At 37.2% G+C, this 72089-nt stretch overlaps 4 protein-coding genes across 7 annotated transcripts; 3 read left to right on the top strand and 1 right to left on the bottom strand.

Annotated features, from left to right (window-relative positions):
• The first annotated feature begins 20719 nt into the window (after window positions 1–20719).
• On the top strand, window positions 20720–31070 carry LOC110793291 (ent-kaurenoic acid oxidase 1). Its single transcript, XM_021998151.2, has 8 exons — window positions 20720–21050; window positions 28968–29445; window positions 29524–29790; window positions 29913–30002; window positions 30117–30195; window positions 30329–30435; window positions 30538–30659; window positions 30743–31070. The coding sequence occupies exons 1-8, from the start codon at window positions 20815–20817 to the stop codon at window positions 30831–30833; spliced, it is 1470 nt and encodes a 489-aa protein (XP_021853843.1). The 5' UTR covers window positions 20720–20814; the 3' UTR covers window positions 30834–31070.
• A 2358-nt stretch (window positions 31071–33428) lies between these two features.
• Window positions 33429–37600, top strand: LOC110793292 (ent-kaurenoic acid oxidase 1-like). Its single transcript, XM_021998152.2, has 8 exons — window positions 33429–33953; window positions 35251–35728; window positions 35814–36080; window positions 36177–36266; window positions 36360–36438; window positions 36514–36620; window positions 37090–37211; window positions 37300–37600. The coding sequence occupies exons 1-8, from the start codon at window positions 33721–33723 to the stop codon at window positions 37388–37390; spliced, it is 1467 nt and encodes a 488-aa protein (XP_021853844.1). The 5' UTR covers window positions 33429–33720; the 3' UTR covers window positions 37391–37600.
• LOC110793294 (tRNA-specific adenosine deaminase TAD3) lies at window positions 35226–44910 on the bottom strand. Of its 3 annotated transcripts, XR_002534663.2 has the most exons (11): window positions 44591–44891; window positions 42991–43102; window positions 42519–42570; window positions 42251–42321; window positions 41511–41632; window positions 40003–40085; window positions 39767–39866; window positions 38955–39413; window positions 38677–38783; window positions 37972–38307; window positions 35226–35459 (listed from the first exon to the last, which is right to left on the bottom strand). XR_002534663.2 is itself a non-coding variant. In XM_021998154.2 (10 exons), the coding sequence occupies exons 2-10, from the start codon at window positions 43061–43063 to the stop codon at window positions 38106–38108; spliced, it is 1269 nt and encodes a 422-aa protein (XP_021853846.1). In that variant the 5' UTR covers window positions 43064–43102; window positions 44591–44910; the 3' UTR covers window positions 37762–38105. The 3 variants fall into 3 exon arrangements, 2 of the variants coding, with proteins under 2 accessions (XP_021853846.1, XP_056693297.1); XM_021998154.2 differs by lacking the exon at window positions 35226–35459 and having other exon boundaries at window positions 37762–38307; window positions 44591–44910; XM_056837319.1 differs by lacking the exons at window positions 35226–35459; window positions 42519–42570; window positions 44591–44891 and having other exon boundaries at window positions 37762–38307.
• A 12406-nt stretch (window positions 44911–57316) lies between these two features.
• Window positions 57317–62489, top strand: LOC110793295 (uric acid degradation bifunctional protein TTL). 2 transcript variants are annotated; one of them, XM_021998156.2, is made up of 6 exons: window positions 57317–57568; window positions 57710–57801; window positions 58216–58273; window positions 58596–58697; window positions 60072–60228; window positions 61786–62489. In XM_021998156.2, the coding sequence occupies exons 1-6, from the start codon at window positions 57419–57421 to the stop codon at window positions 62244–62246; spliced, it is 1020 nt and encodes a 339-aa protein (XP_021853848.1). In that variant the 5' UTR covers window positions 57317–57418; the 3' UTR covers window positions 62247–62489. The 2 variants fall into 2 exon arrangements, with proteins under 2 accessions (XP_021853848.1, XP_021853847.1); XM_021998155.2 differs by having other exon boundaries at window positions 57318–57568; window positions 61783–62489.
• The last annotated feature ends 9600 nt before the right edge of the window (window positions 62490–72089 follow it).

The following is a 72089-nucleotide window of genomic DNA, read 5'->3' as shown; positions in this document are numbered from 1 at the left end:
GGGAAAAGTTTTATCCTCCTTTTATAACAAAACGAAAAGCACAGGAATTCATAAACCTTGGGATGGGGAGTATGACCATCGCTGAATATTATAGCAAATTTATAGCGGTGTCGAAGTTTGCACCTGAGGTTGTAGCCACAGAGGAGATAAATGCTCAGATGTTTGAGCAAGGGTTGACCAATGAGATCCAGTTGGGATTAGGTGGAGAAACCTTTACACCTTTAGAGAATGTGTATGAGAGAACTGCCCATATTCATGGTTTACAGTCTAGAAGGGACAAGAAAAATGTTGTTGGGGAGAAAAGAAAAGAGTTTGATGCTGGGAAAACCCGGGGAAATTTCAAGAAGAATAGAAACCTGAATAGGAATGAGAGTGGAAATGGAAATTTTCAAGGAAGAAGCAATCAGGGGCACCACAACAACTCGAACCAATCTAAGAGAGTGCATCATTGCAAGATGTGCAGTAGCAATCACCCTGGTAAGAACTGCAAAGGAGAACTAGTGACCTGCAACTATTGTCAGAAAAGGGGGCATAGGGAGTATGAGTGCTTCACTAAGCACAGAAAGGAACAAAATAGTAATGGAGGTGGAAACCAAGTGAGGTTTAACCAGTTTGGAGGTCAAAATTCAAAGCCTGAAGGGGCACAAAACAATCAAGAGAACTATAATAAGCCTGCAAATGATAACAACAACCCGGATAAGGCTCTAGGAAAGTTGTACATGATGAATCAGAATGAGGATGAACGATCTGCCGATATAGATTCTGGTACTTTTCTATTAACTCCGCGCAAGTTAAGCATTATTTAATTCTTGGTGACTTGTTCTTTTGTTTCGTCACATGTTGTGAAAAGTCTAAAGTTAGTAGTTTTAGTGAAATGGGAATTTTGAGGATAGAATTCGTCGAAAGAAAATTTTGGTTAGCTATTCCCTGAGGTGAGTTACGAGGGCGTAACTCGTTTTCTTTAAGGGGGGTAGAATGCGATAGAAATTCGCGCTTTTTACCTATTTTATGTCATTTTAATGCATTTTTATGCTCATTTTAACAAATTTTACAAGTTGATGCAAAGCAAATAGATTCTCTGCATAAGAAAAGGTGTTCATGAGTAACAAAAATAGCTTTGAGTTGGCAAAAGAGTGCACATCGGTGGCACAAGTACTTCTCTAGTAAGAATAAGTTAAAAGCTTTTGGGGAAAATGCGGGAAATTCCGTGTCAAGTTTCGGGACGAAACTTCTTTTAAGAGGGGTAGATTGTAATCCCCCGTAAATTTATAAATTTTATTAATATATTTTAACGTATATTATCTATAATTAAATAGAATTTATGAATTTTAGTAATAAATATATAATTAACGTATATTTATTTTATTTTAAGTACGTTCTAAATATTAAACGATTTTTGAACGTTATTATATTTATATATTTAATGCATATTTAATTCTATTTAAATATATTCTAAATATTTTAACGGTTTGGGAAATCAAAAATAATTTTAGAATTTATGTTGAAGAGAATTTGAATTACAAAAACACGTTTGAAATTTGAAAGCAATCTTAATCGATTTTAGATTCAAGTACTAAACTAAATCCTAATCTTGGCCCAAATTGGTGAAGCCCAAATAAATAAACCCATACTTCCCTCTCATTGCTTTTCACGTAAAACAAAAAAAAAAAACAAAAAAACTCTCATACCCATAACTCACTCCTCTCATGAAACTCCTCTCGTGAAACTCTCACCCTCAGAACCCCAAAACCTCTCACTGAGTTCTTGTTGCGCCGTAGCCGTCGAGCCATCGAGCTCGAGCCGCCGCCGTCGGCATCCCTGTTCCTCCACCGTTCGTCTGGTAAGCCAACCTTCTCTTCTCCTTCGTTCCCTTTCCGTTTATCACTCCTCCTCTCTCCTTAATCGGGTCTTCTATTTTCGCACAGCCACCACCGAGGACCATCAGCCACCTTCGTCGTTCCCCTGCACGCTGCGCCGCACCACCCGCATAGCCGCTGCTGCCCTGCCCAGTCGGCCTCCCTCCTTCTCCTCCACGCACGCAAGCAGCCTTGCCTCTCTTCTGTGTTTCTTGCTCGAACACGCAACCACCATTGCCGACCACCGCGTCGCCCAGCCCTGCCGCCGCCAGGCCCGTTGCCGTGTGTTGTTTGCCGCCGGCCAGCACTTCCTCTTCCTCTCTCTTTGGTTATTTCTTAAACCCTAAGTAACTAATTATTTTAATTAATCATAATTGTTAATTGAAATTATGTTCTTGATATTAAATTCATAATTTTTATGGTTTGAACATGATTTTCAGATGTTGGTTGAGTTTATAAACGAATTAATTTCAAGTTTTGGTTGATTGAATTATAAGTTAGGGCTTATTTATGATTTATTAATTTGAATTATGTTTCATTAATTTGAATTATGTTTCTTGAATTAAAGTGATGATTTTTGTAATTTAAATTATAAATTTCAGATTATGCAAATTATATAATAAAGTTATTAATTTTCAGATTATCAAATTACTTTGAAATATGAATTTTGATTGTTTAAAGTATGAAATTCAAGGTTTTTATGATTTTTAATCATGATAGGTTGAGTATGAAATATTGAATTGGTTGTTTTGAGATACTAGGAACGTAGATTGACCTTGGTGAAGCTTTTAAATGAATTTATATTGCTGAAAATTTAAAGTACGATGTTTGCAAAAGTTTCAACGAATTTCAATCACTAATTCAATAATTATGATGCTAGGAAATCAAATGTTTAAGTTTTGATATTGGGGAAAGTTCTAAATATGTTTAGGATGCATTTAGAATGCTCTCTTATGGTTGTCAATGATTAGGAATTGATTGGGATTATTTGTTGGTTGTTTTAGACGGAGAATTCTTTGTAGGCGACTTTTGAAAGTGTTAAAGTGGCGTATTATTTGTTTACACAAGGTACGTACATACCTGTGTGCTTGGAATGTGTGCTAATTGTTGAAACCATGTTGAATTTGTTGTTGAACTTGGTTATGTTGATATTATTGTTGAACTTGGTGATGTTGATATTATTGACGAACTTGGTTATGTTGAAATTGCATGTTTAATACTGTTGGACGGACATATTGAACTTATATTGCATTATGAGAATTGTAACATGTTAGTATGGATGATTGATACAAACATGTTGAACACTAGATTATTCTATATGTTGGTTTGGATCGATTGATTATTGTTCCCTTTTAGCTTTTCACTACTTTATGAGGGCGGTGGACCTTGTTGAGTAAGTTGAAACTTTATACCCATATACAGGGTTGATCATGGTTAAAGGAAAGGTTGGGTGAATTGGAATGAGTCTTGATTGATGCCTTTATGATCACTTACTTAATTCCAAGATAAAAACAGTTGTGAACGAATGTGGACTGTATGCCTTATGTGATTGTTGAGTCATAACATAGTCTCAATTTGTAAATCATGTAAAGTGAAACTGAGTAGCAATAGCTTTAGACTGTGCACGTCTAAAGTGACGGACAAACAGGAGTTGGGGTTCATGGTGGTAGCCCATGGCCTTTCCTGGGACCGGATTGATCACCGTGTTCTATTTTTATTCAAATGTTCCTCGATATCGCAGGTCTCTGAGGTTGCGGAGTCGCGCCCGTACCTCGTCTTCCTTAGTGAAGACTGCTGGACGGACAACTCGGTCCATTGTCTATTTCAACTAAAATAATATTATTGTTGTAGGTCTAGCCTAGTCTAGTCAAGTATGGTCGTCAAATTAGCATGTTATGTCTGCCCTTGTTTATGTTCATTAGTATCATGTTAGGGTTGTTCGTTAATAGTATCATGTTAGGATTATTATTGTTTTAGTATGTAGTACTCAGCTTTGCTGATTACGTGCTTTGTTTGTGTGTGTTGATCATGGCTATGCCCTATTGATCCTGTGATGACCCAACTTTGGTGAGCAGTCTCTAAGGATCAATGAGCATTGCCCGTCTACAGGTTTGAAGATCATGCATCATTGGGATCGGGATTAGAGAGCTTGTAGTTATAATTGATTTATTAAGTGGTTCGGTTTGTTAACTTAAAATTGAAACTGTCGTACTATTCGTATTTCCTTATTTCAGTTAATTGGTTTTGGACCTAATATGTAATAAGTTATTTATGAACCTACAATTTAGTTTTATGTTTTCCGCTGCAAAATTCTGAATAAGCCGTTACGTTTTCACACGGGCGATAATGCCTTGATAATTCTCTACGTTTTATATTAAAAGGTTATTTTAGAAAATAGAGAATTGTCGGGGTGTTACAATTTATGCGATAATACAAAATAAAATGTAAAGAACATTTTGGGACATCCCAAAAGAAAAGCGTAAAAAGAGACGGAGGGAGTAGTTGTTATCAATTTTTTATCAGCCCGTCTCCTGTGTGGCGAGTCACACCATCAACTTGACAGTGTGACGCGCACACACGGAATTGGATTCGCAGCTCAAACACCCCCCAGCGTTTCTGTATGTTATATCCGCTAGAGAAAATAGCATACACGCGACATGGAACCATGGTTAGAACATTTGGGTGTCTCTTGCTTGATTTTGGGTTCATACCCTATTACTGGTTGTTTTTCACCTTGTTTTTAAGTAAACACACAATGCCAAAGGGTGAAGGAAATAATGCCCTTGGTCCAAGTATGCATTCAATGTTAAGTCTAATAAATGCGGTTCAGTATTAATTAACAAGTTAATAATTCAGTGAGATCATGTGAGCTGAATGCCTAGCTAGAGGCCGCTTCAGTTCAAGTGGAATTAATGATATTAAATCCACAGCTTACTCTTGACTGAACCCGTGGGGTCACACAAATAGTACGTAAACGGATCAAGTATTTAATGGCATTAAATACTCTATCTATGGATATTCGGAATCGACGGATCTTGGTTTCAGTGGGAGCTGAGATCGTCACAGGCAAGAAATGAATACTCCGGAAACGATGATATTGCCGGAAACGGAAATATGGATCGTATCGGAAATATAAATATTATCCAAGTCGTAGATGTTGCCGGAAACGGAAACATGGTACGTATCGGAAAATATTATCGGAAATGGAAATATTACCAGAATCGGAAATATTGCCGGAAACGGAAATATTGTCAGAATCGGAAATATTATCGGAATCGGAAAATAATTCCGGAAACGGAAATATTAAATATTTGTTCGAAACGGAAATTAATTCCGGAATCGGAAATGTTAAATATTGTTCGTATCGGAAATGAATTCCGGAATCGGAAATTTAATCGGAAGCGTATCGTACGAATAAGCATCGGACGAGGCATGCCGGACGAGGGCCCAGCACGAAGCCAGGCCATCGCCCAGCAAGCCAAAGCGCGCCACACGAACAGCCAAGGCCACGCCAGGCCCAGCGCAAGGCCAGGCCCAGCAGGTCGTGGCAGCGCGCACAGCGCGCGCAGCGCGCGCAGGAGCTACGTGGGCTTGTAGCTCGCGTAGGCCTCGCTGCGTGGGCTGCTCGCACGCACGCGCATGGGCGGCCCATCGTGGCTGCCGTGTGTGTGTGCGTAAGTGTTTGTGTTCATGCACGATTCCTAAAACGTGCAGAGTTCGGTTAATGATTAAATTCCTAATTCTATTTGATAAATTAATTAATTAGAGTTCTTGTAGGATTCTAGGTTTAATTAATTTGTATCTGAATAGGATTCCAATTCTCTTTCCATACCCCTATAAGTATGTGGCTTGGGTTCACAATTTATAACGAGTTTAAAAGTATTCAAAGTGAGTTTTTGAGAGAAAAATTCAATCACACATCTTGCTCAAAAGTGCCGAAAATTCTAGTACCTTAAGGGCGATTCTAGTTGGTCAATCTTAAGGCGGATCCGGACGTGCTGTGGACTATCTACGGAGGGACGACACTTGGAGTCCTAAAGACTTGTTCTTGCTCGGTTCGGGCGCAGCTAGGGAGGGCACGCAACAAAGAGTATGCATCTAAATTATGCTATATGATTATGTGTAAATAATATGTATTCCTGGGTTAATGGTTGTTTCCGCATGATTTATGTAATATCATATGTATCATAACCTAACAGTGGTATCACGAGCCCCTTATTATTTTCATAATCTAATTTGCATGAACATGGTTAAATATTACAAATTTGCAAGAATTAAAAGGGGTGATTAATTTTCGTAATTGTTAATTAATTGCAAATTGCGTTTATTTAATTATACGTACGCAGTTTTTCGGCAGTTTCTTCGTTACTCATCCAAATCGAGTGATTTTTGTGTCAATTCCGCATGTAAAAGGCATTCTAAAATTTTGACAAAAACAATATTTTTCTGCCGAACCCAGAATTCTCAAATTCGAAGCCTAACTATGACTTTTCGAAGGTTTTAGTTTTCCGAATGCAAAATTTCGTAAATTTAAGATGTTAAATTAAATATTTGCGATTCTTGTTGATAAATCTTGAATTTTTGATTGACCTACTGTATATTTTAACAAGTTTGAATGCCTAGCCTTGTTAATTATGCAATCTAATTTGTAATTATGATTAATTTGTTGAAAATTAGAATAATTTAGAATTAATTTGATTTTCATAATTAATTATAATTTAATTAGAAACCTATGATTAAAAACCACCATAAAAATTGTAAATTTATGATAAATTTTAAATTTTTATGACCTAGACTTGAATCCATAACAATCGGAAATCAATTGAATAATAAATTTTCGATTTTTCGCCCTAAAATTAAGAAATTAATATTTTTATTAATTTGTCATTAATTTTAAAAATAAATTTTTAATTTTTATGCGATTCGTTCATAAAACTTGCACGCACAAAGCAATGGACGCTTCGTGTTACCCTTAAGGGGTGTTGTATAATGCGGGCATGCGACGACGAGTGACGAGCAAGGGAGCTCGTCGCCCGTGCGGCACGAATGCAATGAGCAAGGCATGGTGCACGAGCACAAGGCAGCAGCCCTGCCTTGTGTCGTGGGCCACGAGCTATGAACAAATGGGCATGGGCGAAAGGCAAGCCAAGGTAGTCGCGTGTGGGCAGCAAGCGAGCTGCGCCACGACGCGCACTGCCTCGCGCAAGAGCGCGCAGCCTCGCGCGCAGCGAGCGCAAGCTCGCGTGCCACGAGCGCTGCGCCCAGCGTTGCTCGCGCGCACAGCGAGCGATGTCGCGCGCCCAGCGAGCGATGTCGCGCGCATAGCGAGCGATGGCTCGCGCGCACAGCGAGCGATGGCGAGCGCGCACTGCGAGCGATGGCTCGCGTGCGACGAGTGCTGGCGCGCGCACAGCGAGCACCACAGCGTGCGATGGCTTGTGATGAGAGATGCAGCAGCTATGCGACGAGCGCATGGGCTGCGCGCACATGGCCAGCAATGGCTGTGTGCGTGCGGCCCATGGGCGTGCAATGCGTAGGGTGTTTGCGTTACGATTAGATCTCTTTGAATGTTTAATTTGAAAATTTCAGTTCACGTAATTTTAATTAATTTTAAAATTAATAATTTAAATTAGTTTCTTGGATTTTAATTTTGAATATTGTAATTATAATAAATGTTATTTATTCTAATTATTTTACTAAAATTAAAATCATGAATTAATTTAAATAACGACTGAAATTAAATTAAACTTTTTGGATTCAATTATAAATTTATATGAGCTTTAAATTTTAATTAAATTTGTATGTTTCCGGTTAGACTAGAAATACATTTTTATGTTTAAAATTAGTAAAGCATATGAATTTATTGGTTTAAGTGGGAGCGCTTTTTAGTCATAAACTCTTGATTAGGTCTACAAATCCTTAAGGTTAAAACAACTTGATTAGAATTAATAAGGACTGAATAATTGGTAGATTATTGGTGCCCTTGATTAATTGCTGCAAATGTTTACGTGATGCATAATGTGTTTTACTAACCAGCTATGTGGGCCATTCATGATAATGAATGGGTGAATGGTATATATTGTATATGTACTGTTTTGCAGGTTATGAAGTGACTAGTATGGCCCAAATAGGATAGAAAATATGGTCTGCGTACCATTAATTTGAATGTAATTGGTCAAAAGTACCAAAGTTATTTTTCAATTCAAATATGGTCTGCGAACCATTAAATAGTTGTAATTAGTTATAGCTTATCCTATTTGAAGAAAATGGTGCCTCCCACGGAGATTTTCAAGACGGACTTTGAAGTCAAAGCTTCAAGATGAAGTCGGGCCATACTAGATCACAAATATCTTATGCATGTTTTAAGTTATTTATTGCTTTTAAATATGTCTTAAAATGCATGAGATCAAAAACTTGATTATGTTGCATGATTAAGGATTTTAGTTCACTTAAAATCTAACCAACATAGTAAGAGCCTTAAGTTCCAAACTTAAAAAATTGAGTTAAAAGGTGCCATGCCAAAATATACACTTGCTTGGATATCCTTTACATCAATCTAGTAATAGTTTTCGCTCAGCGAGGTGTTACTTATTGGTCCTAAAGGGGCAAGGTACACAAATAATTGTGAGTACATGTTAGTTTTGGTGAAACTCAACGATATAAGTAAGGAGTCCTTTTATGTCGTGGCAAAATCGATAGGTTTACCTAATAAGTTCTTAGACGTACCTATCAACCAAGAATAGTTTCTAGACTATTAGCAAAAGGCTTAAGTCGACAAACTGTGCTTAGTTCTTCAATGATTTTAGGATCTTGGAATCATTTTATTCACACCTGCCGGAACAATAAATTCGAATAAAATGCTAATAACTTGTTGAAATTGCATGATTGCTTTAATTTTCAAGTTATTACTCATGATAAATGTTTAGACTTTGCATGCTTCAATGCATGTTTTAATTATTGTTTATAATTAAATATCTTGCACTGCAGTAAATCCTTTTAGAAAGGTAACAGTAAATTTCCTCGATTGGTAGTGAATCCAAGAACGATTCACGGAAATGAGACAAAGTGAGCAATTTAAAATATACGTTTCTTATAGCGACTTTTATGGTTGTTTTCGAACATCAAAGTCGAATGGCAAACCAATTGGTGCTTGTGAATTCAAAATACACTGTAGTTTTGAGATCATAAAGCATTGAGTTTAATACGCTCAGCTTTACCAATGGTTAACAACCTAATATCTTTGTCCATTTAATTCTCGAATGAGTCTAGTCCCTAGACATTCGAATAGATCGATGCTTAGAGAACTTTAGAAGCTTCTGGTAAGATCATCTAGTTGAAACTTAATATTCAACATAAATGGTAAGAACCTTGTTAGGGTGACATTAGACATGTCTAACAAAGTATAAAAGTCAACACTAAAGAATTCAATTCTTAAGACTATAAGAAAGGGTACAAATAGGAAAACAAGGAACAAATGAAAGGAATTTACGATTCCGTTTCTACCTATAAGTTTATGTTTAAAGGGAAGTGACCTAGCAATCAAACTTCCTTGGTATCATATACCGCTTGAGGTTCTTACTTCGGTAATAACTCAAACAATGGAAGCTAGGATACACTAATGACCTACAAGTAGGAAATGAAGCATGGAAATGCTACATTAGTTGTAGGGTCATCTAATTTGTTTTAAGTCCTTTCAAAGGCTGGAACTTAATGGCTATTTTGTTCCATAATCAACATACCTAAATTTCTGTTTTCAAACACAGAAAGACTCACATTCAAGAAAAACAAAAACAATGTTTGTTTGTTTATTTGAATGAAATGGTCAATTACAGGTTGAGTCAATATGCTTGATTAAAACAAACAACTCTTTAAAGAACTTTACTAGGTTCAAATCAACCCCTTGATTTGAGTTCCAGTAATCTTTGGCATTGTTGCTTAGACCATATCAACAAGTTAACATTCAAAAGCTCTATTTTTATGGACTTTTGAAAGTTCATTGATTTCTAGATCAATTTAAGACGACTAGTCTTACTTGTTGAAAGTAACAACAGATATGAACTATTGTTAGAACGCCTAGACAATAGAGTTCAAAGCTAAAGAAAGATTTTATGACTTTATTTCACATAGATTTGAGTGAATGTAGGTTTATTTACTCAAATGTGATATAAGTTGAATCTGTTTGGCTAGTTCAAAGATTCAGAAGTATAAAATCCACTTGGCAAGAAATCATAAAGATCTAGGTTAGATCATGTTGATGATTACTTGAGACCAAATATGATCATCAATGATTGTGTGTTGTAATTTCACAATCTAGGTCCATAAGATATGGCATATCTACGTTGGAATGATCGAAGTCAATTGGTACTTGATTCAATCAATGATGAATCATAAAGACTTTCCCTATAATTTCTAAAACAAAATGCTCAACTACCACCAAACTAAACCAAATTCGTCAAAGCTATTGAAAAGTAATTTTAGAATAACTTTTCATAAAATATATCTAGAGAGTTGCAAAACTCAGTGGGAGCTTAGTGTTTGTCATTCGACAAACTAAGGCCCAAGTATAGATATATGTTTCATTGTGATTTATTCAAATGAGACACAAGGGTATTGTTTCTACCACGAATTTTTGAGAACATAATGTTTGTTTGCTCGAAATAATGTCCTTTTGGAGATTCATTTCCAAAATGACAAGTGGGAGAAAATAGACCTCGAAAGTCTTCGAGGCGAACAACAAACATAAACGGACATTCCGGAGGCTTTTCGAAGTGCTTCAGAAAATCCGAACTTATTCTTTAAGGACTTTAGAAGTGGCTTTAAAGAATAGACATCTCTTAGAAGACTGTACAAGTGCTTCAAAGAGAATAGAATATTCAAAGGACTCTCAAAGTGCCTATTGATATTCTATTGTTTGATGTTCTATACCCAAGTAGGCATAGAATTCAAGTCACTGAAACTATGAGATTCTTCTATTAGATAGTGAAGAAACATAGAGATCGGGTCAATGAAACTATGAGATTCTTTTATTAAATAGTGAAGAAACCTACAACTTGCAGTCAAACTATTATCATGTAGATTAATGAGTTTGTGACTTGTAAGAAAGCTATGACGAAACCTAGATTCCCTAAAATGGTTAGAGGCCATATATAGACTCAAATGTTTTAAATGGTTAGAGGCCATAAAACATACTCAATGTTTTGATGACAAAATTGAAATTTTGTTGATTTGCAAGAATAGTTTCACACCTATTGATTGCAAAGTTTGAAAACCATCAAACATGAAATTGTGTTCACACACAAAGCTAGATTAGTTGCTAAAGGTTACAAGCAAATTCACGATGTGGATTGTGTTGAAACCTCATGTATAATCGTAATGCTCAAGTCTATAATTCAAGCAATGATTGCATATTGGTACATATAGCAATTGGATGACAAAACGTATTCCTCAATCAAATGTTGGAATAAACTATGTACATGGTATGTCATAGGAATTGTGGATCCAAATAAATGCTTGAAAGAAAAGCTAGTTTATAAAATCTAAGTACAGATTTAAGCAAGCAATTGGGAATTAGAAATGTATTTTAGTGAAGCTAATAAGTATTTTAGTTTCATAAAATGTACATGATTCTTATAGATATATAAGAAGTTTAGTGGGAGTACGTAAAACTTAATTGGTCCTGTGTGTATCACACACATATCTCTCTATTGTGAAATAACATTCAAGTGGTAATGACTTAGATTTGAAATTATTCATCAATGATGGACCATGGCGAAACTTAGTACATACTGGGTATTAAGATCTATTTACAAAGATCTTATGATATTGTTTTGGATTAAGTAATGGCATTTACTAAATCAAACACGAAAGACTCCATTGGAGATATTCGACCCATATGAATAAATCTAAGTAAAGGATGTTTGAACTATGTATAAGCATTTACTAAGTTAAACATCAAAGAATCTAAGTAAGATTCTTAAACCTATATTATATGTCAAAGAATTTAGCTGGATTTAGTATCTACTGAAACTAGATGAGCTAAAGTTACATGAATAGAATTCAATTGGGAATTATTCTGCAAAAGAATTTATCATGTATGATATAATATGAGGATCGCCAAAAACGTATCGTATGACTTTAGCCATGACGAACATATACCAATCTCTATTGATCTAAGTAAAGATCAACTAGATTGAGATCAAGAATACTTATGGTACATGAAAAGGTACATAGGAATAGTTCTTGATTCAAGGAAATAAAGATATGCTAAATATTGATGCTACACGCATAAACACTGGCAAAGGATCAAGCAAGACCCTTTGGAGTTAACCATTGATAAGGACGAGCTATAGAGCATCGTGTTTTGAAATGGCAACATGGATTGGAGACCATGAGTTGTTGCCTGGGAAATTAAAATAATAATTTCTATGTTCTAAGATATAGTTGGAGAGTTTTCCACATATCTATGAACTGCTTGGATAGGTAAATCCAAACAAAGCATCACTAGCAACCTATACAGTTGAAGTAAAAGTGATTATTGCCTAAGAAGAAATAAAACAGGGTTGTTTAAAGTTCTTCACTGAACTTGGGTAGATCACCTATCTGCTGGCTTGATGGTTCTTCATTGAAAAATGCGTAGAACCACTCTTGAAGCAAGAAAAACGTCTGCTAACTTGATGGTTCTTCATTGCAAAATGAGTAAAACCACCATCGAAGTAAGAAAGACTAGATCACATAATAAACAAACTCGAAAAGATCTTATCATCATATCTCGAAGAACATTCGATGAAAAGGATATTAAGATTGGCAAAGCATGATAACTAAACCTATGCAACAAGTGAGAAGCAACACTCACGTTGTAGCACTGGAAATCAAGCATAGCTTTGAATTCCATGAATTGTTTTAGAAGATGGGTTTGAGGCCCATGGTTATAAAACATTTGGGTTGAACATTTATCATATATGAAATGTATTTTCATATTCCATTTAATCTTGGTTTAGTATTAAATGATGAGTCCCTTCAATTTGACGATATATTCAAGATAGACTGTCAGGACCAGTCCTGTGACTAAGAAATGTCTATCAAGTGAACTTGAATGTCAAAGGTTGAAAATGGTCCCTAGTCGGAGTTTTCTGTAAAATTGGACGCATAGAAAACGTTAGACGATTAGAATGCAAGATGACTAGTAGTTCTGTTTCTTGAACTATGTGGACATGGCAATGTCATAATCATTTGCATAGATACTTACTTTGGGAAGACTAGTATCGGACAAGACCTATGAAACTTTACTGTAAGAGATGAAAATATGTCATAAGTAAATTTCATTAAATTATTAGACACTAAATCCTCAATACCTGAGTGATTTGAGATTACTTGTTTGAGAACTGGTTGCTTTGACGTTGACCAACCGTCGCACCGTAAAAGGAGGCTATAAAGGCAACGCTCAGGTAATCACCTATCAAACGAAGTCTAATCTCAAGATCGCAAGATTGGGATTGTCCTCCCATAAATCGGGATGAGATGCTTAAAATTTGTACAAGGCCACTCGGAGAGCTAGAAACTGTGAAATGCATGGCCGTGCTCGGATGAATCATAGGCTATGATTATCTGTTTATTTGATCAGTTGAACTCTGAAACCGAGGAACACCTCTGGACATAATAAGGATGACAACTCTTACCTTATGTTCAAGAGCAAGCATCGAGCAACAAAGGAATTAGGAAATGCACACTTGTCCCTAAGGACAAGTGGGAGACTGAAGGAAATAATGCCCTTGGTCCAAGTATGCATTCAATGTTAAGTCTAATAAATGCGGTTCAGTATTAATTAACAAGTTAATAATTCAGTGAGATCAAGTGAGCTGAATGCCTAGCTAGAGGCCGCTTCAGTTCAAGTGGAATTAATGATATTAAATCCACAGCTTACTCTTGACTGAACCCGTGGGGTCACACAAATAGTACGTAAACGGATCAAGTATTTAATGGCATTAAATACTCTATCTATGGATATTCGGAATCGACGGATCTTGGTTTCAGTGGGAGCTGAGATCGTCACAGGCAAGAAATGAATACTCCGGAAACGATGATATTGCCGGAACGGAAATATGGATCGTATCGGAAATATAAATATTATCCAAGTCGTAGATGTTGCCGGAAACGGAAACATGGTACGTATCGGAAAATATTATCGGAAATGGAAATATTACCAGAATCGGAAATATTGCCGGAAACGGAAATATTGTCAGAATCGGAAATATTATCGGAATCGGAAAATAATTCCGGAAACGGAAATATTAAATATTTGTTCGAAACGGAAATTAATTCCGGAATCGGAAATGTTAAATATTGTTCGTATCGGAAATGAATTCCGGAATCGGAAATTTAATCGGAAGCGTATCGTACGAATAAGCATCGGACGAGGCATGCCGGACGAGGGCCCAGCACGAAGCCAGGCCATCGCCCAGCAAGCCAAAGCGCGCCACACGAACAGCCAAGGCCACGCCAGGCCCAGCGCAAGGCCAGGCCCAGCAGGCGGTGGCAGCGCGCACAGCGCGCGCAGCGCGCGCAGGAGCTACGTGGGCTTGTAGCTCGCGTAGGCCTCGCTGCGTGGGCTGCTCGCACGCACGCGCATGGGCGGCCCATCGTGGCTGCCGTGTGTGTGTGCGTAAGTGTTTGTGTTCATGCACGATTCCTAAAACGTGCAGAGTTCGGTTAATGATTAAATTCCTAATTCTATTTGATAAATTAATTAATTAGAGTTCTTGTAGGATTCTAGGTTTAATTAATTTGTATCTGAATAGGATTCCAATTCTCTTTCCATACCCCTATAAGTATGTGGCTTGGGTTCACAATTTATAACGAGTTTAAAAGTATTCAAAGTGAGTTTTTGAGAGAAAAATTCAATCACACATCTTGCTCAAAAGTGCCGAAAATTCTAGTACCTTAAGGGCGATTCTAGTTGGTCAATCTTAAGGCGGATCCGGACGTGCTGTGGACTATCTACGGAGGGACGACACTTGGAGTCCTAAAGACTTGTTCTTGCTCGGTTCGGGCGCAGCTAGGGAGGGCACGCAACAAAGAGTATGCATCTAAATTATGCTATATGATTATGTGTAAATAATATGTATTCCTGGGTTAATGGTTGTTTCCGCATGATTTATGTAATATCATATGTATCATAACCTAACAGTGGTATCACGAGCCCCTTATTATTTTCATAATCTAATTTGCATGAACATGGTTAAATATTACAAATTTGCAAGAATTAAAAGGGGTGATTAATTTTCGTAATTGTTAATTAATTGCAAATTGCGTTTATTTAATTATACGTACGCAGTTTTTCGGCAGTTTCTTCGTTACTCATCCAAATCGAGTGATTTTTGTGTCAATTCCGCATGTAAAAGGCATTCTAAAATTTTGACAAAAACAATATTTTTCTGCCGAACCCAGAATTCTCAAATTCGAAGCCTAACTATGACTTTTCGAAGGTTTTAGTTTTCCGAATGCAAAATTTCGTAAATTTAAGATGTTAAATTAAATATTTGCGATTCTTGTTGATAAATCTTGAATTTTTGATTGACCTACTGTATATTTTAACAAGTTTGAATGCCTAGCCTTGTTAATTATGCAATCTAATTTGTAATTATGATTAATTTGTTGAAAATTAGAATAATTTAGAATTAATTTGATTTTCATAATTAATTATAATTTAATTAGAAACCTATGATTAAAAACCACCATAAAAATTGTAAATTTATGATAAATTTTAAATTTTTATGACCTAGACTTGAATCCATAACAATCGGAAATCAATTGAATAATAAATTTTCGATTTTTTCGCCCTAAAATTAAGAAATTAATATTTTTATTAATTTGTCATTAATTTTAAAAATAAATTTTTAATTTTTATGCGATTCGTTCATAAAACTTGCACGCACAAAGCAATGGACGCTTCGTGTTACCCTTAAGGGGTGTTGTATAATGCGGGCATGCGACGACGAGTGACGAGCAAGGGAGCTCGTCGCCCGTGCGGCACGAATGCAATGAGCAAGGCATGGTGCACGAGCACAAGGCAGCAGCCCTGCCTTGTGTCGTGGGCCACGAGCTATGAACAAATGGGCATGGGCGAAAGGCAAGCCAAGGTAGTCGCGTGTGGGCAGCAAGCGAGCTGCGCCACGACGCGCACTGCCTCGCGCAAGAGCGCGCAGCCTCGCGCGCAGCGAGCGCAAGCTCGCGTGCCACGAGCGCTGCGCCCAGCGTTGCTCGCGCGCACAGCGAGCGATGTCGCGCGCCCAGCGAGCGATGTCGCGCGCACAGCGAGCGATGGCTCGCGCGCACAGGGAGCAATGGCTCGCGCGCACTGCGAGCGATGGCTCGCGTGCGACGAGCGCTGGCGCGCGCACAGCGAGCACCACAACGTGCGATGGCTTGTGATGGGAGATGCAGCAGCTATGCGACGAGCGCATGGGCTGCGCGCACATGGCCAGCAATGGCTGTGTGCGTGCGGCCCATGGGCGTGCAATGCGTAGAGTGTTTGCGTTACGATTAGATCGCTTTGAATGTTTAATTTGAAAATTTCAGTTCACGTAATTTTAATTAATTTTAAAATTAATAATTTAAATTAGTTTCTTGGATTTTAATTTTGAATATTGTAATTATAATAAATGTTATTTATTCTAATTATTTTACTAAAATTAAAATCATGAATTAATTTAAATAACGACTGAAATTAAATTAAACTTTTTGGATTCAATTATAAATTTATATGAGCTTTAAATTTTACACAGGGACACTTGTCAGCTCCAGATTGAGCGCCCTGTGTTTTAGTAGAATATATATAGATAGATATAGATAGATTGAATCGGCCCTACTAGTTGGGCTAGTTTGTTTGGGAGTGCTTGTGATTGAGATTTAATTAAGAGCTTTTTATTTTTTTGGCAATTACGAGTAAGAAAACAACAATTACACACTATAAGGCCGTTTCCCTCTTGGTGGGCAAGATTATGGGCTTTAGCCACTACCTCCCTAGTCCCTACTAACTTTCATGCATACAAAATAGGCCAATTTCTTACCTTCTGCTTATATAACTTCGACTATTGTAACTATGTTGGTTCGCGCTTAATGGATTTTTTCAAGGCCTCAACTGCTTGCTTGCAGTCGGCCTTCACCACTACATTGCTTGAAATTGCACCCGCCAATTTTATACTTTCCAAGATTGCATAACACTCAGCTTGAGGGCATCTTGTGCAAAAATCCTTTTCACACCAGAGCATATAATTGTTTGGATTGCATGAGTATTAGTTAATATTTCCGTCCAACCTTCCTAAAATGGCTAACCAATCCAAAAACACTCCACTTTTCAGCAGACTCACCTTCTCATTCCAAACTTTCCCACTTCTAATAAACTTGATTGACCTAATTCTGGATCATCTTCTGGAATCATATAACTGAAAGGAGAACATGCTAAGGCTAACGAAGCCTGCTTTACCTAATGATTTTCACAATTCGATACCTTTTCTTGCAGTTATTTGGTCGTCCATTCCAAAATAGTTGCACCATTTTGACATTCACGTTTGCCCACGCATAACTTTAACCATCAATACTTATAATAATGTATTAGTAAAAAATTATTTTAAAAGTTGATATATTTAAAATATATATTAAGACAAACCTAATAATACTTTGCATTATAATTTTTAATTTTATTTATTAGTAGAAATTTGTGGTCAAAGCGACACAAGTGAATAGTGTCAAAAATCAAAATGGTGCAACTATTTAGGAAAAGAGGTAGTATTTAATTACGTTTTTGGTCAGTTTCCTCTAGCTATTTATATGAGGGTAGTGATAATCACGGCCCTAATTCTTCATCCCATAAATTTATTTCTAACAATTTTACTATTCTTAACGTCCAACACGAAGTCCCAAGCTCCAAACCTCTTAAAATTGGTTGTAACCCCTAAAAATTCCAAAAAAATTAAATAAAAAATCAAATCAAACATAAAGCTTAGTGGAATATCTAAGCACAATTGTTGATTGTTGTATACAATGATTCTCTTTCACGAGTTTGATCAAGAAAGTAAATGGGTATACAATGATTCTCAAACCCTACGATAGTGATATAAGAGGTAGAGACATAAGATGGGCATAGAGAACAACTTGTACAAGCGCCGGGTTTCCACCTTCATTCCGTTGAAGTGGAAAAGAGAAAGTGCAATGATGGAGAATATAAAGTGTGAAAGTAAGTTTGTGATTGGAGATTTGGAGCTGCTACTATGGCACAAGAAATGTATGGCAGTCGACAGTTCCGGGCCACGTGTCTTGCCAGCATGCCATGTCCTTCAGCTGCGAAATCAGGAATTTAAAGTTGGGGTGTGGACAATTAGCATAACTAGATTATATACGAAGTGAAGGAAAACTAACAAGAACAACATTTAAGTTTCTATAGTTTTTGTTTATATTTGGGGAGTTGGTGGATCATTCACAATCCAATGTGACCTCACCACTGATATTCATAGCCCATGACAGCTGCATCGTAAGCCGTAAGGGACAATGAGGCCCATGACAACCATCTTTAGGATTAGGGGTGTGATACGACGTGACACGATACTATATTGGAAATTTTTAAAGAATAGTTTGAGTACTTGACTATGGTTGTTTATTGGTTGCGGGTTGAGGCCATGCCAATATATTGGCTAAGTACGACCTAAAATATTTTGCATTAGAGTCCGTGCAAAATAAAAAAATATAAAGTAAAATAGTGAACAATACAAATGAATGTAAAAACTAGCTTGGATCCATGTGCACTTTTGAGTGGAATTTAATTTTTAAATAAGCATAAAACTAGGAAAAGACTGTCATTTGATATACCCAGCTCTATGTGCATCTGAGTACAAGATAAATGTGCTCTACAAAAAAGTTCAAAACTTTTCATTAATTCCAAGTTCAATTTCATTATTCTCATATTCACTTTTATTCTTCACGTTTCCTCATTAGGGATTCCTAAATATTATTTTCATTTGAAATCATGACTGTTGAAATCAGTAGTGCACAACAAAATTGAAGAACACAAAAATATAGTTCTTAGCAGCCATAAGCAGAGCTACTGAGAGAAAAATGAAATTAGAGAGAATTGCTTAGAGCACAAGCTATTACAGAATTAATGAAGTAAGCTAGCTAGAAATTGAAAAGCAACATATATAGGTAGGAAAAGCTCTGCTGGCATGACCAATCAGAAAGCATGAATAATCATATCAACCAATCATAAGTCAGTGGTACTAACAACTATTCTGACATTGTAAGATAGTTCAACAAAACAGTTAGAGGAGCTGCAATCCAGTGTGTGCTAGATCAGCTTTGTAATGTTGTGGATGTGCTTGTTGTTGCTGATCATGATGTCCAACACCCCTCCTCAAGCTAGGGGTTGTAGTAGAGAGTCCTGGCTTGGAAAGAAAATCAATGAACTGAGGAGATGGTAAGGCCATAGAAAAGACATCAACAATTTGAGAATGAGTAGGCAAATAGGTGAGTTGCAGTTACCTTCCATAACCTTATCACTAGTAAAGTGACAATTTATCTCAATGCGTTTAGTCCTCTCATGGAAGACAAGATTCTTACAAATGTAGATAGAAGAAATATTGATTGTTTTTATGTTACTGGCTTCAGATTAGTAACACCAAACTCCTCAAATAACCTAACCATCCAAGTAACTTCTGAAGCAGCTAATACCATAGCCCTGTACTCAGCGCGCTTTATGTGAACTCTTTGAAATTGTGCCTTGCTTCTTGGACTTCCAGGAAACAGGTAAATCACCAAACAGAAGTATGTAACATGTAATGTAGTTTCTGCTCCGATACCATGCTGAAATCAGTAGTGCATAGCATAACTGAAGAACACACATATATGGTTCTTAGCATCCATAGAAGGAGCTACTAAGACAGAAAATGAAATTAGAGAGAACTGCTTAGAGTTCAAGCTATTACAAAATTAATGAAGTAAGCTGGCTAGAAAATAGATAAGCAACATATATTGGTAGTAAGAGCTCTACTGGCATGACCAATTAGAGATCATGAATAATCCTGTCAACGAATCATAAGTCAATAGTACTAACAAACATGTTGACCGTGTAAGAAGACAACTCAGCAAAACAGTTAGAGGAACTGCAATCCAGTGTGTGCTAGACCAACTTTGTAATGTTGTAGTTGTGCTTGCTGTTGCTGATCATGCTCTCCAACAATGACTATTTTTGAAAAATATTTATTCTCACCATACCCTTATCCCAAACTCTATCCCATATGGCCACATCGAATTTAAAAAGTAGAATCCAACTATTTTAATGTTTTTTCTTTTGCATTTAACTCTCCTCTCCCGCAACGCAGAATTTACAGACTGCACTAGTAATCTATCTCTATTTTATAAGAAAACTCTTAAAGTTACATTAACATAAATTATCTTTTAGTGTCCACTCTCGATATTGTCGAACAAAAGAGGGTGCACGTGTTACCCGTAAGTCATAACACTAATAAGTAATAACCCATTCATGTTCAAATTTATTGTTGAGCTCAAACTCTCGAGTATTCAAAGAATAAACCTAAATGCATGTTTAAGAGACAGAGTTTAGATTATTTGTAGAAAGTGCTTCTAAAACTCAAGATATTTATGAATGGAAAACACAAATTAGCTCAAAAAAGATGCACACAAATTAAGATCACAACTGTCAACTTATCCCAAATTCAAAACATACACAAATTTTTTAATTTAAAAAAGGAGTGAATAGATACAAATATTCTTCAACAGGAACCCAAAAACAGAGAGACATTATTTTATTCATCTATCTGTCTATCTATATATACCCATGACTCATGACCTCTAAAATTTAATGACATGAAATAAAAAAAAACTTCAAAATTCCGTATTTTCTATTAATTTCCTTTATAGTAGATTTTCTTTTAAAAAATAAATCTGAGAAATGGAGTTGGGTTTGATTCCCATAATAGAAGTATTGATGATAGTGGGGTTAATTTGGTTAGTAAATATGGTGGTGAGAAGAGTAAATAGTTGGGTTTATGAATCAAAACTTGGAGAAATAAGGAAGAATTTGCCACCAGGTGATCTGGGTTTGCCATTTATAGGAAATATGTGGTGTTTTCTCAGAGCTTTCAAGTCTGCTAATCCTGATTCCTTCCTTAACTCTTACTTCACCAGGTTTCCTCTCTTTCTCTGCTAACCTATGTTTATTTCATTTCATCATGTTTTCTGATACTGTATTAATTAAGCTAATCGGCTCTTATTTATGATTTGAATTTTTACAACTTAATTTATCATACGGAGTACTCATGAGTAACCTAAAAGCTACTCCCATATCATGAGATTTACTAGGGGTCTGAACTGAAAGTACATAACAAAAGTTTCCGGTTGGTGTCACGGGCCTTTCACTAAGATACGCCATAGTCTCTGTTTGTTTCAATGCTAATTTAACTGTAAAGTAATTTTTCTTTGTTTATTTTCTTAGGGCACCCTTGGATTGGGTGTAATGGATTATGGGGTAATAAAAGTCAAACCACCATAATAAAAGGACAATGATGGTGAATTGAGGTGGTTGCAAGGAGGGTGGTGTGGTGGTATTGTGATGAGAAGTTGTGGTAGTGGTGGTGTTGTGAGGAGAAGGGAGGAAGGGGGGAGTAATTACCTCCAAATGAGGGTAATAATCACCCTAGTGGATGGTAGGTAACTATTTTCCCCATGATGAGGGTATTTGTTCCCCTTCCCTTTTATTTTCTTCTTGCCAACACTAGCTTGTTCCCTTTGCCACCACTTCATCCCCTCGTCATCACCTTCAATTAACTTAGTTTGACTTTTATTACTCCTTTAATACATTATCCTCAATCCAAACATGCCATTAAAAACAAGTATAGATCTCACTAAAGGCGGAAAGGAGGTGATGGACGAGAAGAGGAAAAAGAAAAAGAAGTATAATGAAATAGGGAGGAGGATATAACTAGGGGTGAGAAGAAAGTCAAGTTATCGTGAATCGGAATCGGAACCTGTTAGGAATACGTGGGTACCCGATAATACTGATTTTAACATGGATTACCCAAAATAAGGATCCGACCTATATAAAAATGTTTCTTATGCCCAAAATATAAAACAATCCAAGCTAATTTTTGAAAAAACATAAATATAGAATTACCACTTAAGCCCAAACTATAAAACAATCACTGCCCAAATCATAAAAATAGATAGTTTTTCAATAAAATATCAATAATTTATTTAAAATTTTAAAATAACATGGTACTCCCTCCGTATTTTTTTAAGAGATACACTTGGCCGGACACGGGTATTAAGAAGAATAATTGAATGAAATAAAATAATAAAGCAAGTGGGGTTGGATAGATATTTTAATAATTAAATATGTGGGGACCATGTCATTTTGGTGGGTGGAGGGTGGGGTGGGTTTATGAAAATATTTGTTTAATAGGATGGTGGGTGATAGGGTATATTAGATGTATTATTTAATTAGATGGTGGGGTTGATAAGTTACTAAAAATGGCAAGTGTATCTCTTAAATAAATACGGCCGGAAAAGGCAAGTGTATCTCTTAAAAAAAATACGGAGGGAGTACCTTGAATCGGAACCTGGTGCAACAGGTTTTGGTTCTCATTTTCAGGAACCTCTTGCAACAGGTTCCGATTCCCATTTTAAAGAACATGTTGCAACAGGTTCCGATTCCTGTAATTTTAACCGGGTACCCTGTTGTGTTCACCCCTAAATATAACATTTCTTTCTTTACAAAGGAAAATATTTCCCCTTAGGACAATCATTTTTTTTAGGGAAATATTATTTTTCGTCCCTTGAGAAAACCTACAAAGGAAAATAACAAAATAGTTTCCACAAACGTTTCTATCATAACAAAGAGATCTAAATTGTACCCGTTAAAGTGTACTAATTAATTATTCCCTCCGTCCTTTAATACTCGTACCGGTTTAATCAGTGCGGAGTTTGAAATATTTAAATTGACTTATTAATTTAATGGGTGTTAGTTGATAGTGGGGTATTTTTTTAATATAGTTAATGGGAAATGGGTAAGAGGTAGAGAGTGGTGAGTGAGGGTGTGAATTTTTAAATGATTTTTTGTGGGGAATAGGGGTGTAGGTGGGGTTAGTAAGTAAGTGTGAGAAATAATATAATATTGGTATATAGAAGCGGTGCAAATATTAAGGGACGACTCGAAAAGAAAAGCGGTGCGAGTATTAAGGGACGGAGGGAGTATATATTGAGGGAATACTCCATACCCATAAACGTTCATTTGAAACTTCTCTTTTTACTAAGCAATGTATTGGCCGTGTGAAAAAAATTGCACATTTCAAACAAAATTAAAGTTGAAGTTTCAATCATTTAGGGGCACTTTGAGTGAAGATTTCCCTTACTATTCCTACTAGTCTCAAAGTGTCTAAGGCGCTAAGTTGTGTGGGATTCCGTCCAATATGACACTTTATCCTACCTTGTATAAAAAACATATCTATTTAAATGGCTTGTTATTTTAGAAACAAAAACATGGTGTACGACGTATATTAGTACCCGCTACTTTGACAGCTGACCATTACCCGCTACTATTCACCGCTACTCGCTACTCAACCGCTAACCGTTACCCGCTACTCAACCGCTAACCGCTACCCGCTACCGATAATTTTGCCGAACAAAGCCTATAAACATTTTTAGTTAATTTTATCTCGTTACTACGCTAAATATAATATACACCAAATTAAATAAGAATTTCGGTTTTCGAAACTAGAAAACCAGGTTTAAACATGGATTAAGTGGAAAATTGGAAACCATGGGTGGATTAACGTGGATAGGTGTGTTGTTAAGTTTTAGCGTTTTACCCATTTATGGTGAATGACAAAATCAGTCTAAATCTTGTCATAAATAAGGAAATAATAATTTCTGCCGGCAAGCAAAAGTTGTCAATTTGCTTTGCACTACTCCGTGTAAGGTCCACTTCGGAAAAGTTAGCGGTAACGAGTAGCGGTTGGTGGTTGAGTAGTGAATAGCTCTTAGATTAGCGGGTAACGATTAGCTGTTAGAATAGTGGGTAATGATTACTGTTAAAGTAGCAAGTAATGGTTAGTTGTCAAAGTAGCGGGTAATAAGATGAGTGTTCGGTAAAAGTAGCGGTTGATATTATTAAAATAAAATAAAATCTATACACCGTATATATTGTTGAAGCAAGTTTTCCCAACAATATATGAGTTTCCCACATTGATAAAAACATGAGACAGTATCACAGGCTAAGAGCCTACTCCTCTTATGGCCATATGGTTTTAAGGTTGAACGTTCTTTGATCTTGTTAAGTGAACTATCTCTTTTGATGACGTGCGCGACTCAGACCCCTATTTAACATGGTATCAAAGCCAGACTCATAACTTGGAGAAAAAGTGACACATGTGAGAGAAAGTGTTGTGAAACGCGCTCCGACCAATGAAATATCACATGTAACCGAACTAAAAACAGTCCTCACACGTGAGGGGGATTGTTGAAGCAAGCTTTCCCAAACAACACATGTGAGTTTCCCACATTGATCAAAGATGAGACATTTAATCCCTTAATAAGGTTATGAGGTTGTTCCTCTTATTGCTATATGGTTTTAAGGTGGAACCTCATTTGGACTTTGTTAAGTGGACTCTCACTCTTGATGTCGAGTACGGCCCATACTGGTATTTACTACTTCCTCCATTTTTTTTTATTATTGCACCGTTTTCCTTTTTCGGAAGTTGCATATTAATTGCACCATTTTCTTTTTTGGCAAATTTACCTAAATGCAATGACATTTAAATCCTTATATGGGTGGTGGGGACCAAACTCCACTTGTTCTTTACATAAAAACTTGTACTTAATCACATGGGTATTTTTGTCAATCTCTCACATTTTACCTCCTTTCTTAATTCTTGTGCCCAAGGTAGATGGTGCAATAATAAAAAAATGGAGGAAGTATAAATTTGTCAAAAATGTTACCCGCTACTAATTTTAATATTTGACAAGAATACTTAACCGCTACATTACCCAACACTTATAAATTTTATGGTGCACTATTCGTTGCGTAATGATCATCGATAATGTTTAGCTTATCGTTTTAAGATCTCCAAAATATTATTAAAATTTCCCAATAGGTTTACATTTTAGTCATCCACAAAAAATCTACCAAGCACTTAATTTTTTTAATCTATTCTCTTTTCTTAACTAGATAGAAAATTACTTAAAATTGACAAATTGTACATTTGTACTCTATAGTTGTAAATTGTAATATAGGACCACGTAGCACGTTGTACATACCCGCCTTTATTATTAAACCTCGATTACTTTTATTGTTAAAATTAAAATTGACCAAAACTTTCTCCTTATCTTTATACACTCGTAGTTGTATTTGTTGTGTAAAGTAACTAAGAGCATCATTTCGATATTGACTAACAAATAATAAGCCTTTATTAGTAAATAATAATGAATCATTTCGATTCTTGTTAATTGAAACCGATTAAGACTAAATAATTTTTTAGGCAAAAAGAAAATGACCCTAACTCGTTACTCCCTCTGCATTTAATTAAAAGATACATTTTTCATAATGTCATGGTCCTTATTTTCAATCATATTAATATTTCTCAACCTCGTGTAACATCATTTTTCTACTATAAAAAATAATCCACCCACTATTAATTTCTTCTTATACCCACTTTTATTTTATTTTAATAAATTAAACTCTCCCTCCTAAAACTACATGTCAGTCAAATTGTATCTTTTAATTAAAGAAAGAGGGAGTATGATGTTTCACCTTTAGACTGTCTGATATACTCCATCCGTTTCAAAGGACAATTTCCATAAGTAGGTGTTTCAAATTAAGGACTCTCTTATTTTATTTTTGGGTAGATGACTTACTATATTTAATGCATTTACACTCCTCTATTTTCCACTTTGCTTACAACATTTCACTCAATCTAGTTTTATGTTCTCTTTATACTCATACCTTTTCACTCAGCCTATATTTCTTTTATTCTTTTTTTTTAAACCACTTCATTCAACCTTATTTTTTTCATTATTCTTTTCTTAAAATATTTCACTTGTTCCATACTTATTTCTTATTTTTCAATCATTTATCTTGATTTTTGTAATTTGCGTAAATGTCTTTGTTATTTCGAAATGGATGAAGTACTCAATAAGTGGTCTCCAATTCTTAAATGGAATTGGTCCACACTAAATTTATTGTGGACATTGTCTTGAAATAAAGTCAACAACTTGTTTTTAATTTATTTTGGCATTTTATTAGGATTATTATGAATAAAATATCAAATTAGCGTAGTTGGTACATGTTGTGCTTGAAAAAATGTGATTTTAAGTCACAATCCGCTCTTAAAAAACACAAGGTTACTATGCTTCAAAAAATGGTTACTATGTCTAAGAATTTCGGTTAATTAATGAACAATAAAGATTTCTATGAAAAGAAGAGTGCTAGAGAAAACTATTGATTTTGGATCAACACTAATATTATTCAGATTCACGCAAAAATAATCCATAAATGGTAGGATATTTAATATTTCCATAATAAGGATAGTGGGACATCGATCTTTTTCACTCAAAAAGTGAAATGGCAATTTAGGAAGAGACCAACAGTAATGAGGATAGTGACAGACGACAAGCTTTAATGGGTCCTCGAATCAAACTCATAACTTTGGCCACTTTGGGCCTCTCTACTTTTCTGATTACTCTCTCTCTCTCTCTCTCTACCTTGTATTCTTCAAATATGCCAATTCCTATCTAGGGAAGTGGGAACCAATTCAATCTTTCAGGTCGGGTCCAGATTTTGGATTTCGATCCATGCCACTCTTACTCTCTCATTTCTTTTTCTTTTTCTTTTTAATTATCTCTCCTCTCTTTTTAGCATCTTTTAAAATTTACTTGTAAAGGAAAATACATTTAGGCCCTATTTGGTTCATTATTAGTAAAGGAAATGAAGAGAAAAGAAAGGAAGGGAAAAGAAAGGAAAAGAAGAGAAGAGAAAGAGATTTTATTTTCCTGTTTTTGGTTTAAGGGAAAGAAAGGAAGGGAAGAGAAAGGAAATATAAATGACAGCTTTTAATTTTCTCTTTCCTTCCAAATTCCTCCAATTTTGGGAGGAAAGGAAAGTGAAATTTTTTTAAAGGAGCTTTCCTTCCAATTCCCTTCCTTTCCTTCCACTTCCCATATAATTATTTGAACCAAATACAGGAAATCTTATTTTATCTTTCCTTTCTTTTCTTTTCCTTCCAATTCCTCCCAACCAAATAAAGCCTTAAGGTTAGGATGTTGTTAGATAGATACGTCTCACTATCAAAATATCAACTAACGACTTCTTTGATTATTAGTAAAAGTGCAATTCTTTAAACCAAAGAAATTGTAGAATGACACGATACCAATGCTCGAATCCATGCCTTGTTGTTTACCGTTGATGGATGATAACAAGGGAAAAAATGCTTTACAAAGTATTTCCTCTGTCTCTCAATACTCGCACCGCTTTTTTTAAACTCCATACCGGTCAAACCGGTACGAGTATTAAGGGATGGAGGGAGTAGTCAGGAATTTACATGACAAATGCTAAATATATTTATATTATACTTATATAAGTGGCATATTTAAAAATGAACTAAAAATTGGTAATCTATGAATCAACAGAAATTATGTTTAGGGGCCGTTTGGTTGGAGAAGGAGAAAGGGAAAGAGAATGAGAATGGGAATCAAGGAGAATGAAATGAAAACCCTTTGTTTAAGAATGTTGTTTGGTTTGTCCATTCTTCTCCCCTCTCTCTCTCCTAAGTAAGATAATAAATAATAAATAATAAATAATTATTAATTAATATTTATTATTTATTATTTATTATTTATTATTCATTATTTATTATTCATTATTGATTATTATTTATTATTTATTATTTATAGATTATTTATTATTTATTATTAATTATTCATTATTTATATTTATTATTAATTATTAATTATTAATTATTAATTATTAATTATTAATTATTAATTATTAATTATTAATTGTTAATTATTAATTGTTAATTGTTAATTGTTAATTGTTAATTGTTAATTGTTAATTGTTAATTGTTAATTGTTAATTGTTAATTATTAATTATTAATTACTAATTACTAATTACTAATTACTCAGTATTAATTATTTATAGAGAGTGGTCAAGGGAAAGGGAATGGCAAACCTTGGGGGTGGTAGGTAGAGCTGTCAAAAATCGACCCGACCCGAAAACCGACCCGAACCCGACCCGAAAATACTGGGTCCTGAACAAGATTTTGTGACCCGTAACCCGATTTTATCCGAACCCGAGCAACCCGAAAATGAATGGGTCAAAACCTGACCGAACCCGTTTTGGACCCGACCGATTGAAAATCATTGTATTTATAGTAATAAATGAGATTATGAGAAAATTTAAGCATAATAGACACGTTGTTTTTACTATTTTTGTGTGTAATATGATTTTAATTTGAATTATACGCCATTTTATGGTTGAATTTGAATAAATATAAACTTTCGTAAGAAAATTTGTTAATTTGTCCCAATATTTTGTATATTTATAAGCTAAATTAATGAAAATATAATGCGCGTTTTAAAATCTCTCAACCCGTTGGGTCAACCCGAACCCGAAAGTTCTGGGTCTTGAACAAGCATTTGCAAACCCGAACCCAAAAGTGACCGACCCGATTCAACCCGAACCCGAAAGTAATTCTTTACAACCCGACCCGACCGACCCGTTTGACAGGTCTAGTGGTAGGGTATCATTGTAGAGGGATTTGGGGTAAGTGAAAAAGAAAATAGGGTAAAGGGAATGACAAAACCCACCAAACAAACAACAACAAATGGAATGAAACCCCATCATTCGCTTTCCCTTTCCTGAAAACCCCCAACCAAACGCCCCCTTAAAGGAGTAATTGAACTCTATGGTGCTTGTGACTTTTCAACAAAATCGTTTATGTACTGGTAATACATGATTATAGAAGCTTAATGATATATAATCTTAATGACGAATTGGCGATGAATAATATACCAAGTGTAGGTGTATAAGCTGATGCACTATGTTTGAACAGGTTTGGTAAAACAGGAATTTACAAGGCATTTATGTTTGGTAGTCCAAGTGTAATTGTTACTACAGCTGAAACATGCAGAAAAGTGTTAAATGATGATGAACATTTCAAGCCTGGTTGGCCTGTTTCGACTATAAAGTTGATTGGTAGGAAATCCTTCGTTTCCATTCCCTACGAGGAGCATAAACGTCTAAGGAGGTTAACTTCTGCTCCCATCAATGGACATGAAGCATTATCAGAATACATGACATATATAGAAGACATTGTCAATATTGCTCTCGACAAATGGAGTAAAATGGGAGAAATTGAGTTTCTGACACAGCTTCGCAAGTTAACTTTCAGGATAATTATGTATATCTTTTTGAGCTCAGAGAGTGAACCTGTAATGGAGGCCTTAGAAAGAGAGTATACAACACTCAACTATGGTGTTAGAGCTATGGCAATCAATCTCCCGGGATTTGCTTACCATGAAGCACTTAAGGTATGATCATTGCCTTATATTTCACTTTAGTAATTTTTTGACTCAATTATGAATAAATGAATGTTGAATTTTCCCTAGGCTCGAAAGAGACTTGTGGCGGTGTTTCAGTCTATAATAGATGAACGAAGGGTACTGAAAAGGGACAGAGTCGCTATCAAGGCCAAGAAGGATATGATGGATGCTTTGCTCGAGGTTGAAGATGAGAATGGAAGAAGATTGACTGATGAGGAGATTATTGATCTTTTAGTCATGTACTTGAATGCTGGACATGAATCCTCTGGTCATACCTTGGCGTGGGCTACTGTCTTGTTGCAGAAACACCCTGAATTTCTGCAGAAAGCCAAGGTATAACTAAATAAGAACCCTTGCACTTACTTTGTGGACTTGTTTTCTGTTTTCCTTATCTTAAACTTTCAGATGGTTGATTAGCAAATTTACGTGTTCAAGAACTGTAACGTTTATTCCAGGTTGAGCAAGAAGAGATTGTGAAAAAAAGGCCAGCAGGACAGAAAGGACTGACACTGAAAGAAATCAGAGAAATGACTTATCTTTCTCAGGTATGTGTAATGTGTAATGTGTAATGTGTAATGTGTAATGTGTAATGTGTAATGTGTAATGTTCTGGTTTAGCTTTGCGTTTGCTAAACAATGGTGTATATCCATGAAATCAAGGTAGTAGATGAAACTCTTCGGTGGGTGACATTCTCACTTGTAGTCTTTCGAGAGGCACTATCAGATGTCACAATAAACGGTCAGTACTGCATCAAAGCTCTAACGTTAAACTTGGTCTGGTTCAATTTGACACTTTATAACCAATGGTTGGAGTTGGTTTAGTTTGTTTACGACATATGATATTTACACAAGAAAATTGTGGATTATTTCAGGTTATACAATTCCTAAAGGATGGAAAGTGTTGGTTTGGTTTAGAACTTGTCACTTGGATCCTGAAAACTGGCCTGACCCTATGAAGTTCAACCCTTCTAGATGGGATGTAAGTTAGAAATGGAAACTCTTTTCATTTTCTTTTAATGTTGCCAAATTTGTGCAACAAAAGATATGATGTTGATCAACACTACACTACACTACACTACAGGACCTTATCCCTAAAGCAGGGTCTTTTCTTCCCTTTGGTGCTGGGAGCAGACTTTGTCCTGGAAATGATCTCGCCAAGCTAGAAATATCCATTTTTCTACACTACTTTCTCCTTAATTACAGGTAAAACATTATGGTTATTATTTTCTGAATTTCTATCATGCATGCACATTGTTAAAATTTTATGGTAAAATCATGTTCTGCAGGCTGGAATTAGTAAATCCCGACTGTGCTGTGCAATACTTACCGCATAGAAGACCAAAAGACAACTGCTTGGCAAAAGTCAGAAGGATCTAAGCTTTGACACCGTCACTTTGCAGATAATAAGCAGTGATTTGTAACATAAATGAGACACCCTACATGAATGAATCACACAGGGCTCAGCTTTTAACATTCAGTGTATTGGTAAAAACAAATACATTCTGGTGGAGGAATGATCTTATGACTATTTGTTGATTATAAAGCAACGGGCAACTATTCCAACTTGAAATAGTTACGGGGTACTATTTTGTGGGAGTTCTCTTAATTATTCCATCTCTCAACTTACACTAGTAGAAAAATATTCTTTTGCTGCTACGAGTTCGCTGTGTTTTATTAAGAACGCTTCTAATCAAATGGATTTTTTTAAATAATGCGGTGTTTTCATATTGCTTAGCGGCGTCATTGAGATGTCGCCTCTAAGCAATCCCTTAGGGTGCGTTTGGTTCGCACAGGGTAAACGGAATGGAATCAAGAATGGGATAGAAGGGGAATGGAAATCATTCCCTTTGATGTAAAAAATTGTTTGGGATGGTTTTATTCATTTTTCATTCATCTCCTCTCTCACCACCCTTTTGTCGCCGCCGTCGCCGGCCCTCCGTCCCCTTCTCCTCTGACACCGTCCCTCCTTCTCTCTCCCCCTCTGTCGATGTCCTATCCTTCTCTCCCTCCCCACGTCGCCGCCACTCCCTCTCCCTCTGTCGCTGTCCACTCCTCCCCCTCCCCTCGTCGCTGCCACTCCCCCTCCCCTCGTCGCTGCCACTCTTTCTCCCCCTCCCCTTCGTCGCTGCCACTCTTTCTCCCCCTCCCCTTCGTCGCCGCCACTCCCCCTCCTTTTCCCTCTCCCCTCTGTCGTCGCTCCTCCCCCTCCCTTCGGCGTGGCTGATCTGAGCAGGCGTGTATGTGTCGGTGTAGATGGTCGGTGACGGTGGTCGACGATGGTGAAGGCAGCCGGAGCTTGGTGGTCGGGTGGTCGGAGTTTAGATCTAGGGTTAGAGGAGAGAGAGAGGAGGTGGGGGAAGTAAAGAGATGAAAGGGAATGCAAAAGTCTTGGGGGGGGTGGGGAATGAGTGTAGAGGGTTTTAGGGTAAACTCAAAAAGAAAAAAGGGTAAAGGGAATGATAAAAGAGGTCTAACAAACAACAACAAAGGGAATGATTACAATCCATTCTCATTCCCTTTGATTATTACCCCCAACCAAACGCACCCTTAGTATTGATTATCAGCGTTTTAACTAAAACGCCTCAAAGAAATCACAAAAGAAAAAGGCACGCCTTTCTCGGTTTCTTCGTCATTTGTACGCTTATTGCTGAAACCCTACCTTCCTCCTCCACTGCCAATTTCTCTCTCCCTTGAGAGGTGAGGCTAATCAACAATGGATGAATCATTGGAGTAACAGTGGGACCTTCGTCGCATCAGACTAATCCGTTAATTAGGGTAAGGGTATCTTGGGTATTAAGTCATTTGTGATGGTATCTTGGGTATTAAATCATTTGTGAGGGGTTATGCATTTCTGAAACTTGATGGGCGTTTGGTGAATTATGCTAAAACTCGGTGGTATTTCTTGAAAAATCCGTTAATTTTAATGTCTCTATTATTCTTTATACTCTTTACCTCCTCAAAATAATGATTTGACAAAATATTGTAGAATACAAAAAAATCAAGGGTAAAACAACCAAGAAAGTCTATGTTTCTATAAACTTTAGGATGCATTCTATTCACTTGATTATCTACACTTATATTTTCTGAACTTATCTTAACTTAATTGAACTTATCAAAATTTATTTTAGTTATAAATTGTGCTTGGTCAACCCTTATTTTTCCTGAACTTATCTTATCTAAACGACTGAACTAAAATGTAAGGCAAACACCAAGTCTTTGAACTACAGGTCAATATCTTAGCTTCTTCAATAATGCAGCCACCAATGGCTCCCAAGAAAACCTCTTCAACTGCGTATATGTATGGATCATGGTAAACTTGAACGGATATTTGATCAATTACCCCCCGTTCCGATATAATTAAGGACATAACATGATTTAAAAAATAAAAACTTATAAAAAGTATGTAGAGAAAATGTGGATAAATTGTGTTTTGTGAGGAAACAGGAGCAATATGGTAAAATATGATTACTTGGAATAATAAAACACACACTAAAACGGAAACTATGTAGGACAAAAAACACCCAAATCGAGTTTATTGTACATGTATTGATATTTACTCTTATTAGACGAGTAAAGCGACAAACAATTTTATCATGTTATTGAGTGATAATTGTTTTTAGTGTCATATGTGTGCCTTACATATGTGTCCATTAAGTATCGCGTTTAGGATACGTGTCGGACACGGATACGCTAACTAAGACGATGGAATGTCTATCTCAATATATACCCTTCATTCGTTTCCTTAAAAGATTAAATTTTGAAATCTCCAGCTAAAGAAAAGTTATACAAAACTTTAAGAAAGAAATCAACGAAATAATTCTAGCTAAAGAAAAGTTATATAAAACTTTAAGAAAGAAATCAAAGATATAATTCTAGATAAAGGCAGGAGAAACGAATCAAACAGAAAAGGAAAGAAATCAAGACAGGATGAATCAGCAAATGTACTCCAAATGGGAACAACCTACCAATGAAGAACCAAACAAACCAGCAAAGCACCAACCCTTTGATCATCTATATAAACCAACTCATTCTCAAAATCAATCTACATTTATTTCATTTACATTTTCCTAAAAAGGTATACAATAAAAAAAAAATAGTTTATTTTCAAATAATAAGTTCTATTTTCAAATAGTCACGCAAACAGTACAGTTTGTACTACTTTTTGTGACAACTAGATCCGGGCGGAGGGATTGGAGTATATATATAAGGTTAATGTATTGAGTTAATTATTTTGGGGTTTTGTGTAGGTGTTGAAAATAGAGAGATGGAATTCAGTTTTGTGTGTAAGGTGGTGATATCCATTGTAGGGTTGATATGGGTATTAAATTTGGTGGTGAGAAGAGTAAATAGTTGGGTTTATGAATCTAAACTTGGGGAGAAGAGGTACAATTTACCACCAGGTGATTTAGGCTTCCCTATCATTGGCAACATGTGGTCTTTCCTAACAGCCTACAAGTCTTCTGATCCTGACTCCTTTCTCAACTCTTACTACTCCAGGTTTGCCCTTTATCTCTTCTCTCTTTTAACATTTAACGTGGATCTAATTTAATTTACCACAGTTGTCGCTTGAGTTTTTTTTAATCTACCAAGTTGTCATTGACTATCAATATCTTTTACCGTGGGGTTAATTTGGTAGGGGTGTCAAATCGTGTCATACGTTGGTTACGGATCGGGTATAATCGGTTCGGACATAATCAGATAATGTAGTTGTACGGGGTCATTGTGCTTATGCGGTTGAATGTGTGAATATATTTTTTCGGGTCACTTCAGTTTTTTTCATAAATTGTCTGGTTCGGGTCAGTTTTTTATAGCTGTTTTGGTCTGATCTCAACCCGGTTAATGGCCCGATCAATGTTCACCTCAGTATGGGTGAAGGAAGCGGTTGGCAGATCATGGGCTGTCTCAAAAATCCAGCCAGCCAGGGTACGGGTCATCCACTTATGGCCCGGCTTGGTCAATTCGGCACTTTTATGATATTAAAAATGATAAAACACTAGGCCCACTTTGATTACACTTTTACGGAAGCAGGCCCACCTAGATAGGCCCGCTGGTGACCCTGGATTCATTGAGTCCTGCCATTCAATTCTAGTTGACACAAAAATACCATTCATTGTCGCTGTACTATTGTTATTTGGTTATGATATACTCCTTCCGTCCCAAAATTATAGTCATGTTTTCTTAATCGGACGTCTCTAGTCTTGTTTCTAATTTTGGTTATTAAGCTCCTTACTTTCACATGTACTATACTTCCTCCATTCTTTATTAAATGACACAATTTTTTTGTCACGTTTGCCAATGCAATATTTCAACAATTAATATCTTTTATTATCAATGGCTAAAAATTATAAAAATTTGATATTATAAAACTATAGGATGAGACGATTATAACAAGACCCCACATGACTATATTTTTTGTTAAGTATAAATCACAATTGATGGTCAAAGTATATTATATGAATAGTGCCAAAAGTACAATTGTGTCATTTAAATAAGAATGGAGGAGGTATTAATTAAATGTGCATTAAAAACCTCACTCATATACTATATTCCACTTTCATATGTATTATTATATTATCTTTTCCATGTACTTTATTCCACTTTTCTATGCAACTCAATCATTATTTGTACTTTATTCCACTTTTCCATATACTATATTCAATTTTTCTTAAAATCCGTGTTTTTGGTCAAACGAGACTATAAATATGGGACGGAGGGAGTAGATCTAGGAACATTTTCTTAACTTGTTGTACATTTGAAATTTGACTTGAGATGTATATATTTGGTTATTGGTCAGATTTGGCAAAACAGGAATTTACAAAGCGTTCATGTTTGGGAATCCAAGTGTAATGGTGACAACACCTGAAACATGCAGAAAAGTCTTAAACGATGATGAACATTTCAGGCCGGGTTGGCCGCGCTCAACGGTTGAGTTGATCGGTAAGAAATCCTTCATATCGATCCCCTTCGAAGAGCACAAGCGTCTAAGGAGGTTAACTGCAGCTCCTATCAATGGACATGAAGCACTGTCAAACTACATAGAATACATAGAAAAAATTTCGAAAAGTAGTCTAGATAAACTGAGCAAAATGGGAGAAATCGAGTTTCTAACTCAACTTCGGAAGTTAACTTTCCGTATAATCATGTATATCTTTCTAAGCTCAGAGAGTGAGCCTGTGATGGAGGCTTTAGAAAAAGAGTACACAACACTTAACTATGGTGTTAGAGCTATGGCAATTAATGTCCCCGGATTTGCCTACCATAAGGCACTTAAGGTATTAGTTATTTTCCTACCATTTTTAATCAAGTTTGTGTTAGTGGTGGAATCCCTCCCTTTCTAAGATGAATCAAAAATTTCAGGCTCGGAAGAAGCTTGTGGCAGTGTTTCAAGGAATTATAGATGAACGAAGGGCGTTAAAGAGAGATGGTGTTGCTGTTAAAGCCAGGAAAGATATGATGGATGATCTGCTTCAAGTTGAAGATGAAAATGGCAGAAAATTGACTGATGAAGATATTATAGATGTTTTAGTCATGTATTTGAATGCAGGACATGAATCATCTGCTCATACCATTATGTGGGCTACTGTCTTATTACAGAAACACCCTGAATTTTTACACAAAGCTAAGGTACTCAAAACACTTCAAATCTTGCACTCTATACTGCTTCTTTGCTGCTTACATAACACTGACACTTTTATGCTTTACAAAACCGGCGAAATTCAGGCAGAGCAAGAAGAGATTGTAAAGAACAGACCAGTTGGACAGAAAGGACTGACTCTGAAAGAAACCAGAAAAATGACTTATTTGTCTCAGGTATGTGACTATGTGCTCACTAATTGATTCCCACCCTCTCTTAATTTGAGTTTGCATACTGTACTATAATTAACCAACTTTAATGAAATTAAGGTTGTAGATGAAACACTTAGGTGGGTAACTTTCTCAATGGTAGTCTTTCGCGAGGCCATATCAGATGTCAATATAAATGGTCAGTAACAGATTAGAGTGTTTTCTTTACAAAAGATGTATTTTTGATGAAGTTAACAAAAGAAGTTTTTTACAGGTTATACAATCCCTAAAGGATGGAAAGTGTTGGCATGGTTTAGGCCTTGTCATTTAGATCATGAAGTCTGGCCTGAACCAATGGAGTTCAACCCCTCCCGATGGGATGTAAGTTGGAAACTAATCATTGCTGTAACTTATCAATACTATATACTCCCTCCGTCCTATAATTATAGTCCCGTTTGACCAAAAACACGGGTTTTACGAAAAATGGAATATTGTACATGAAAAAGTGGAATAAAGTACAAATGATGAATGAGTTGTATGGAAAAGTGGAATAAAGTACATGTGAAAGAGAATATAGTACATAGGAAGGTGGAATAAAGTATATGTGAAAGAGAATATAGTACATGTGAAAGAGAATATAGTAACCAAAATTAGAAACATGACTATAATTTTGTGACGCCCGATTTAGAAAACAGGACTATAATTTTGGGACGCCCGATTTAGAAAACGGGACTATGATTTTGGGACGGAGGGAGTATGTTACTACTGATTCAAACTAAACTTTCCTGAATATTGCTGTATAAAAGTTTTAAGAAAAGAGGGCCTAACAATGAAGTTATGATTTGCATAGGACCTTGCTCCAAAAGCAGGGACCTTCCTTCCCTTTGGTGCTGGGAGCAGGCTTTGTCCAGGAAACGATCTTGCTAAGCTTGAAATTTCAATATTTCTCCATTATTTTCTCCTTAATTACAGGTAAATTAATTGATGATGATTAAGTGTTTTTTTGACTCATAATCATGCACAATGCTTAAAACTTAGTGGAAAAATAATGGTTGTACAGGTTGGAGATAGTTGATCCTGAGTGCAAGGTGCAATTCTTGCCACACAGAAGACCAGAAGATAACTGCTTAGCAAGAGTCAAAAAGATATGAGCTTCTGCAGACAAATAAAAGCAAGGAGTTGTAACACTGATGCTTGGAATCAGAACGCAGCTTTTTTTTTTATTATCGTTTTCCAAATTTGGTAATGTTTTCATGTTTTGATCATTCTGGCAACACTAGTATTCTACCGCCATTGCCACATTATTGTCCTGAGTATTATTATGTGCGTTTTATGGACTAAATTTCAAATATTTTGTCAAACGGATGAATAATGAATAATCACTGTATAGAGTACACTCTAATTGCCCCGAGGGAGGGGGCTGATACATACTTCATATTAAATTACTAAGTAGTAATCTTAAGATCCGGTGAAAGAAGTTTTGCTTTAGGTTGTAAATGGTGTTTGTTTTTTTACGCTAATGAATGCTTACTCTGACTTAATAAAATAAAAAAAATCAAAATTTCTAGCAATGTGTGTAAAAGATATTTAAAAAAAACATAGGATTATCTAGTCTGTTCCTGCTAATCCTGAAACGCAAGAATCTCTAAAATGCTACTAAGAAATCAGAAAGAAGAAGTACATGTTCAAAATAATCCGAGCAGAAGAATAAAATAGTGAGTAGTACAATCACCTATTTCTCTCGCTCCTTTCCTTGAGGCAAGATCTGTTAGATGAAAGCATTTAACTTGCATACCTAAAGACGTCAATGTTGGACCACGGACATGTCTATTTGATCAATCACATGCAAGTGTTTCCCCGTTTTCACTATTCACCTTTCTCTACTGTTATTGATTCTTCAACACTTGCAAGAGCTTCATTATGCAGTATAACTTGGAAAACTGCATAGTGATGATTCAAGCTTTTCTCACCCTGTAGTCTGTATACAGTGCCCAAAGCACCCGTATGTGGATTTGGAAAAGCATAGAATATACGCTTTATTCTTTGATGAACAAGAGCCATCGCACACCTGGAATCATAACGAAATATGCATCATATGCTTTTCCTAACTCCATGTGCTAACAAATTATTTGATTGACGAATTTATGCCTAAAGAAACTCATTCCTCACAATGAGGTTTAAAAAACAGGATCATTCAGTACATTATCAACATCAAAAGAGATGCATCACAGGTGCAATGAGACAAAATCATGTGATTATTTAGATTTCCAGACATCATTTACACATCCAACCAAAAAGTTTTAGTGGTGATGAACAAACTTTTGATTACTATGCAAAAAACAACGATTTTGTTGCTATGAGTTTCAGATCATATTTATTTTCTCATTCCTTTTCTCAACTAAAGGTTCATAGAGAAGGTAATTGTTGTATGACTTACATTGCACATGGTTCCCAAGCAAGATAAATATCACAACCAGTACACAGATAAGGTCTCTCTGATTTGGAAAGAAAACCATCAGCTGAAATATCATCACCATTCTTCACCTGAAATACAGACAATGTTTCAGACTAATCAACAGTGAGGAATTCTCTCATAACTGACTCGTAAATGCAACAATCAAACAATACACAGCATGCCAGGCAATAAGATTTCTATGACCATTACAGGTAAAACACTGTTTGAGAATTTCTAGGTACTAAAATATAATAACTCACATTGGCTAACTTTGTCTTCTGTCGCTTGGCCGGCAATCCTACAGCTGAAGCTGAAGTCACATTGGGATCCAATGGAACGTATTTCTCATCAGATTCTTCCATAGTTGGGAACAGACGTCTATCCCTAGCAGCAGCGTATTCAATTGCAACCATAGCAGCATGTCGCAACGGGTGCCAAAAGCAAGAACTTGATGATGACAGATGTTGATGAGACCACTGCCACGGGTTCAAACAAGAAATTCTGCTGGATGATGACTTGGGAACATTAAAAGAGCCATTCAAATTAGACTTCAATAACGCACATCCATTGGCATCATCATGAGATGTTGTGGCTTCAACCACGTCTAGCGAGTGTGATTCATGGCCATCAAGATGCATGTTCCACGAAGAGATTTCATCACATGCACTAGTAATTATTTTGTTTAAGGATGGGTCCACAATAACCGCAGCATTAACAAACTGCCTTGTACAAAAAACGGTTCTTAGTTATAAAATAACACACATATACTGTCTTCTAACACAAACAAGCCAATTCTTGGAAATAAACCCCACCACAAGATTGCATCAAAACTGAAGTTAGTCACCTATAGGCCAATTTGTTGTTAATGTCAAGATCATCTCCCTGAATTTCAAGTATTAACTCAAGAAAATGCAAACGGGGAATTTGAATACATCAAACTGCCTAGGTTCATCTATTAAAGCTTTACAAGTTTCAATTTAGAATGCTGAAATTTCAGCCACTAACACTTAATCAGTTCTTCAATTAATAAGAGCTAAGTTGATTTATCGCCTGATCGGGGAGGCAGTCATACCTGATCGCCAGCAGATTTTGCCAACTTAAGCGCAAAATTCATATAGTTGAAAATCCTAGTTGAGTTTTCTTCACTAAAGCCAGTAATGCCCTCGATATTGCTGTCATATGGATGACAAAAGCCAGGTAAGTGATTGCAAGGAATAGGATAATAATATTTGAACTTTGAAAGTACAAGCTTATGTAAAAAGCTTAAGCACATGGTGAGGAGTTGGCTTGTAAAAGGCTGCATCTTACTATGTTGGAGGATGAAATGATGTAGGCCACAATTTGCACTGTTCTTCCCACTCTTCTTTCGTTGTCGCAGCATATTTGCAAACCTACACATTAGAGAAAAAATGAAACTACAACTCTCTCTATTTGGATTAAAAGAGGTGCATCATTCCAGAGCTAAATGATATGCCATAAAAGAAATTCAAGGCTTCCAAGCACACTCCACAGAGGCCACTACCCCCACTCCAGCCCTAAGAAAAGATAACCACATAGGATGGAAAATGTAATGGACCCAACCAACACGGTCCCACCTATTCTGGTCTACAGAAGGCGCAACAAACAGAACAAGCATCACAACACCAACCAAGCTGCAAAGGGAGGGGAAGCACTTCAAGGAGCTGTTGGCACTAACTGACAAGCAGAGAAAGAAGCAGAGCATTAAATGCGTATTATGTCCTTAGTCGTATAAATAAGAAGAGAGGAGGAAAGATAAGGTATTGAGTAATATTTGCTGTCTTGAGAGAGTTGTAACCTAAAGTTACTACATGAGATTTGTAGCCTAAAAGCTACTAGACTTTGTATTTGGCTGGTTGGAGTTATTAATCAACAATCTTCTTTCTCTTCTATTTCTTTTCTCTTAAACTTCTTCTTTTATTCTCTGTGTATTGTGTGTGTTTGTGGTTGAGTGGAGGCAGGGCATTACAGAAAACAGTCATCGTGCATCTTGCTTACAGCGAAGCTGAAGGAATAATGACTATCAAATTCAGCGACCACAGTGCTTCACAATCAATGGCGTAGTCAGCACCATAATTGATCCTGACAAGGTAGATGTGAAACAGCAAGAAGGAAGATTCCTCAATGTTGCAGGATGCCTTGTTTTGCTAATCAACTTTGGTTCACTTGATTTGGTTGATCAGCTGGTATTCTTAGCTATTTGTATTGGCTGTTTAGGAAGATGTTCGGTAAAATTAGTTAAGGTTGGACTGTTAGCTGTTTATGTGCAAAATAACCAACTTTCAGGTAAATAGTCAAAAGACATTGAGAAAAAGCTGTCTGTTTGACCAAACGAAAAAAAGTCACACGGCCAAGAAAAAACTGGCAAAAAGCCAATAACCAAACAAGAACTCCTAAAAAGTTGTTATTACTATATTATTGCCATGCTTACCATTTAAGAAGTTGATTAAAAGGTGATAGCAAAGCACTCGGAAGATATATTCTGGACCTGGCAAAACATCGAACATTGCCGAGACTTTGACAGATAAACCAGCTAATCACCAAGTTGAGGGCAGGAAACAAGAGGGCATCCAACTGGAATAACTGACGCATATTATCTTACTTTGATGCAAAGTTTCTAACCAACATTTTCCACTCTTCTCCTATTTTGTCTAGGAAAGATTTTCACAAACCATTCTACTTCTAAGATTGTCACCGAAGATTATAACACCAAATCAACCAGTACACCAACAATCAATATGCTAACTGTTAAAAACTAACTACTACTGTGAAAACGAAGTGAAAACATGATTACCCACTTGAGTTACAAAGGGACTCAACTGATAGCAATTGGTGAGCTCTAGCAAGTCCATGGGCATGCTACCCAGCTCGGTGCCATCTTCACCCGTTAGACATAAAATCATGGACAATTCAGCTTTCCCTGTCAATAGTATTATTTATAAGTCAAAATTAAAGAAAACACTGAATTAAGAAAAAACCAATAAGGCAATAAGCATAATTGCAAGTGTAAGAGTCTGGGTTCTCTATCAAGATAGTGCTCACGATGGAGACTTTTTTTCTTCTTCTTCCTTTCTCTCTACATACTACATCTTGCAACCATAATACTTCCAAGAAAGTCAAAACAATTAGGAAGGCAAGTAAGAGTCAATTTGAAACTTATTAGTTTTTTGCTTGACCTATGAGTGCAACTTTCAGCTGATGCGTAACAAGCAAGCCTAAATTTATGAATTCATATTAAATATTAAACGAAAATTGAAGAGAAAACAGAAGTGAACTACAACGGCTATGCCAATTTCTATTGTACAACCGGTTGCTCCATGAATGGTTTGAATAAGTAAGACAACAACTAGATGTAATTCCATCAAATCAGTGAAATTCAATGTCCATTCTCGCAAAATCAAGTGCCTCACGGCTTCATTACAATCCCAAACAGATTGGGCAGACTAGTCAAAGATTCCCAGATTCTGGTTTGAAGAAACAAAAAAATTAAAAAATAACAGGTGGCAAGCAAGAGTAGAAAATAAACAAGGAAACCTACCATTGGAACAACTCTTACGCACTCGCTTCACATGCCGAAGATTTTCAAATGGGGCAATTTTATTTAATTTCCTACACATTTAAAATGTAAGAATGAATTTTCAGAAAGAGTTATAGTAGTGGATACTCACTGAGATAAATTTTGAGATGGATGTTGTAAAAGTCACATAGAGTACCAACTATAAAATATGAAAAAAGGGTATCCACACCTTACATTAGATAAGAGGTTCCCTGTTACAATAATACCAAAAAAAAGAATCTTAACTTACCTGATTAAAGTGTTTGCATGTTTTGGATCAACAATTGATGCAAAGACGTCGACTGGGCAATAGGATAGTACAAAAAGGAACAATCAACAAACTATGAAAAAACAGCGACAAAAAAAGAACTAAAGGTAAAATCCGCAAAATATGAGACATCAAAGGCAACATAATTCGAAGCAGCTAGTATATAACTATAAAGCCTGGGACTTTTGACATATATTACTCCCTCCGTTGTTTAGGTTGTTCACTTTTCCATATATACCAAGATAGAAGTCTTAACGGTACGGTAGTTGTTGTTGAGTGGAAAAGCAGAGACAGGACAACAAAAAATACTCTCCGAAAAGAAAAGAGGGAAGAACTAAAAAACGGAGGAACTATTAAAGATTAGAAGTGTATTAAGTAAAGTGAAAAACTGCACTTTCCACGATAAACTAGGGGACAGAACAAACAAGCAAGAGAGAGAGAAAGAGAAACAAACCTGTAGGTTGTTGGGTGGGTGAGAAAGGTGGCTTGCCTGGAATATGAATGATTTCCCAACTATTATTGACCATCCTCACATACAAAATCAGCACCACTTTGACCGTTAAATCCTATCATGTCATAGATTGGACACAGCAGATTAATTCAGAAAGATATTCAGGCTTGAAACGTGAGATGAATGGAACAATGCATTTTCCTTATTTAACAACAGAATATGCAAAATAGTTCTCCTATCAGTCACAAGTTGAATGCATCATATAGTTATACAGCAAAAGCTTTCAAATTTCAAAAAAATCAGGCATGTAATCATTAGATAGATATAACAATACTATCTAACCAACGGGCACACTGAAAATGTATGCATAAGAAGTAACAACTGAAGAGTGCAACAGTTAAAAGACATAAACTTATGAGATTCAATTTGCCAATCACTGCGAATGAACATAGAGAGAGAGCTAATGCTAGGGCTAATTTTAGATAAACCACGAGAAACAGAAACTAAAACCAGCAAACTAAATTATGGGAGGAGAGAGAGACTCCTATGTTCCAAAGGAAAACGATTTCCCACAATAATGCTTTGATTTCAGAAATAATTCCCTACATTTCCACATTCCATACATTTGAAATTGATACTAATTTGAGCATAAAATCCGACAAAGTCTCGGTTGTAAATTGAACAACCCAAAAATGGGACTATTTAAATTCAACAATACTGCTATCAATCCAAATTGGGATGGGGCAAACAAATAAGGACGTCCCAAAAAGTAATATGGGGCAATCTTTTAGGTACGAAGGGAGTATTTTACAGCTTGAACGCCTTTTCTACTTGGTCTTTCTCATTCAACACCAATTCACCAATAGTTCAATATATCCAATCCGTCTCTTCCACTCCATGTCTCCATCTCCCCCTTTAACACTAAAAAATATTTCACCTTTTGATTTATATATTCTTTCAACCTTCAAATTCAATCTCTATTTAAATCATATATTTTCACTACAATCACAAGCCGTCAATTTAAAAGACGGATAAACAACCACTATATAAATGTCCATTCTATGAAACGGGCTCAAGAGCTAGTTACTAGTAATTAGCTCACCCACAATCAAACCACCAAATTCTAAGACTTGATCACCATTACAAAATATGAATTCATTATTTTATCAATCCCATAAAGTATCACCAATCTATAATTCATCTATGAACATAAACAAAAACACAACCAACATCAACAACAACAACTACTACTACCAACAGAACCAACAACAACAATAATAACAACAACAATATGGATTTTTTATAAATAAAATTCATAGTGTTCTGGGTAAATATCATCTAACACCAACAATTATAATCAAACAACTACACCAACACACATACACACGGGATAATTTTCTTTACTAATACTGAAATTTTTGCTCAGAGATATGAAAACTGAAATTTCAATCGTTTACCAATTAAATTAATAAATCAATTCTATCAACTACCGAATTACTCAAGAATAACAACCATCTACATCATATTCAATAACATTAACAATAACCGGTTTAAACTAGAATCTAGATTGTCGAGGAGAAAAAAACATAGAGGAGTATGGCACCTCGGCTGGCAACGGCGGGGTTTGGTGAGGCGAAAGTGAGAGAAGCAGCCCGAAACTCCGGCAAGGAAGAAGCAGCCGATGGAGACCCGAGAGTATCAGCGACAAAGCCCCTGTTTGTAGACCTCACCTACAGAAGAGAGAAAGTGAGACCAAGGACGGGGTGGATGCCAGCTCTGGTGATGGAGCAGCAATGCGAGGGAGAGTGAGGAGGGCGAGGAGGACAAGTGGTGGTCGGTGGTTTCCGGAGAGGAGCCGCGAAATCAAAATATAGTTTATGCACCCCGAGTGCACAATGAAAGTGAACATCAGGGCGCACATCGAGGAGAGAGGATGCCCAGCGGATTTTTCGCCTATATCAAGGGGTAAAATAGTATTTTCGCTTTATGTATTGAAAAGTCAAATAAAGTACGGAGTATAGTTAGTAACAATGATAGTAAAGTTAGTAACTACTCCCTCCGTAAAAGCCCACTAGAAGACTAACTTCCCCCACTAAACTCTAGAGAGAGGAAAAAGTAAAAATTCTATGAAATCAGTTCATCCTGTTCTTCCAGTTCTTAGTCAACTAAACCAATTTGAATACTTTGAAGAACCCCACACTAGAAAGTAAACCAAAAACAACAAAAATAGAAAGTAAACCAAAAACAAAAAATACCTCAAAATTCCATTACAACCTGAAACCAGATTACAAGCTTTATTCCTACATAAAATATTTCAGTTCCTCCTCGTTCAGTCTATCTTTTCCTGTCTAAACTACACCTTCATCTTCACTGAACCCTAGTTGTTCCATCATGAACCCTAATAACAACAACAATACAACCTTCACCTATCCTCACCGCATAGGTATCATGGCTGAACCACCGCCCCCGATTGCTGTTCTAGACCCAATTGACTGGGATTGTTGTGTGATTAGGAGGGTTTGGGATATGAGAGTTTATAAGCTTGATCTGGTTCAGCAGCTGGTGGATAGATTCTGGCATCTTAGACAACCCGTTCGGGTTCATCCGTTCAAGGATGATTTCCTGTTTCAATGCTTTAATGAGCAGGATGCTGATGATTTGGATGTCAAAAGGGTGGGTGCACCTTAAGGGAAGCTTGGTGGTCCTTCAACGTGTTCGAGGATATTTTGTGATGAAGGAGTTGAATTTTAACCTTGCGGAATTCTGGGTGGCCGTAGAGGGTCTTCCCCTCCAACACTCGAACACAGAGGTGGCAGCAGCCATGTTAGCTCACGTTGGTGACGTCACTGGGGTGGATGAATCTCCATCACCAGGTTATCCAGTAGCTTGCCCGCGAGTTAAGGTTCTTGTTAACCTATTATTGCCTTTGATCCCAGGGTGTTTTTTTCCCACGCACGATAATCATATCACGTGGATTCAGTTCAAATACGAGGGTATATTCAGATTTTGCAAAAAGTGCGGTTTTGTCGGGCATGGTCCAACCACGTGTCGTATGCCTCCTTTGGCGGGGAGTGCATTATTGGAGCGCCGCTTTCGTAAATTTGAAGAACGTGGTTTTCGTGTTCTTTATGGTCCCACAGATGTTCCTCTTTATTCGAATGCTCTTCGAGGAATTTATCCAACTCCGACTACTTGGACCACTTCTGTGTGGTATCACAACCACCTAGACGCAAATAATAATGGAGGGGATATTGATGATGATTTTCCCGATGCAGGCAACCCTCCACCACCGCAGCCGTCGCCTGGTCACTCCTTCCCAGGGCTGTTTCCGTCAGCCCAAGCCACTGGTTTCCGGGGTCATGGCAATCAGGTTACTCGAAGTCGGTTAGGTCCTATGATACATGTAAGGGAGGAGCTTGAAATTCCGTCAACTCAACGTCATCAGCCATTGGCAAATAATGACGTTCAATCGCCTCACTCCACCTCTCCAGCTGAGCTGATGAATGTTGACGTCATCCGAGGGGTTCTGGGTCAACCATTCCAATCTGAAGGTACGTCTCCTGTGATTAACACGTTGCATGAACAGCCCTGTATCCCTGCAACTGCCTCTTTTGTTGAAAGTAGAAAGAGGCCTCGTGTCTCTTCTACCGAAGCCCACATCAGTCCACAGGGTGTGCATGTTGATGACTTTGGGTCAGTTGGTGATGCAATATCTTCTACGGGATTCTTGTCTCATTCAAATCCTTTTTTAGATCATCAATCTTCTCAATTGGGCCAGTCTCTACAATTTGGGCCCAACTTTAATTATGAGCCTGGTGTGTATGTGTCCTCAGCTGGAGTTCTCACTTATGGGCCTTACTTTCATGATCCTTATGGGGCCGGCCCAAGTAACTGGCATGGTAGGCATTCCTCTCCTTCTCCTCCCAATTCAGCAGACCAAAGGGTTCCGGTTTTTAACCCATCACCTCATTCTGGGCCGGATATGGTTTTGGGTCTCCCTTTGTTAGATCCAGGTCCGCGTGTTCCGGGGTTTCCAGCATCCGAATCCGGGTTCTTAACTTCCGGATCCGGCATCCTCTCTCGCGGTCCGTTTTTCCCATCTCCATTCGGGTCTAGGTTAGATCCATTGGTCTTTGGGGGTGACGCCACTCTCACTCCGCCGAATTCACCAGATCGCAGCCCCCAGTTCATCCATTCTCCCTCACCGTCGCTGGCTTCCTCCTTTCCGACGGTGGCGGACAACAATTCCGGCTATACAGCAAATTCTTCCTCGGCGGCTTTCGAATTCTATCACTCGGCAAGTGATTATCTCTCTCCAACGGAAGATTCAGAAGTTCTTCAGGTGGTCAACAACGACAACAACAACCACAACGACATTGCTGCCGTCGAGTCTGAAATCCACTCTCCGGTTGATGACGGTGTGGCTCCGATGGATTACTCCCCTGTTTCTTCACCGGCAGAGAGTTCCGAGTCTGTTGTTGATTCTACTTTCTCCTACGAATCACCTCCCAGTTCGGCCAAAGGGAAGTCACCATTTGAAGTTGTCATTGTCAAGAAAAGGGGATCGTGTTTGGAAGTGGGTGAAAAAAATTTGTCCTGCAAAGCGTAAACTCCCTGGTAATTCAGCTGTGCAGGGGGATGATGATGATTCTCTCTCTTGTTGTCCTTTTATGTTGCCTTTAAAGAAAAGGAAACAGAATGCAGGTTCAGATACGGCAAAGGGAAGCCCCTCTGTGGGGTCTAGTACTGGTATCGGTAATGTGGTCCTTCCAGATGGGCCACCAGTGGTTAAGTGAAGATCTGCTCATGGAACTGTAGGGGTTTGGGTGGAACGGACTCCCCTAAAGTTCCTTATTTGGCTTTCTTAGTCCGTTCTTTTGGTTTAGATGTTGTTTTTCTCATGGAAACTATGTTATCTGTAGATAGTGCTCGTCAAAAGCTGGTTTCCCTTCCTTTTGCAGGTTTTGTGGGGTTGGTGCAGAAGGGTTAAGCGGGGGTTTAGTGCTTTTGTGGTCTTCTGATGTACAAATGGTGCCTGTTTTAGTTTGTAGCAACTTTGTTCTCTGTAAATTTTCGAATGTAATTAATGAAATAAGCTACATGTTGTTTGTGTACGGAGCGCCTCATTTAGTTGATAGAGCTTTGGTCTGGGATAAAATTTCTGCGATTTTATCTCAGTATCCAAATATTGTCCTTATTGGGGATTTCAATCAAGTTGAGTTTCTAGATGATAAACTTGGAGGGTCATCGAATATTCCGGGTCGTCATTCATTTATGCAATGGCGCCTTGATAATGGGTTGTTGGATATTCCATTTTCGGGGTGCCCTTATACCTGGACTAACAATCATCGTGACCACACTCTCTCATTCCAAAGGTTGGATAAGGCCTACGCTTCTGGGAATTAGTTAACAGATCATCCTGACGCTTCCCTGATTCACCAACCTATTTTCCTGTCGGGTCATGCAGCTATTATTTTACGTCAGGACTCAGTTCCTCGCTCTTCTCGTCCGTATCGCATTGAAAACTGGTGCCTTGAGGCCAAACCAGTGGTTGAATTCATTAGCTCTGTTTTCCTATGTAGGTATGTGGGTTCCCCTATGTACACTCTGCAAACCAAATTGATCAAAATCCGTCATCTCTTGTTGGACTGGTGTGTTTGCAACAGAAGGAGTTGGGGTATTAATTGGCGGGATCTCTCATCTATTCTGGTTTCGGCGGCAAATTCCATTACTCCAGGTCCTGCAGCGTCTCTTTTCATTACAACGAAAGATGAGTGTGTGGCTAGGACTCATGCAACGTTCCTTTATTGGCGTCAGCGTTCTAAGGTCAAATGGGATTCCCTGGGAGATTGCCATTCTAAGCTTCTGTTTGCTTCAGTTCAGGCCTGTAGGCGCAGGAACAATATTTCCAATCTGCAGAATATTTCAGGTGAATGGATTACTTCGCCTCCTGCTCTTCGTACCCTTATCTCAGATTTCTATTCAGACTTGTATGAAGTGCACAAGCCAGTTTCAGAACCGCTTGTTTATGATTGGGAACAGCTCCAGCTTCCACTTTGTCTCAGGATCATAAGGACTTCTTGATGATTCCCTTTTCCCCGACGGAGATTTGTTCTGCCATTTTCAACATTTCCGACAATAAATCTCCAGGTCCGGATGGGTTTTCTGCGGCTTTTTTTAAAACTCATTGGGATTTGGTAGGCCCCCAGGTTATTAGTGCTGTGCAGTTTTTCTTCGCTCATGGTTTTATGCTTAAGGATTGGAACCGTACCTTCTTGGTTCTCTTACCTAAGACACAGAGTCCTTCGCATGTTTCCCAGTCTCGTCCTATTGGGTTATGTAATGTCATTTATAAATGCATTGCTAAATGTCTGACTCACCGCATGCGTTCTGTTTTACCCTCTCTGATTTCTGTTACTCAAAATGCGTTTGTGCCAGACCGCCTGATGTCAGACGAATGCCTGATTACTCATGAGCTTCTGTCCTTTGTAAATAGGATCTCAGCTAGGAAGAAATTATTTGCAGTTGTTAAGCTCGATATGAATAAAGCTTATGACAGGGTTCGCTGGGAATTCTTGTTTCAAGCTTTGGAGGCTTTTAGTTTTCCTCCTTACTGGGTCTCTGTCATACGCCAGTGTGTTACAACAGTTTCGTACCAGGTTCTGGTGAATGGGGAACCTTCTCGGGCTTTCATTCCAAAGTGTGGGTTACGCCAAGGGGACCCTCTGTCCCCTTACCTGTTCGTTCTGTGTATGGAGGTTTTCTCTGCTCTTCTTCGTCGTTCTGAGAGGCTGCATCTCATTGAGGGAATTTCTATTTCCCGTGGAGCTCCGTCAATCTCTCACCTATTTTTTGCAGATGATTCACTTCTTTTCTTTCGGGTGTCTCCTGACTCTTGTGCCCAGGTCATTTCAGTGATCTCAGAGTTCAGTTCTTTATCGGGTCAGGTGATTAATTATCAGAAATCCTTTGTCAAGTTTAGTCCAAACACTCCTCAGGACTATCGTGATTTCCTGGCTAGTTCCTTGCGCCTGGGTCAGCGTCCTTCCCTGGGCCCTTATTTGGGGGTTCCGGTGGATTTGGGTCGCGCTAAGTGCGCTTCGTTTTATAGTCTTGTGGATTGTATTGCTCGGAAAATTGCGAATTTCTCGGCCCTTTACCTCTCGGCAGCGGCAAAACTTGTGGTCATAAACTCTGTTCTTGTCGCTTCAATCACTCATGTCCTTTCAGTGTTTAAAATCCCTCAGTCGATTTGTGACGGGATAGATCATTTGTGCCTTCGCTTTTGGTGGCGATCGTCGCCCCAAATGCGGGGGATATCGCTGATTCCGTCTTCTATTTTGCATCTTCCAAAGGGTATGGGAGGTCTTGGTATTCGTCGGATTAGTACTTTCAACCAAGCCCTTTTGGCTAAGAATGCCTAGCGAATTGTTCATCATCCCCAACTGCTAGTTTCTCGGTTGTTTCAAGCCCGGTACCCTTCCTTGTCCTTGTCAGGGGCGAGAAACCCGGGATCACGGCCATCTTGGGGTTTTAGGAGTCTCGTTCAAGGAATCCAGGTCTTAGACCAGGGGATTTCTTGGAAACCTGGTTTAGGGAATAGAATTCGGATTCTGCAGGATGCTTGGGTGTAATCCCCCGTAAATTTATAAATTTTATTAATGTATTTTAACATATAGTTAATTATATTTAAATAGAATTTACGAATTTTAGAAATAAATATGTAATTAACGAATATTTATTTTTATATATTTTAAATATTTCAACGATTTATGAAATCAAAAATAATTTTAGAATTTTCCGTTGAAAAGAATTAGAATTACAAAAACACGTTCGATTGAATTTAGAAAACAATCCTAAGCGGTGTTGATTCAAGTTCTAAACTAAATCCTAACTCTAGCCCAATTGGGTGAAGCCCAAAATAACAAAAAGCCATAACACTTTACTCCATCCTCTTTCTATTTCACGTGAAAAACCAAAAACCCCAAAACCCTTTCCCTCCTCAATTTCACGTAAAGAAAAAGAGAACAGAACCCCCTCCTTCAATTCTCCCTCACGCTGCTTTCCTTGCTGCTGCCCAGCCGCCGACCACCTATCGCCGCCGCGACCACCGTCCTCGTCGTCGGTAATCTCTTCTTCCTTTCGGTTTTCCTTTTCTTGATTTGTTGTCCCTTTCGTTTCTCGCCTCCCTAATGCTCGTGGTTCTGTTGCGTGAGTCAGCCGCCACCGAGCTGCGACCACCACCGCCCACCGTGCAGCGCCAGCCGTGCCACCAACCGCGTTCAACACCGCTGCCCAGCTGCCGGTATCTCTCATTCTCTCACCTCTTGCTTCGTCCTTCCCTTTTGCCCCTTAACCGTGTTTTGCTTTCTTGCACAACACCACCGGCAACCACCGTGCAAACACCACCGTCCGCCGCACTCCTCCGACCAGTGCCGCCGCCCATCTCTGCTGCCGCGCCGCCCTGCCCGCCGGCCAGCACCTCCCTCTCTCCCATTTTTGGTTATTTCTAAACCCTTAAAACTAATTAATGTTTAATTATGTTTTAATAATTTGATTTATGTTCTTGAATTAAATTTATAATCTTTATGGTTTGAATATGATTTTCAGATTTGGTGTTGATATTAAAAACGAATTAATTTTCAGTTTTGATTAATTAAAATTAAGTTAGGGCTTAATCATGATTTATTAATTTGAATTATGTTTTCTTGAATTAAAGTTATGGGTTTTGTGATTTAAATTATAAATTTAAGATTATATGAATTTTATAATAAAGTTATTAATTTTCAGATTATCTAATTACATTGAAATATTGGTTTTTTATTGTTTAAAGTATGAAATTCAAGGCTTTTATGATTATTAATCATGATAGGTTGAGTATGAATTATTGAATTGGTTGTTTTGAGATACTAGGAACGTAGATTGACCTTGGTGAAGCTTTTAAATGAATTTATATTGCTGAAAATTTAAAGTACGATGTTTGCAAAAAGTTTTCAACGAATTTCAATCACTAGTTCAATAATTATGATGCTAGGAAAGCAAATGTTTAAGTTTTGATATTGGGGAAAATTCTAAATATGTTTAGGATGTATTTAGAATGCTTTGTTATTGTTGTGAGTTATTAGAAGTTGATTGGGAATCTTTATTGGTTGCTTTAGGCGGAGAATTCTCTCTAGGCGACTTTTGAAAGTGTTAAAGTGGCCTATCAATTTGTTACACAAGGTACGTACATACCTGTGTGCTTGGAATGTGTGCTAATTGTTGAAACCATGTTGAATTGTTGATAAACTTGGTTATGTTGATATTGTTGATGAACTTAGTCAGGTTGAAATTGCATGTTTAATACTGTTGGATGGACATATTAAACCTATATTGCATTTTGAGGATTTTAACATGTTAGTATGGATGATTGATGCAAACATGTTTGATTGGGAACACTAGATTACTTATATATAATTCAGATCAGTTGATTGTTGTTCCCTTTTAGCTTTTCACTACTTTATGAGGGCGGAGGACCTTATTTAGTAAGTTGAAACCTTATACCCACATACAGGGTTGATCAGTATTAAAGGAAAGATTGGAGTTAATTGGAATGAGTCTTGTTTGATGCCTTTGTGATCACTTAATTAATTCCAAGATAAAAGCAGTTGTAAATAAATGTGAGTTGTATGCCTTATGTGATTGTTGAGTCATAACAGGGTGTCAATTTGTAAATCATGTAAAGTGAAACTGAGTAGCAATAGCTTTAGACTGTGCACGTCTAAAGTGACGGACAAACAGGAGTTGGGGTTCATGGTGGTAGCCCATGGCCTTTCATTCGGACCGGATTGATCACCGCGTCCTATTTTTAGTCAAACGTTCCTCGATATCGCAGGTCACTGAGGTTACGGAGTCGCGCCCGTACCTCGTCTTCCTTAGTGAAGACTTCTAGCTAGAAAACTCGGTCCATTGCCTATTTCAATTAAAATAATATTATTGTTATAAAAATCTAGTCCAGTCTAGCCTAGTCTAGTTAAGTATGGTCGTCAGATTATCATGCTTTGTCTGCCCTTAATTATGTTTAATAGTATCATGTTAGGATTATTATTGCTTTAGTATGTAGTACTCAGCTTTGCTGATTACGTGCTTTGTTTGTGTGTGTTGATCATGCCTATGCCTATTGATCCTGTGATGACCCATCTTTGGTGAGCAGTCTCTAAGGATCAATAAGCGTTGCCCATCTACAGGTTTGAAGATGATGCATCATTGGGATCGGGATTAGAGAGCTTGTAGTTATATTTGTTTAATTAAGTGATTTGATTTGTTAACTTGGATTTGAAATTTGTCGTACTATTCGTGTTTCCTTATTTCAGTTAATTGGTTTTGGACCTAATATGTAATAGATTATTTATGAACCTAAAAGTTAGTTTTATGTTTTCCGCTGCAAAATTCTGAATAAGCCGTTACGTTTTCACACGGGCGATAATACTTTGATAATTCCCTACAGTTATATTTAAGAAGGGTTATTTTAGAAAATGGGAATTGTTGGGGTGTTACATTGGGTTTCAAGCTCTTTGGTTCGTTTTAAACCGTCTAGCGTTGAGCCGGTTATGCCGACTCATGTTTCCTCTTTGCTTGATCCGCGTTCTTACGCGTGGAATGTGGAGCTGGTTCATCATCTTTTTGATGACGTTACAGCTCGGAAAATCCTGGCTTTGGAACGTCCATCGTCCCCGATGGCCGACTACACTTTCTGGAAGCTTTCCCAGGATGGGAAGTTCACGGTCCGTTCGGCTTACGCTATGCTTATGAGTTCCCATCACAATGTGGCTTCCAACTACTCGATTCCACCGGCGTCCTGGTGGAAACATTTCTGGGGTTTGAAGATTCTGCCTAAACTCAAAGTTTTCTACTGGAAACTGCTTCGTCATGGTCTCCCGTTGGCTTCCGTTATCCAGAACCGGGGAGTTCCAGCCGATCCGACTTGCTCGTTTTGTCATCAATCATTGGAAGACTCAGAACACTTGTTTCGGGATTGTCCTTTGATCAGTCAGTTTTGGGCTTCCACGCCTCTGCATCTGTTCTTGCCATCTGCGTCCGGGTCTCTCGAGAGTTGGTGTCTGGAGTTTATGTCTTCTTGCTGTTCTGCTAGGTCTTGTTATGCGCTTTTAGACCATTTCATTTCTGTTCTTTGGTCTACTTGGGTTCTGCGAAATAATATCAGGTTTAGAGATGCGGCTTGGGATCCAGGTGCGCTGACAGTTTTAGTGACTTCCTGGAAGTCGCGGTGTTTTGAAGTCCGTGCTGCTGCCCGCTTTGTTCGTCTTCGTTGTCATCATAGTTCTTCTGCGCCTATGTCTCTACCTGGGCAATTTCCGCTTGGGGATTCTAATAGTATTCATCTTGTTTCTGATGGGGCTTGGGATTCTACTTCTAATGCAGCTGGGTTAGGTTGGATTCTTCAGGATCCGGGCACTCTTCGCCAGGTTGGAGGCGGGGCTCAGGCCTGCGTCATGACTTCTGCTTTTCAGGCAGAGTTATCAGCTAGTCTTTGGGGTATGAGAATGGCCATTTGGCGTGGGTTTTCTAACGTTCTTTTGTCCTCGGATTCAGCCTGTCTGGTTGATCTTCTGTTGACTTCTCGGGACGGTCCTATGGTGGTTGCTTGGGCTCTGCAGGAGTTGCGGGATATGATTTCTTTTTTGGCCTGGTTCTCCGCCCGCAAGGTTTCTCGTCAGGATGTTCGCCCAGCTCATTTGTTGGCTACTTCGGCTCGTCGTCGTCAACTTATTCGGCATAGGTTCTAAGTCTAGTGGGTTTAGTTTGTTTTTATCTTGTTTCTTTTGCTTTTCTAGTTCTCTTGTCAAAAAAAAAAACTACTCCCTCCGTATTTATTTAAGGGATACACTTGCCTTTTTCGGCCGTATTTATTTAAGAGATACACTTGCCATTTTTAGTAACCTATCAACCCCACCATCTAATTAAGTAATACATCTAATTTACCCACCCCACTTCCACCCCCCAAAATTACATGGTCCCCACTTGTTTACTTATTAAATATTACTCAACCCCACTTGCTTTATTATTTTTATTTCATTCAATTCTTTCTTCTTAATACCCGTGCCCGACCAAGTGTATCTCTTAAATAAATACGGAGGGAGTAATACAATAAGTGTGTCGTTATTCGACGTCCTCATTCGCTAAAAACGCCCGCGTATTTTATGTGGAAGGACGGTTGTGCCCTTTTAAAACTCTACCACAAATAAACACTTCATAATCATTTCAACATTTTCAACAACAATTACAAAATAATTTTAATTATTTAATTAAAACAGAAAAACTAATTTCCATAATTAAAAAAAATATACACAGAGTATGAAAAATCACAAAAACTAATTATCATAATTTTAAAAAAAATAACAAATATCACAAAATCAATAAGATCTAATTTCCATATTTTTTATAAACTTTTTCAAAAATAATATGAAATTTCACAAAATTTTAAATATTTAAGTTATAGAAAATTCTAAAAATTCCAGAATTTATTTACGTATTAACGAAATAATTGTTTTTAAAAAAATCTCAAGAATGGAAGTTGCAAATTTTTCAAATTTCAAATTTTTTTTTTTGAAATGAGGGTTCCGCCTAGAATTGGCGGCCCTGACCTTGGCTGTGTCGCCCAGTCAAAGCGACGGTGACCATGGTTCACCCGCCCAAGATCTGCGGTTGGACCATGGTCGCCGCCGCTTTTACTGGGCGGCACAACCAAGGTCAGGGACGCCAATTCTGGGCGGCATCCCTGCGCAACTATAACAAAAAAAATTGAAAGAACCTTACGCAGGGGCGGCACAGGCGGCTAAAGTGGATATCTTCGGCGACTTCTCCTCTTTGCTTTTCCAGCTCGCGTCAAGTACTCTTCTCCTCCTCTTGCATTTCTGTTATTCGGTGATCTGCTACTCCTCTTGCGTCCTCTTCTCCGCGCTGCTACACCGAATCAGCGAGGGTTTCTGGGACAATCAGGTGGCGCGGCGGGCCTTTTGAGCAGCGAGTGAGTTGGGCCCGGGATACGGCGGCGCGGCGGGTTGTGGGGTTTTCTGAGCAGCGATTGGGTTGGGTCTGGGACACGACGTCGATGGTAAAGCTTGGCCGGAGGGAGCAACGAGTGGTTTACGGAAGGGTGAAGCCGTGAAGGGGAGAGGGGTAATGGGGTAGGAGTTTTTTTTAAAGGGCAATATCGACTTTTCCTATAAATATGCGGGCGTTTATTTGACGTCCTCATTCGCTAAAATCGCCAATAAATATGGTACATGTACTCACCTAGGCTTTTTATGCCAATAACAAAGTGGATTTGTGGACTTATGACCACTCGCGATTTTTATCCCTTTTGGATTTTCCGCGTTATCATCTCGTGTCTCGTCTGCCTTTATTTTTTGTCCTTTATTTCTTGTCATTTACTTAGTCGATTTAGTCTAGTCATCAGTATTCCAGTGAAAGGTCGTCCATACGAAATTTGGCATAAACAACAACTGTGCTCTTCTAAATTACTCCCTCCGTCCCGGAATACTCGACCCGGTTTGACCGGCACAGAGTTTAAGGGACTTGAATTGACTTATTTAATTTAATAGTTAGTAGTTGATAGTGGGGTATTATTTTAATGTAGTTAGTGGGAGGTGGGTTAAGAGGTGGGGTTGGGGGAGAGTAGGGGTTGAATTTTTAATTACTTTTTGTATGGAGTAGGGGTAGGTGGGTTAGTAGGGGTGGAGTGAGAAATAATATAATATTGTTAGAATATTTCCATTTTTAGAAACAAGTCAAGTATTAAGGCTTTATTTGGTTGGGAGGAATTGGAAGGAAAAAGAAAAGAAAGGGAAGGAAAAATAAAGTTTCTTATATTTGGTTCAGGAAATTGTATGGGAAGTGAAAGGAAATGAAGAGAATTGGAAGGAAAGCTCACTGTATAAAAGTTTCACTTTCCTTTCCTCCCAAAATTGGAGAAATTTGGAAGGAAAGAAAAAATTATATCTGTCAAACAAAATATTAAAGCTTAAACACACGTTTTTTCTTTTTTTCCCTTCTCTTCTTTTACTAATGTTGTACCAAACATGGGATTCCTATCCTTTTCTTTTATCGTACCAAACATGGAAAAATATATTTTATTTCCTTTCCTTTCTCTTCCTTTCTCTTCCCTTCCTTTACTAATATTGAACCAAATGGGGCCTAAGGGACGGCCGATAAAGAAAACAGGTCAAGTATTCCGGGACGGAGGGAGTAGAACCATGAAGTCCTGAACCTCAGTAAGGACCAACCCGACCCAACTATAGTTACTAGACCGAGGAATCAACCTGAGACCAACATGTAACATGAAGCATACATTACGTCATTACCAAGGGAGAGCAACGGAAGTCGATCAAAAGAGAGAGATAGTGTATAGATTCTACTGATAATTGGAAAAATGAAGTCTTTAGCAAGATGGTCTGTAGAAGAAGAAGAATTAGTAGCATGTTGTGGCAGCACCAAGTTCGCTAAACAAATGACTGCTTTATCCCCCTTTTCCCATCTTAATCACGCCGTTGAAGCTGCTAGAGACATCTGGTTCAACAAGGTCTCTCTTTTACCCATCTGGGCTTTACTCAAATTCTTTCCTTTTTCGCAATTATCTTCAAATTAATCAACAATTTTTTTTTTTGACAATTATTGATCAACAATTTTTGGTTGATGTATTTGTTGATTATTAATGTTGTAGATTGATGTTTGTGGATGGCTTGAAGCGTTCTCAGCTCATCCTCAGATTGGTCAATCTCCTTCCTCCTCACATGGCAGTGAGACCAGTGCCCAGTTGAGTCCTTTTCTCTCCTCTTTAGTTATGAAGAGTGTGTGAATTTGCAATTAATTTCAAAGAATGTTTTATTAGCTTTTTATGGGTTCTAGCCGATTTAATCAATTTTAGATGCTTTTGATTGTGTAATTGCTTGATTAGAAGACCTGTTAATTTGGATTAATGAGGATAGTGGGATCATAACTAGTAAGATTAGTTTGTGATCCTAATTCCCGAGAGAGATAGGCTTTCCGAATGAAGGGTTTGATTGGGGTTTATGCTGCTTGAACATTACTTTCACATTGAGTAAGACTATGTATGGTTGGCAAAGCTCTCTTGGATTGTATGTTTCCGTTTCCACTTCCACTTCCCTTTTTTTGTTTGTTTTATATACTACATTCACTAATAACTAATGTGAAAATATGGCTCGGCAGGTGGAGCAAGGGAGAGCAGTCAACTGCTATGAAATCAGCTACATCCACTACATTACAGGTTTATATATTTCAATTTGTAAATTATTGACAATGTACTAAGTTCAAGTTAGCAAAGTAAAGTCTATTGTCCCCTCAAAAAAAGAAAAGAAAGTAAAGTGTATAGTGATCCAAATTCCGTATGATAACCACCTGTCTGGTGAATTACCTGGTAGGTTGATCATAAGAATTCACTGTATAATCGATCATTTGTACTACAGACAACATAACTATGGCATATCAAATTTTTACTTACCATTCTTATTTTGGTGTTTATGTGTGCTGGATCTGTGAATTTTTGTTGTTTGGTGTTTACTCCTGGTATCTGTACTTGTGTTGGGCAGGAACTGGCCGAGTGGAATGCCCAATATAAGCTAAAGTTTGGGTTTGTCTTTCTTATTTGTGCATCAGGGAGGAGTACTGCAGAAATTCTGGCTGAATTGAAGGTGAAGTTCCTTTTTAAACTTTTGTAAAGGAAAGCTTGTCTTACAGCTAGTTTCTTAAATTCTAATGTTAATAGATTTTGGATTGATCGCAACTTCTTGAATTTCATTGGATCGTCTATTCTGAATTTGAGGACATGTTCAACTAACTATGTACTTCATATAACTTATTATTCTATTGTTAGGGAAGATTAAGGTGTGTTGCTGGCTTGTTGCTTGGTTCTTTTACTATTATTTGATTAAGTTAACATTCTGCTGAAACTATAATATTTTCCCAAGCTCAACGTTCTAATTTTGGACATAGCAAATAACAGTTCTTTTGAACTCAATTCATTTCTTAAAGCTTTCCGAAGAAATTTTCACGCTAAAATGAATACTTTTAGAAGAAAGAGGAAAAGCAATAGGTAAACAAATAACAATTTTTTCCTTGTCAAGGAGGGGGTAAGTGTGGAAGTTATCTTGTTCTTGAGACGATGTTTACTTTTGCTGATATCATATAGCTATATTATAATATGTTACATGGTAATCTTTTAGAGTTGGAAGTTCCATTGTTCAATACTTGCTAAAAGCATCACTTAACTTAACCGACTGGAGCTCGGAACAAATTTCTTTCTAACATACTGGAAGAGAATGAAACATGGAAGTTAATGAGGTTCAAAACCTCGGATCAGACACTGGGACCTTGTCCTAGGTTTGAGGGTTGAATCATAGTCCTAATTATAAAAGACTTTTGCAGGTCTGTTAACATTACAAATACATAATATAGTACATTCCAGAATTACTTTTTGTCTGGTTCTGGTCAGACTTGTTATCTCAATCCGATATGGCATAAATTTCTCTTGCTTCCCTTTTTTTAGCTCCAAAGGAAAGACAATCAAAGAATACGGTCGAGGAGGGAAACTAGCTGGCAAGAGTGTCTTCGTAGGTTTTCTACAAATATGGGGATCAAGATAATTGAGGTGTCTGGCTTAAAAGTTAAAACTAAAGTTTTGGGGGCAACAAAATAATCCTTGTCAGAGTAACATGGGTACTTAAGTTTTTTTTTTTTTGAGATAACATGGGTACTTAAGTTGAATACAAGATTCAAAGTAACATAGATTCCACATCATCACCATATGGCTGATGCGAGCTTTTGCTTTTCTGGAAGTTGTGTCTACATAAAGTATGAGACGTGTAATTTGCATTTGCAAACCATTCATGCTTTGCAAAAGAAAGCATTTGTTATCTGAAATTAGGGCAAAGTTTCCAAATAAACTTTAAGCTTTTAGGAGACCAATTGTAGCAGCATTCGTCCATATTTAGGGTGACATGTATGAGTCATACGAAGTATGTTTTGTTCACTTCTGAAGTTGATGGCTCTTGTTTACTGATTTACAGAGGCGCTACTCAAACAGGCCTGTAGTCGAGCTTGAAATAGCAGCCCAGGAACAGATGAAAATAACTGAACTGCGTCTTGCCAAACTCTTCTCAGCAAAATCAAGCCCTGCTGCAGCTACTGAATATGAACCTGCATCTGTCACCGCAAAAGCTAATGGTAATATGTTATTAGAAATGCTTTTACAGTGAGATTGTAGCTAGGTTTAAATGGTTTGATTTACTATACTAGCTCATGTGGAACAAATCAAAACCTAATTTGCCCTCAAAGCTGCCCAACTTTGCAGGTTAGAGGTTTGACTGCCTGTGATGGTTAATTTGTAATTAACCATTACTTAGTCATGATTAAATCAGATCACCTCAAATACACGTATGTCACTCACAAGTGCAGCTGCATGAGGCTCCAAATAACCTCTAACAATAGGCAAGAGATAAGCTTATGCATTCTGTCCATAACTGTGTGCTTCTGGTTTGACGTTCTATTCTGCCCCTGTATGGTCATATTGTTGTGAATTTAGACTCAAAATCTCCTTCCTTTTAGTTCAATTGACAAGCCACTTTAGGTTCCTATCAACTGCTAACTAGGTTTGTAAACCTAATTTGAGCTCAGCAGACCAACATGATTGCTCCCCTTTTTCACAGTAGTTGATCCCTCTGATCTTCTCCTTGCTGTTCATTTGATCAAACCTTTAATTTGTTTACAAAAAATATTCAAGATATTTGTTAACCTTTAATTTGTTTACAAAGAATATTCAAAAAAAGTTACTAAAGCACTGAGTTTTTCATCAACATTTCCTCCACATCATAGGACAAAGAGAAGTCTTGATGCAATTGATAGTCTTGTTATATAGGTGTGTATTAGAAGTGGGTCGTCCTTGACCCTCCAGGACTGAAGGTGAGATTTAGGAAATCAGAAAAGACAGTGCAGATAACATTGTAAGAAGGTATCCTACTGTTAACAGCTCAATCTTCATATACCGATTTCCTCTTGAGGTTCAATATCCTTTCCTCTGGATGGATCAGCTTCAGCCTCCAGAAGTGGAGGGATCTACGGCTATTCTTCTAGATAATCCTTCTAAGTTCCAAGTTTCTAACTTTGCAACTTTAATTCTGGCATTTATTCATTCAACTCACCTGTTTCCGAAATGCCTCAAACTGGGACCTATCAATTAAGCCATCAGTTGCCATCCTACTCTTTCGAGTGACTTCATAAAACCTACTGAAATCACTCTTTCGAGTGACTTCATAAAACCTTCTGAAATCTGCTGGGATCCACTTGTTCGAGTGACTTCGTAAAACCCCAGCATGGAAATTTCTATCATTAATTTCGCTGTTTCTACATATGAACATAGCAAAATCTGTGTATTGACCCTACATTGTTAATTGTTGTGTAATTTCTAACATCCATATCAGTTCACTACAACACCTATTAATCTGATATAGGTAGTTTCTAATCCTACAGCACCTGTCAAACTGCACTGTATTATCCTGGGCATGGCCGTATTCATGCTCCCTTTAACAACAACTGAAACTGTAAATTGTCATACCATTCATAACGCACAGAGTACTCTTGATCAATCTTGATTCTAGTTAAATTACAAAATGTTCTCTGCTTGCTTAGACAAATAAAAACTGTTCTCTGCTTGCTTAGACAAATGAAAACGGTTAATAGTACAAATCCTTGATGCTTATTTATGTGCTGTTTAACTTGTAGAAGATCGCCTGACCATGATTAATGCTCATCTCATCCCTGCATCTGAATCTGAATCTTCCGGAGAGAAAAAATCTCAAGTTCCAAAGAGGAACCGGCCACCCATCACCACCCATGTCCTCGATATGGCACGTGGTGGTCCCGGGTCAGGTATTGATGTACAATTGGATGTATGGAGGGGCCCGGAGCCTCGGCCTTCATTTCCCGGATCAGATCCAAGTGGTTGGACACTTGTGGGATCTGGTAAGACAGATGATGATGGTAGAAGTAACCCATTAATGAACATTGTTGATGCAGTAAGTCCTGGTATATACAAGATAAGTTTCAACACAGGCAAGTACAATCCCTCTGGGTTTTTTCCTTTCGTCTCTATAGTGTTTCAGATTACCGAGTCCCAGAAGTTCGAGCATTTTCACGTGCCACTGCTGCTAGCTCCTTTCGGGTTCTCAACTTATCGTGGAAGCTAGAAATTTAAACTTTTGTGGTTTATTTTCCTCACAAGGGAATTAGTGAGCTACTGAAAGCTGTTTGTTAAGACTGATTGGAAAATTGGTTTCATTTTTGTTAATAGTAAAATGTTTTACTCTGTTAAACCTCGAGACCTAATTCAGAGAGCTAATTATTTAGCACGGAATTAAGGTCTGATGTATACTTGGATAGTTAGATGATTTCTTCTCCGATGAATAGAGAAATGCACTTGATTTGAAGTATACTACGTATGTTGCAGCATTGGTTGTCTTAGTGTTCTTTTGGTGCACATTGTGGGCTATTGATATCTTTCACGCATATCGCTGGAATGTCCAGCCTTTTCGGAGATGGTCTAACGATTTGTTGTACGATTTCCATTAAATTCATCTAAGTTAATTTGAAAATTTGATAATTATTTCGATCTCGTATAATTCTTTATCAACGAACCAAATTCATGACGATACTCCACCAAAACTATATATAGTAAACCTAAAATACTCAACTAATCCCACCATAGGGGAGCTTACTACGTTTAAATGATGTAGTTTTATTGAATCTTAAGACAAAAACATCAATAACTAAACCAAAAGAGCTTGAAATAGCCAAATTTGATTTGTACTAATATATTAAAAAGACTCTTTTTAATAAAACTCATGTGTCATGTGGTGCAAAACTCCGTATAGTTACTATTGAGTACTTCGTACGGAGTATAAGATTTGAACATGGGACCACAAGATGTAAAGTAGATGCATTATCATCTTAGCTAACCGTTAGATCATAATTTTTATTCTACGTAATTATATATATCTGGAACAACCAAATGTTTATTGCGTACCACATAATAACATTTTTGAATTGTTTCTATATTTTCACTACGTTGATGGCAAGAAATTTTAGTTTTATTACCAAATAAATTTAAGGAGAGAAAATAATTAAAAGTAATTATTCAAGCCAAACTCAAACTATTATTATTCCAAGTAATACTCCGTATATTGGACACCGCCTAGGTTACATACTACGGAGTAGTTAATGTCTTAAACCGAAATGAGATTGAGTAGATCATCTGCATTCCAAGCTAGAGGTTAGTTCAAGTACTAGTATAATACCCGTGCGATGTACGATTTATAATCTAAATATAAATTTATATGAAATCTAAATTGTTATGATAGACCATTATTATCAAAATAGAGCTTATATATGTGTATTCTCCTAATTAAAATTAATGATGGATATATGTGTTATTGCTTCACTCGATGACTTATTTATTTATTTTTTAAAAAACAAAAAAGGGCACCTAAACTAAACTATTTCATCCACATTCATGACTTGTGGCAAGCATAAAGTTATTATCATCCAACCTTAACTTCTATAGTAATACTCACTTAATACTTGCCCTTATACTTCATTACCCGACCACCTAACACTTACTCCAACCATTTACGTTATTCAGTTATATATGAGTTTGAGGCGGGGCGTGGCCTCCAAACTCCTACGGCCTAAAATGCTCATTTTTATCCCCGCCACCCACAATTATAAAAACACCCCCACTCCTCCCAATCCCCTTCTCATGGGGTAAAAAATAAATTCATCTCCGCTCCATCACCCATTCGTGTTCCAAACCCACCTCAAATTAACTCACTTCTAGGCTAAACATTTTCTTTTGGTAAGAGAGTTTTGAATTTTAGTATAGAGTCATCGATAATTCGGTTGTTTGATTAATTAGAGTAATTGTGTGAATTAACAAAACATAGTAATGTGTAGGTTAGCAGTAAATGAAATGTTGATAAGTTCATAATCAATTAGATGAACGATAAGCGAGGCAGACAGGTCCAATCTAGAGCTGATCGTTTGCGGGTTTGGACGGGTAATGGACGGGCAACCTTCCAAAAATCTGTCCAACAGGCTTAAAAATGCAGCCCTTACCCGTCCGCTAAATAATATATTTATTTCTCTCACCCGCCCTGTACATAAAATGCGGGCTGCCAGCGGGCTAATGGGCTTACGAAAGCGTAATATAATTTTTTCAAGGAAAAGTTGTCATAGAATAAAACATAAATTAATCCTGTTGTACCTACTGGTAAGTTACTTCGTAGATGGAGAAGGAATGGAGAAGAATGAAGATGTAGTGAAGAACGTAAGAGAGTAGGAGACTAAGGGTGGGTGGCGACTCTTTTGTGAAATGAAAGTGTTAGGTTGGCTCTAGGGTTTCCTACTTTCTTTTAGGCAATAGATAATTATTAATTAATTAATTAGATACATACTCTAGAAGACCAAAATGTTCTACAATCAGATTATCAGAATTACAAGAAGTAAGTTTATTTAAATTTAGCAGGCTGGGCGGGCCTGCCTGTTAGTAAATTTTGTGTGCCGTAACCCGTCCATTTTTATTAACGGGCCGGACCTGGCCCTCCCAACTTTCGATTTTTTTAAAAAAACATTGTTCAAGTATGGGTGACATGACGGGATATTTAAATGTGGTGTATAAATATTATAAATTGCAGTAAAAGTTAAGGTTAAATGTTTAAAAGTTAGTCCGATATAATGTAAAAGTTATCTACTTTTTATTGATAATTTTTTTTTCTCTTGAATAAGTATTATTCCTTAAAAATCACTAATAATGTAACCCTTAAAACGTGTATCCTTTAAAAATAAAATTATAATGCCAAAATTAATCAAAACGTGTTAAAAATCACCAAAAATTGAGTAAAAGTTACTCGATGCACCATAAATTTATTACTCTGTATACACTTTGTGCGTGCAAGATTGTTTGATATAACATTTATTCAGATGGTGTATGAGTATATTTAGGATTTTGCTCCCGTATGTATTTTTCGAGAATCAAAACCTCAAATAATAATTCAATATTTAAGGAAAAAATGAAAAATAAAATCTTTAAAATGTATGCAGATCTATACTACACATTGCTTGAATCTTGAATTGTTGGTGAAATAATTCAGCAGTAATGATTTTTAATAAATGAACGAAAAAAAGTCGAATGAGTAAAATTGGTCATCCAAATCTAAGAAGATTCGACACTCAGAGGCTAAGAAGAGACTTGTTATTTACTTCTTCTTCTCATCTTTCTTCATTGTTATTTAGGAAATGACCCTAGATAGCTAGATCTGATGCTTTAATTGTTGATATACGGTCATAGAGAGCAAATATATATATAGGTTAAGAATCTTAGAAATGAGGTAGAGAATATAGATATTGAGAGAGAAGAGTGGGTATAACTATTGACAACTACTAGGTGTTAGTTTAAGTTTTTCGATTTGTAATCTGTTCAAGCTACAAAGACCCAAAATTAATGGGTTGAGCAGGTTGACCTGACCCAATTAGTTATATAGGTTAGGCAGGTTGCTTTCGGGTTAAAAGTTTCTACCCGACACAACCCATTTAATAAAACGGGTGAGGTTGACCCATTTAACTAAACTGGTTGAATATCTTGACCCAACTCTTTTATGATTGGGTTCTGCTCGGGTTGGGTTGGTGGGTTGGGTCAACTTTTGCCAACGTAGCTTTAAAGTATGTTTTTGTTTTGGAATCATGTTGATTATAGCATCATCATTCTATGCATACTAGTAGTTTAGTGTTGTTGCTTTCCTAATGCTGTAGTGTTGCTGCTTTCCTAATGCTGTTGTTTTACTGCTGATGCTGCTTTGTCAGCACACAGTCAGCAAGTTAGTTATAAGTTTGTTATAACAAACTTTAGAAGAATCTAGATCCCTAAGCTGTACTATATATACTTCATTGCTGTAATAATTATTTGATCATCTAATACAGAAAATCAGAAACAAAATTCTGCTTTCTTCTTCTCCTCTCAATCAATACTTTTCCATTCTGTTTTCGTTTTTCTTCATGGTATCAGAGCAGGATCAAGGATCCTTGGCTCAATTTTTCTGAAAAAAATTCCGCAAAACTGTTATCAGTTCTGTCTTGTTTGTTGTCAAATTGATCAATCGATTCTGGTGATTGTTCACTGGAATTTGTGGTATTCTTTCTGATTCTGGATTTGTGTTTCCATTGGTTTCTGAATTTGTGTTGATTATCTTGATCAAAACTGCTGATATTGAACAAAACTGCTGAAAATGGCTGCTTGTGATGAGAATGTTAACACCAATTCACACAGAGATCTTCCACCTAATCAAGATCCAACTAGCATATATTACATACATCCATCTGATGCTAATTCAGTACAACTGGTTTCATTCAAGTTCAATGGTGAAGAAGGATTCACTAGCTGGAAAAGATCGATGCTATTAGCTCTATCAGCAAAGAACAAAATTGGATTTGTTGATGGAAGTTACATGAAGCCAGATGCTGGAACAGTAGAATGCAAAGCTTGGGAAAGGTGCAATGATTTGGTATGCTCTCTGATCCTAGGCAATCTGAATGAGGTAATTGCTAAGAGTGTTATGTTTCTCAAATCTGCAAGAGATGTTTGGCTTGATTTAGAGGATAGATTTGGATTTGCTTCTTTGGCTCAAATTTATTCACTCGAACAAAAATTAGCTGAGATAGCACAGGGAAACAAGTCCGTGTCTGAATTTTTTACTGAAATCAAGTCTATATGGGATGCAATTGAAGAGGCTCATCCCTTGCCTTATTGCACCTGCAACAATTGCACTTGCAATGTGACTAAGAAATTTTTCCAAAGACAACAGGAAAAAATGGTCATGCAGTTCATGATGAAGCTCAATGATCAGTTTGCTACAATTAGAGGCAATGTACTTATGGTGCCTACTTTGCCAAAAGTTTCTGAAGCCTACAGGTTGTTTGCTCAAGAAGAAAGACACAAAGAGGTGTCTCAGGCTAGTAATCAAGTGGAAACATTGGCATTTGCAGCTGAAAAGATAAGATTCAGTGGAGATCACTGGAACAATAACAACAAGAGCTACAAGACTCAGCAGACAGGATTTCAATCTGGTTTTCAAAAAACTGGAACTAATACAAGATATGGTAAACCAGGATCCAACTATTATTGCACTCATTGCCAAATCCAGGGTCACAGTGTGGAGAGATGCTTCAAGATCCATGGTTATCCACCCGGTTTTAAGACTAGGGACAACAAAACAACTGCTATTTCTTTTGGAGGTGATTCTAATGAAGGAGAAACAATAGTGCCACAATCTGAAACTAATCCAGTGATTACTATGGAACAATATCAGCAGCTCATGGATATGCTGGCTAAGCAACAGCAGAGTGCAGGGACTGGAACAAACTCAGCTATGATGGCAGGTAATATCTGTTTACTGTCTCATACAAACTCTAAGTGGCTTTTAGACAGTGGTGCTTCAGACCATTATTGCTATGACCTGACACAATTTACTAGTTATGAAGCTGTTAAGAAACAAAACACCTACATAACTATACCTGATGGGAGTAAAATAGCTGTCACTCATATTGGTTCAGTAACTCTTAATGATGACATAACCCTAAATAATGTGCTGTATGTACCAGATTTTAAGTACAACTTAATATCTGTGCACAAATTGTGTCAAGATTTGGATTGTGAGATTCACTTTACTCATGACAAGTGTTTTGTTTGCTGTCAGCAAGGGAGGTTGATTCCTCTTGGTGATGTGAAGTCAGGCTTATACAATTTGGCAGAAAAGAAGTTGGGAGAAGCTAATTCTGTGCAGACACACACATGTAGTGTAGCTTGTCTTTCTACTGTAGACAATGCCAAGTTGTGGCACTTAAGACTTGGTCATTTACCTTTCAATAGGTTGAAACTAATAAACCCTAGCTGTGTGATCACACCTTGTTTACAGGATACTATCTGTCAAGTATGTCCTGCTGCTAAACAGACTAGACTTAGCTTTCCTTCTAGTAGCATTAAGTCAACTAATCCTTTTGATCTTATACACATAGATATTTGGGGACCTCATTCTGTAAAAAATCCTACTGGATGTAATCAATTTCTGACAATTGTGGATGATTATACCAGATTTACTTGGTTACATTTTCTGAAACAGAAAAGTGATTGTGTTACTGTCATGACCAATTTCTTAAACATGGTGAAAACACAGTTTGGAATGACAGTGAAATGCATCAGATCAGACAATGCTAAAGAGTTTTGTGAAGGTGACATGAAAAGATTATATCAGACTCTTGGTATTTTGACTCAAACTAGCTGTAGTCATACTCCACAACAGAATGGTGTTGTAGAAAGGAAACACAAGCATTTACTAGAAACAGCAAGAGCATTGTACATTCAATCTAAGGTGCCATAGAGGTTTTGGGGAGAGTGTGTTCTTTGTGCTGCTTATCTGATCAACAGGATGCCTCTACAATCCTTAGATCTTGAAACACCTTACTACAGATTGTTTAAACAAACTCCAAACCTCTCACATTTAAGAACCTTTGGTTGTCTTTGTTATGTATCCACATCTAAGGTTGGCAGAAACAAGATGAATCCTAGAGCAACTCCTTGTGTGTTCATGGGATACTCTACTACTCAGAAGGGATACAAAGTACTGGAGATAGACACAAATAGATTCTTTGTAACCAGAGATATCCACTTTCATGAGAAACATTTCCCTTTTCATCTCTATCTAAAACACAGCCTTTCACCTTCTCCCTATACTAATGCCATCTACTTACCTAGCTTCATGTCACCTACAATTTTTGATCCACCTGATTTCACTTCTTCTGCAAACATATTTCCACCTCACTCTTTGCCTGTACATTCACAACCACCCACAGAATCAGCCACACCTACAGATTCTATGCATACACAGTTCAATTCTTCTCCATCTCCAACAACACCAACTCCCTCAAACACCACTCAAACTCCTAATAACTCTAACTCTTCTTCTGAACCCCACACAAACACCACTCATTCCACAGATTCCACTTCCAATTCCTCCAATTCACCTCTCCCTTATCCTATTATCAGACAATCTGCAAGAATACATAAACCACCAGGTTACTTAGATGCTTATGAGTGTTTTGCAGTATCATCCACCAACACAGACACCCCTGTTGTCACCAAGAATTGGTGTAATCTAGTTTCATATGTCACATTTCCAGATGAATTTCAAGCTTTTTTGTCTCAAGTTTGTACTATCACAGAACCAGTGTCCTATACTCAAGCTGCTAAACATCCATTATGGCTTGAAGCAATGAAGAAAGAACTGGAAGCCTTGGACAGAAACTACACTTGGGAATTGGTGGAATTACCAAAAGGGAAAAAGGCTATAGGGTGCAAGTGGGTGTTCAAAGTGAAATTGAAATCCACAGGTGCACTAGAAAGGTGCAAAGCAAGATTAGTGGCTAAAGGGTACAACCAGAAGTATGGTATTTATTATGAGGAAACTTTTAGCCCTGTTGTGAAGATGAGTACTATAAGATGCTTGCTAGCAGTTGCAGCAAGTAGAAAAATGGCCTCTTTTTCAGTTGGATGTCAATAATGCTTTCCTACATGGAGATCTCAAAGAAGAAGTGTATATGCAGATGCCTGAAGGGGTAGACAATCCAACTAACAAAGTTTGCAGATTGGTTAAATCCATCTATGGTTTAAAACAAGCCTCAAGACAATGGCATGAGAAGTTGTTGACTGCTTTAGAGACACAAGGTTTCATACAATCCAAGTATGACTACAGTTTGTTCATCAACAAACAAAATGGTCACATCAACATTGCAGTAGTTTATGTAGATGACATCATTTTGACAGGAACAGATGTTGATACACTGAAAGCATTAAAAGCATATCTTCATCAAGAGTTCAGTATTAAGGATCTAGGCAGGTTAAACTATTTCCTTGGTATGGAGGTGGGCTATACTACAGATGGGATTATTCTGAGTCAGAAGAAGTTCACTAGAGAACTTATTGAATCTTGTGGTTTTGATACCACTAAGAGAGCAATAACTCCTTTGCCCATGAATGTTAAATTATCAAACACAGAAGGAGAGTTCTATTCTGATACTGAGAAATATAGGTCTCTAGTAGGAAAACTCAATTTCCTAACTCACACAAGACCTGATCTTTCTTATGCTGTCCAAACTCTCAGTCAGTTTCTCCAGAATCCTAGAGAACACCATGTGGCAGCTCTGCACCACACTCTAAGATATCTAGCACATACTGAAGGTCAAGGGATATTGCTGAAAGTATAAGATGCTGTTAGTTTACAAGCATTTTCTGACTCAGATTGGGCATCTTGTCCAGATACTAGAAGGTCAATCACAGGGTACATTTTATTGCTTGGTGGATCACCAGTCTCATGGAAGTCTAAGTAGCAAGGGACAGTTTCCAAATCTTCTGCAGAAGCTGAATATAGAGCAATGGCAGCAGCTGCCTCAGAAGTTACTTGGATTGTCAACCTGTTAGAGGATTTGGGAGTTCATCATTTGAAGCCAATCACCTTACACTGTGATAATCAGTCAACTCTCCACATTGCTAAAAATCCAGTGTTCCATGAACGCACTAAACACATAGAGATTGACTGTCACTTCACCAGAGATAAGGTTTTGGAAGGGCTACTGCATCTAAATTACTTGCCTACTCAGCAACAATTAGCAGATATCTTCACTAAGCCATTGTGTTCTACACAATTTCAGACACTTCTTTCCAAGATTGGAGCTTGTGATGCTCCATCTTGAGGGGGGATGTTGATTATAGCATCATCATTCTATGCATACTAGTAGTTTAGTGTTGCTGCTTTCCTAATGCTGTAGTGTTGCTGCTTTCCTAATGCTGTTGTTTTACTGCTGATGCTGCTTTGTCAGCACACAGTCAACAAGTTAGTTATAAGTTTGTTATAACAAACTTTAGAAGAATCTAGATCCCTAAGCTGTACTATATATACTTCATTGCTGTAATAATTATTTGATCATCTAATACAGAAAATCAGAAACAAAATTCTGCTTTCTTCTTCTCCTCTCAATCAATACTTTTCCATTCTGTTTTCGTTTTTCTTCAAATCACTAACATTTTACGGGTTTTTCATTTTAAAATTAATATTCTATATATCTCTTTCATTTCTTAATCGTTTAAGTGAATCAAACCTAATTTTCTCATTTATCTGTAAGGATTTATAGAGAACAGTTTTTTAAAACAACTCATTTGGATACAGAGTACTTCACAAATATTTTTATTCGTTTTTTCTATCTTTTAGAAAATTTTAAAAGCATGATACCTATAGAATCCCTACACATAAAGGAGGGAAATGAACTTTAAATCACTTAAAACGATCAAGAAATGAAAGAGATATATTAGTTTTTAAATAATAAAATCGTAAAGTGGCAGTGATACCAAAACAAAAACATATTTTAAGGTAATAGATATCAATAAATTTTTTATAAGATAATTAATACGTAGTACAAAAGTGGTGTATTTTTAAGGTAATAAATACAAAATAAATCCTTCCATTAATGTTGACCACAAATATATATATTTCATTGGGAATATTTTTCTTCTTACAAAATAAAAGTGTAAACATGATTGTTAATCTCTATCTCTAAATCGCTAATTACAAAAAAAAAAAAATTCTACATTAATAATACTTTGTCATTGCAAATGGACAATATATATGTATGGTATATTTGGTATCGATGATCATGAAGTAATGAAATCACAACTCTTGTCTTTAGTTAATCCTTTTTTTATGTAAAGTTTTTAAAAGACACTTTGTCGTTGTTATATTTCCTCCATATCCAGTAGCTAAAAATTAATGTTTCCAAAGGAATATTATCAGTAATATTCTTGTTGGAGGATTGTTTTTAGCGTCAACTCTACTCACTTAGTCACTTGTGACTTTGTGAGTCGTGACTGACTTGTACAAAATCTTATCACCACTAGACACACTTGTGTACAAGTTACCTTAGTACTTTACCTATTC

Source organism: Spinacia oleracea, chromosome 2 (genome assembly GCF_020520425.1).
Source record: "Spinacia oleracea cultivar Varoflay chromosome 2, BTI_SOV_V1, whole genome shotgun sequence".
Taxonomy (NCBI): Eukaryota; Viridiplantae; Streptophyta; class Magnoliopsida; order Caryophyllales; family Amaranthaceae; genus Spinacia; species Spinacia oleracea.
Note: the sequence above shows the minus strand (reverse complement) of the source record. Positions and strands in the feature narration are given on the sequence as shown.

Coding starts and splice junctions, on each gene's coding strand:
- LOC110793291 (XM_021998151.2), top strand. CDS start 20,815: ATGGAGTTGGGTTTGATTCCCATAATAGAAGTATTGATGATAGTGGGG. Junction 29,791..29,912: donor AATTTCTGCAGAAAGCCAAG/GTATAACTAAAT, acceptor CGTTTATTCCAG/GTTGAGCAAGAAGAGATTGT. Junction 30,436..30,537: donor TCAACCCTTCTAGATGGGAT/GTAAGTTAGAAA, acceptor ACTACACTACAG/GACCTTATCCCTAAAGCAGG.
- LOC110793292 (XM_021998152.2), top strand. CDS start 33,721: ATGGAATTCAGTTTTGTGTGTAAGGTGGTGATATCCATTGTAGGGTTG. Junction 36,081..36,176: donor AATTTTTACACAAAGCTAAG/GTACTCAAAACA, acceptor GGCGAAATTCAG/GCAGAGCAAGAAGAGATTGT. Junction 36,267..36,359: donor AAATGACTTATTTGTCTCAG/GTATGTGACTAT, acceptor AATGAAATTAAG/GTTGTAGATGAAACACTTAG.
- LOC110793294 (XM_021998154.2), bottom strand. CDS start 43,063: ATGGTCAATAATAGTTGGGAAATCATTCATATTCCAGGCAAGCCACCT. Junction 41,633..42,250: donor GCGTAAGAGTTGTTCCAATG/GTAGGTTTCCTT, acceptor TACTATTGACAG/GGAAAGCTGAATTGTCCATG. Junction 39,867..40,002: donor TCATTTCATCCTCCAACATA/GTAAGATGCAGC, acceptor TCCATATGACAG/CAATATCGAGGGCATTACTG.
- LOC110793295 (XM_021998155.2), top strand. CDS start 57,419: ATGAAGTCTTTAGCAAGATGGTCTGTAGAAGAAGAAGAATTAGTAGCA. Junction 58,698..60,071: donor AAATTCTGGCTGAATTGAAG/GTGAAGTTCCTT, acceptor ACTGATTTACAG/AGGCGCTACTCAAACAGGCC. Junction 60,229..61,782: donor TGTCACCGCAAAAGCTAATG/GTAATATGTTAT, acceptor TTTAACTTGTAG/AAGATCGCCTGACCATGATT.